At 30.5% G+C, this 72,089-nt stretch overlaps 5 protein-coding genes across 9 annotated transcripts in view; all 5 read left to right on the top strand.

Annotated features, from left to right (window-relative positions):
• Positions 1 to 919, top strand: part of LOC130936852 (mitochondrial metalloendopeptidase OMA1-like) — a 3,004-nt gene extending 2,085 nt beyond the window's left edge. The window contains exon 4 of the mRNA XM_057867014.1: positions 333 to 919. Within this exon, the coding sequence (XP_057722997.1) occupies positions 333 to 585 (253 nt within the window). The 3' untranslated portion in view covers positions 586 to 919. The remainder of the gene's footprint in view (positions 1 to 332) is intronic.
• Positions 920 to 23,156: 22,237 nt separating this feature from the next.
• On the top strand, positions 23,157 to 32,472 carry LOC130934803 (mitochondrial metalloendopeptidase OMA1-like). Its single transcript, XM_057864337.1, has 6 exons — positions 23,157 to 23,715; positions 23,946 to 23,967; positions 28,105 to 28,142; positions 30,780 to 31,387; positions 31,481 to 31,629; positions 32,175 to 32,472. Exons 1-6 carry the CDS (start codon positions 23,157 to 23,159, stop codon positions 32,470 to 32,472), a joined length of 1,674 nt encoding a protein of 557 aa, XP_057720320.1.
• A 1,694-nt stretch (positions 32,473 to 34,166) lies between these two features.
• LOC130935295 (uncharacterized) lies at positions 34,167 to 43,637 on the top strand. 4 transcript variants are annotated; one of them, XR_009067849.1, is made up of 9 exons: positions 34,167 to 34,527; positions 36,992 to 37,503; positions 37,946 to 38,031; positions 40,257 to 40,335; positions 40,425 to 40,484; positions 40,579 to 40,700; positions 40,801 to 40,872; positions 43,135 to 43,301; positions 43,438 to 43,637. XR_009067849.1 is itself a non-coding variant. In XM_057864986.1 (8 exons), exons 2-8 carry the CDS (start codon positions 37,066 to 37,068, stop codon positions 43,235 to 43,237), a joined length of 960 nt encoding a protein of 319 aa, XP_057720969.1. In that variant the 5' UTR covers positions 34,167 to 34,527; positions 36,992 to 37,065; the 3' UTR covers positions 43,238 to 43,637. The 4 variants fall into 4 exon arrangements, 1 of the variants encoding a protein (XP_057720969.1); XR_009067848.1 differs by having other exon boundaries at positions 43,135 to 43,319; XR_009067850.1 differs by lacking the exon at positions 43,438 to 43,637 and having other exon boundaries at positions 40,579 to 40,714; positions 43,135 to 43,235.
• Positions 43,638 to 50,954: 7,317 nt separating this feature from the next.
• LOC130936710 (uncharacterized) lies at positions 50,955 to 55,729 on the top strand. 2 transcript variants are annotated; one of them, XM_057866842.1, is made up of 6 exons: positions 50,955 to 50,976; positions 51,595 to 52,068; positions 52,965 to 53,247; positions 53,357 to 53,455; positions 54,974 to 55,097; positions 55,203 to 55,729. In XM_057866842.1, the coding sequence occupies exons 2-6, from the start codon at positions 51,629 to 51,631 to the stop codon at positions 55,379 to 55,381; spliced, it is 1,125 nt and encodes a 374-aa protein (XP_057722825.1). In that variant the 5' UTR covers positions 50,955 to 50,976; positions 51,595 to 51,628; the 3' UTR covers positions 55,382 to 55,729. The 2 variants fall into 2 exon arrangements, with proteins under 2 accessions (XP_057722825.1, XP_057722826.1); XM_057866843.1 differs by having other exon boundaries at positions 50,955 to 51,128.
• Positions 55,730 to 61,828: 6,099 nt separating this feature from the next.
• On the top strand, positions 61,829 to 64,341 carry LOC130935879 (polynucleotide 3'-phosphatase ZDP-like). Its single transcript, XM_057865789.1, has 7 exons — positions 61,829 to 62,121; positions 62,285 to 62,355; positions 62,448 to 62,504; positions 62,666 to 62,742; positions 62,946 to 63,027; positions 63,602 to 63,718; positions 64,116 to 64,341. The coding sequence occupies exons 2-7, from the start codon at positions 62,308 to 62,310 to the stop codon at positions 64,296 to 64,298; spliced, it is 564 nt and encodes a 187-aa protein (XP_057721772.1). The 5' UTR covers positions 61,829 to 62,121; positions 62,285 to 62,307; the 3' UTR covers positions 64,299 to 64,341.
• Positions 64,342 to 72,089: the final 7,748 nt, after the last annotated feature.

Here is a 72,089-nt window from a genome sequence, read left to right as displayed (position 1 = left end):
CCATAATTTCAATTAAGTGAATGATAGTTGATATCTTTTCTGAATAAAATTTCTTAGTGAGATGGGATTTAATAATTCATTTGAAACTGTGGTGTTGTGATACAGTTTAACAGTTATCAAATTTTGACATGTCTTTTCTCATTCATCCTCAATTGTATTTCCCTTGAGACATTATTGTGTGCCATCTATCAACATGTCAATGTTTTAAATTTCGTATTATACTTAAATATAATCATGTACATCCTGCTTGTACTTGTTCCGCGTGGTAGATATTTTGTTCAAGTGGAAACTTTTTCTTCCTTCAATTTTTTATAACTAAATCCTGTTTTCAGGATGGAAATGGAAGCCGATTACATTGGCTTGCTCTTAATTGCTTCCGCCGGATATGATCCACGGGTAGCACCCACAGTGTATGAGAAGCTGGGAAAAGTCACCGGTGGTGACTCGGCACTCAGGGACTATCTCTCTACTCATCCATCTGGAAGAAAGAGAGCAGAGTTGCTCTCCCAGGCCAAAATAATGGAAGAAGCATTCACCATATACAAGAATGCTAGGTCTGGAAGAAGTATTGAAGGATTTCTTTAGACTAGCGTCACTTATATTTGCACACCAGAATCAACAAAGAACGTGTAGATGAAACTTGAAGGAATTCTGTTTTAGCCAAAAGAAAAGCTAGGCAATTTTCTGTATGCTGAATTTTTTCAACAATTTAGTTTCACAGATAGATGTTTGTTATGTGAAGTGTTAATTGTACAGTGTTTCAAAGAAAATTATTGATTAGATCATCTGTTGTAACATCTCAAAAGTATTTCTAAGGTAAAAGTGACTATTTTTTCATGTGTTCAGTACATGTTATTGCAACAACCAAATCAAGTGTATGATGCTCATATAAAAGGTTAAAAAAGTATTGTTGAATGTATTTTTTAGGAGTTTGCTCGTGATGGATTAGGTTGGAAGGCTTTTGATTGCGTTACACTATTGAGAGATGGAGAAAAGGTAGTGCTGCTTTGATATAGTGAAAAGCTGTTTAGTCAATTGAACCTCAAGCTTATGACTATGCATGCAAGGTTGATATTATCATGCTTACAAAGGATTATATGAAACTGGGGGAAGGATAAAGGATTAGGAGAAAAGACTTTCACAACCGGTTAAAAAAAGAGGAAGGATGCTGATGGGTTCAGCCTCAATAGGTGGAGATGATGGTATTGATGTTGACAAAGGAGGTGGATGAGGAGCAGAAAAGGGTTAAATGCCATATGTTTTGTTGAGATAGTAAGCACATTTCTTTGAATGATATATCATTATTCTTTATTTTATGATGAAAAATATAATAAATCATGAAGCTAAACCACCTTTCTAAGTATTCTTTTTATATAATTTTTCAATAAGAAAAAATGGTTGATTTCCATATAATTTCTTTGTTTTCAAAATAATTTTTTTCAATATTTTCTTATTTTAAAAATTAACAGATTATTATATATACAATTAGAATCTCTTACATATTCTTGAGAATTTATCATTGGCTAATACATTGTTACATATAAAAAGGAAAATTTAAACTCTCTATACTTAAGGAACTAAGAAGTCTAATAAGATAACCACTCAATCACACTAAATTAATTTTATTATCTATCTTATTTATAGGTAAAAAAACCATATTAAGCCAAATGAGTGGAAAAATAACGTAAATACGCCAAAGCAAAAATCGTTTCAGCAATAAGCCAGACCGCATTTTTATATAATTCGAACCAGCTTGGTTCGAACTCAAAATGGTAGTAAATCGAACCAGGGTGGTTCGAATTAGAGGTTGATATTTCAACGTAATTCGAACCAAAGTGGTTCGAACTCCAATCCCACGTAATTCGAACTAGGCTAGTTCGAACTACGGCCAAGTTTGCAAAGCATATAATTCGAACCAAGCTGGTTCGAATTACCCTTGGAGAGATCCTTCATAAATCGAACCAAGGTGGTTCGAATTACCCTTGATTCGGCTATATAAGGAGTTCGAATCACCCTCATTCGAACTCTTATTCCTCCCCCTACCCCACAAAATCTCAGAGAAAACGACCGAGATTCTCTCCGAATAATAGCTGAACGGAATACTCTGCTCATGGGGGACGATCCGGCACGGTTATATCGCTTGGACGGAGTCGCTCATATAGCCGGGGTCATCGACGAGGAGGTTAGTACGGAAATATTTTTTATTCTAGCGGTATTTGTGCCTTAGTGGTTTTGCATGTGGGTTAGATGGTGGTTTATGTTAGTGGTTTATGTTAGTGGTTTATGTAGGTGGTTTATGTTAGTGGTTTTTGTTAGTGGTTTAAGTTAGTGGTTTATGCTAGTGGTTTAAGTTAGTGGTTTCTGTTGGTGGTTTATGTTAGTGGTTTATGTTAGTGGTTTATGTTAGTGGTTTCTGTTGGTGGTTTATGTTGGTGGTTTGTGTTAGCGGTTTTTGCGAGTGGTTTATGCAAACGGTTTATGTTAGTGGTTTAGGGTAGGTGATTTTCGTTAGTGGTTTTATGTTGGTGATTTGTTTGACTTTTTTTATGCTACTTGTTTTACCGTAGCTCTTTTACGTAAACCGGTTTAGTTAAGCTCTTTCTCGTTAGGCTGGTTTATTTATGCGGTTTAGTTGTGCGGTCTATGGATTTATTTTCTAGTTGGTTATCTTTCATGTAATGTTATGCGGTCTTATTTAGCAGAATGGTATGTTGATGATTTATCGTGCTGCTTATGGTTGTGGTTGCATTTCAAGCCGGTTCTAACTGAGCGTTTCATTTTGTGAGCAGCCCCAGCGATGCATTAGGAGCATGCGGCGGCAGCAGGGCATGCGACTTGATGACAGATACGTTCCGTACTTGCAGATGGCAGGTCTATACCATCTTGCAAGGCTGAACGACCGATGGTTCCGGCTAGACGAGGCCCTTGTCAGTGCTTTCGTAGAGCGATGGCGTCCAGAGACGCACACGTTCCATATGCCGTTCGGAGAGTGCACCATCACACTCCAGGACGTGGCATACCAGCTGGGTTTGCCAGTGGACGGCCGTTACGTGAGCGGGTGCTTGTCCGAGTTCCATATATACATGGAGGGTGGCCGTCCAGCCTGGGTCTGGTTCCAGGAGTTGCTCGGAGTTATACCTCCTCCCAGCCAGGTTCAGAAGTACGCAGTGAACTGCAGCTGGTTTCAGGAGACCTTCGGGGAGTTCCCTGAGGATGCTGATGATGAGACTGTGCGCCGTTATGCCCGTGCGTACATCATGATGTTGTTGGGCACGCAGCTGTTTGCGGACAAGTCCGGGAACCAGATTCACATCAGATGGCTCCCGTACGTAGCTAGGCTGGAGGAGATGGGTACCTACAGCTGGGGTTCTGCCGCACTGGCTTGGTTGTACCGGTGCATGTGCCGAGTGGCGAACAGACATGTTGTCAAGTTAGCGGGCCCGCTTCAGCTGCTCCAGTCTTGGATCTTTTGGCGCTTTCCTCGATTTAGGCCTGCAGGATATGAGGAGTCGAGCTGGCCATTGGCATCCAGGTACTATACTATGCCTTCTCTATTTCAATTTGACATACATAACTGCGTAGTCATTAATATTTCTGTTCATGTAACAAATGTGTATGGTGCAGATGGTCAGGTTACAACCCTTCCGGGAGCGAGAAGGGTCCTAGAGTGCAGATGTGGAGGCTCAGGATAGACCGGTTACAGGATGGGGAGGTGAGTATGCTACTTAACAAGTCTCCTTTTAGAATCTAGCATTTCTAGTTGTGTGATAAAGTTGCCCTGACAAGGGTGAGTACCTTTTGCAGTTTCTATGGATGCCGTATACTACTCCGGACGTACTTCAGGTTGTGCATCCAGAGGTTTTGGAGCCTCGGCATACGGCGTTGTGGCGCTCTGTGACGGCGCTGATCTACTTTGCTGTGATAGAGTGGCATCAGATAGATCGTGTTCTTCCGCAGTTTGGTGGGGTTCAGCCCATTCCGCATCCCGCACTGAACATTGACTTTTTGATGTCCAAGGACGGTAGAGGCGGCGATCGATGGTTCCCGTCTACTTTGCAGAGGTGGCATCTCCTTTGGGACTCTCGTCAGGACTGTGTGCTGAGGTTCGACGTTGTAGGCGACCCCGGTCCTTCGCATGCGTTCCTTGACTGGTGGCGTCAGTATGGGAAGAGGTTCTTGTCTCCGGAGTCGCAGTTGGGGGATCCTAGAGCAGTTCCTATTCCATTACAGGCCTCACAGCGGGGTCCGGGGCGAGTTCCTGACATGGATCGTCCTGAGGACGTGCCGGACAGGCGTAGGGTTGAGAGGAGGATGGGTGTGGGGACACGGAGGAGCCAGCGTGAGTGGAGGTGGCCTGACCTTGGTGTGCACGATGATTACGACGCCGGTCCCGCTAGAGGCGGAGGACGAGGCCGGCGAGGTAGGGCGAGGGGTCGTCCTGACCATGGGGACGACACCGACGATCAGCATCGGCCCGTTGGTGGGGGTGGTTCAGGGGCTGCTACATCTGCTGGTACTACCACACACGATCATGGTCATGCAGGTGAGTGGTGTGGTACAGGGATGGGTGCCGGGGCTGACACAGGTGATGCTGTACTTGGATCAGGCCCTCTTGGAGATTACTTCGTTGGTGTGCCAGCCGATGACCAGCCTGAGCAGGGGGGACACCTTGGCGCATCTCCGGATCACAGTGGTCAGACTTCATTGGGTCAGACACGCTTGTTGGGGACTTTGGGAGTCCACGCTTCCTTGAGGAGATCACCGCCATCATGCAGGGGGACGCGACTCCGCGCAGTGGTGGTCAGACCTCAGGCACACAGGCCCCGTTAGATGTTGATCTGAATGAGCCTCCATCCTCATCCGCTGGTCACCAGTTCTGTCTCGGAGGTACTCCTCCATCCGCCTTCACCGCTGCATCAGAGTCTGTCGCAGGGATTTCGGCGACACCCCTGCATGTTGCGCCACCATCACAGCCTGCCCCACCGGATGACGAGGATGACATCGAGGATGAGGAGCCGTTGATCCGCCGAGGTCAGAGGGTACGGGTACCCCGTCGCTGTGGCACTGGGTCGCATCTGTTTAGATGATACCTCTTTCATGTATTTTTTTCTTTAAAGTTCAATCATGTATGATAGTGGTTTGTACTTTTTTTTCCATAGTTTGGACAGTTTCCAATATTTAATTTTTATTACTGAATAATATTTTATTTTAATTATGGTCTTTAAATAATACTTCTCCGCTAAGTTAACCCCAAAGAAGAGTATTTCAAACAAAGACGCATGTTAGAGTCTTTTCCGTCATCATATTTGAAACTCGGTGACAGTGTTATGTCTTGTCACCCATTTTTTCACTCCACCAATTTTGTTCATTTACTTTATTATGTTGTAGTCTGTTCACCTATGTTTTTTTTTTTATTTCTCTTGTGGGACATTCACTTCGTAGGATCAACGAATCTTGAAACAGTTTAGTGATTATTTTTTTCTTATTAAATTGTGCATCCACGGAAAGTGTTGCATTATTCATAAACAATCAAACCGGTCTGGTTCGAACTATGATTGGTGACATAGGCCGGGTTGGCGACATAGGCCGCACCTCTTTGGCCGATTCGGATCTGCCTCGTCCATAGATAAACAGCTCAGTCAGTCTCACACTAATTCAAACCGGTCTGGTTCGACCTATGATTGGTGTAATTCGAACCAGCCCGGTTCGATTTACACGGAAACCCTTTCTCTCTATAATTCGAACCACCTTGGTTCGAATTACATTCATTCATAATTCGAACCAGGTTGGTTCGATTTATTAACAAATAAAATAACCTAATTCGAACTAGGCAGGTTCGAATTACTACCATTTTGAGTTCGAACCAAGCTGGTTCGAATTATATAAAAATGCGGTCTGGCTTATTGCTGAAACGATTTTTGCTTTGGCGTATTTACGTTATTTTTTCACTCATTTGGCTTAATATGGTTTTTTACCCTGATTTATATCCAAAATATAAAATATTCTTCACTCTTTTTAAGAATCTTTGAAAATAGTATATTGTAAGTCAATATCCTTATCTTTTAAGACCTTGTATCAATTTAATTATTATGTTATTCTCTATTAAAAAAATTTTGCTTATCAAATTCGGTATGATCAAAATCTCAATTTGATCTGTATTAAATATCTGTATTTTTTATGATTGGATCTAATATCTATATTTTTTATGCTTGAATCTGATCCGCATATTTACCGGATATCGAATGTATCTGTAAAATAAAAAATATATTAAAAGAATTTATTTCTATATAAAAAAAGTAAGTAAAATTCTTTTTCACGCTAATAAACCTCATTTTTTATTCTTTTAAACATATTTATTTCTAAAATATTATTAAACCAATTTTTTTAAATAATAAAAAATAAAATAATATAACATATATGAATAATAATTATTAATAAAACATAAAACATAAAAATATATATATATATATATATATATATATATATATATATATATATAATATATTATTTAGTGCGGATATACGAAACAGATCTGCGAATATAGATCAGATATACATGATTTGATCTGGTTAGATTGTGGATTCAATCAAATCATGTTGTAGATTGGATTATATCCGTAAATTGCAAATCGAATGCAAATAAATACTATAGATTTGTGGATATGATCCAATCTATTAACATCTTACACCACATTTCTTTAATTGCCTTTCAAATGAGGGTTGTTGCTTTGTTTCACTCAGAAACAGCACCTTACGGGAATGAAAAATCCGTATCCCTTTGATGTTGTGAACGCTCCAAACCCGACAGTTCTCCGTGAGCATCTTCATGATTGTTGGGCTGCCCATTTCGGGATGGCACCCTGCTCCCCTTCAGCAAGATTTGTGTCTGAATTGCTCATGCTATCCACTTCCAAGTCATCTTCCTTTTGTTCTGAACTTCTTTTACCGCCGATTCCAACAAATAGTCTCTCTCTTGCTTCCTCGTTTCTTGCTAGATGTTTTAGTTTTATCCTTTTTCTGCTTCCTCCTTTCATATTATTGCTACCGCCTATTGCGAGTTCAACATTTGAGACAATTTGCATTCCTCCATGGTCTTCTTTCACTGCTGGAATTGGTTCGGGTAAGACATAATTAGCGTACTGTTGTGGGCTATGCATATTGGTGGGAGATAGGATGTGTTGTGGGTTGTGTGAGGGGTCTGATTCTGTATTTTGGTTTAAGTTTTGATGTTGTTTAGTATATTGAAATGTGTGGTAGTCAAGAGTCAAGACGAGGTTCAATATGGACAATGGTTAATTGGTTTTGGTGGTTTAGTGGGACTTTATTTTTCTCATTAACTGCAAGGTTTGAAAAACCTTTTAGGAGGTTTACAGATGTTGTTTTCATAGAGGGCTTGTGCTGATTCACGTTTGGTATTCTTTTGGTTTTAGTTTTCTTTTTGGTCTTTAAGTCTCCATCCTATTTAAGTAGCTCTCAACTCTGAGCTCCAAGCCTCCTTTACAAACTGTTGAAAGAGTCAAGGGGATCCCTTTTCTATCTTTATGGCGTCAGATTTGCGTTCAAAAAAGAACTGAAACACATTGTCACCATGAGCTTTGACTCGAAAGCTATCGGGATGGTTCCAGATTGCACTAAGTGCTGCCTCCATTATGCCCCCACTAAAGCCTCTATCCGCCATGACTCTTCCTATTAAACTTCTTGAGTAATTTTCAATTCCTTCACGTACATCTTGCTCTTCCATGTATACTATCTCCTCTTCTCCTAACAAATATGAATTTTGTGTTTGCCTTGCTTCCTCTGCTGCCATTTATTGGTTAAATAAGATGTCTTTTTGTGATGAAGAACAAAGTGAAACTCTACAGCAATTTTCTTATTGTGATGCAGATTAATGGAATCCTCAATTATAGAGAAAACAAATAGGATCTCTCCCGCAATCCTCAGCAGAATTATGCCTCACTAATAAACCAATGTGGCATAAAAATGAATGTGTGTTCACAAATTAGGATTCTCCAAAGAATAGTCCTAGCAGAGCAGTGAGCACAACTAGCCCTAGCAAAGCACAAGTAATATATTAGCAGACAATTTTTTAGATATTTTTTTTGTGACTAAAATTTTTTAGATATAATAAAATACAACTAATTTATATTTAAAGTGTAATTATTATACTGCATCTAAGAGAGAACAATGAAATTGTATTTTAAATTTAATTATTTTATTTAAATTATGATTAAGGATTTAAATTAAGAGAAACTCTTCGGATCAGCAGATTTTGTGATTTTTAACTATTAATGATATTTTTAATGGTGTGAGATTGTATCTAATAGTGTAGAATCATTCAATTTCCTTTCAATAGTTAAGTGCTAGTAAGAATTTAACAAAAATGCTGCTCTTAACACTCCTCATTAAATTAAGTGTAAAAAATATAAAATAAAAATATTTAATTTAAATCATAATTTTTACTATAATTACATATTTAACTTAATTCTGAATAACTTTTAAATTAAAGAATTAATATATTTTATTTTCTTATAATTTAATATAAAAAAATAAAAAATAAAAGAACATTGATTTGATTGCTATATCAAAATAAAACTATTTAAAAAGTTTATACAATTTTTTTAAATAAAAATTTATATCAAATTAAAACCATTTATAAAAGAGGTTATTGTGCTACTATTATAATTTTTTTATATTTTACTACTCTATTTTTATTATTAAATTTGTATTTAATATTATGTGTGGTATAAAATCTCAATTTTAATTCTATTTTTTTAAATGTAATTTTGCTTTTATATAGCTTGCTATGTTTTTTTGATAGTACAATAAGTCAATAAGTTCTAGACCTCATAAAGATGGAGAGAGTTTTAGTAGGAGTAGCAAAATAAAAATAAACAATAAAACATACATGACACATATTTTATATTTATTTTCTATTTTTATCTACTATATCATACACAATAAAATACCAAACACTAATTATATAATATTTTTTTTGATATTGCCATTAAAATTATTTTAAATTAGAATTTTTTTTATTAAAAAATATTTATTATTATCATTATTTAAATATCTATTTTTTGTATAAAAAAATTATATTTTTTGAGTTATTTATCCATATAGATAATCCCTTGTGCATACACCACTACTGTGTGCCATAGTTTATACAAGACAATATTTTTTCATAAACTGCTATAGGTTTTTAGTCAACAAAATATTTTTAGACATCCTATAGCAGTTTCTACACAGCACAAAATTCTACGTAAATCGCATAGCGAATTAATTTCAATTGAAAATCACTACATCTTGGAATAGTTTCTATAAATATAGAAAAGTTATAATTTCATCTAGTATATTAAAAATTTGTAATCTGTTATAAAATAAATAAGGAAGAGGAAATATAAAATAAAAAATATAATTAGATAAATCTAATAATAATATCCACTACGATTTTAATATAATAAGAATGATTAATGTATTACTAATATTATATGCTGTAGTATATGAAAGAAAAGTAAAAAGAAGAACTTTATATATTGCACATAGAGAAAGAGGAAATATTTTGTATTTTATTGTTGCTGTGTCTCATATCTGAGGCTATGAAGCCTTATTTATACTTGTACAAGATTATTTTTTTCAACCTTTATTAAAAGCCAGTCTTCGTAGGAATCTTAAGTTTTTTCCTTAAAAACTTCAGCCGCCCATATTAATGGTCATCCACATTATATACTTATCTTAACACTCTCCCTTGGATGACCATTTAGGATTATTGCCTCATTAAAACCTTACTAAAGGAAAATCCAGTGGAAAAAAACCTTAATGAAGAAAAAAGAGTACAATATTCTTTATGATAGGGACTAACTCATTAAAAACCTTGTCAAGAAAAATCCAATGGGAAAAAAAAACCTGACCAAGGAAAAAAGAGTACAGTCTCCCCCTCTTGTCAACATCATTTAATGTCTCGAAATCGGCGCATCCCAATCTCATATACCAATCTTTCAAAGGAGGATTTTGGGAGTGACTTTGTGAATAAATTTGTCAAATTGTCACTTGAACGGATCTGTTGGACATCAATTGTCCCTTGATTTTGAAGATCATGATTGAAGAAGAATTTGGGAGAAATATGCTTTGTTCTATCACCTTTGATGTATTCGCCTTTAAGTTGAGCAATGCATGCTGTATTATCTTCAAACAGGACAGTTGGAGCTATCTTATGATCAATCAGTCCACATGATGACAGAATATATTGGATCAAACTCCTAAGCTAAAAACACTCGCGACTTGCTTCATGTATTGCTAATATTTCAGCATCATTAGAGGAGGTTGCTGCTATCGTTGTTTCATGGACTTCCATGATATAGCTGTACCTCCATATGTGAACAGATATCCTGTTTGAGATCTCCCTTTGTGTGGATCAGATAAGTATCCAGCATCTGCATAGCCAACTAGTTGTGACTTGGATCCATAGGGATAGAACAATTCCATATCAATCGTTCCATAAAAATATCGAAAGATTTGTTTGATTCCACTCCAATGTCTTCTGGTTGGAGAGGAACTATATATTGCTAGTAAATTCACACCAAATGATATATCAGGTCGTGTATTATTAGCAAGATACATTAGCGCTCCAATGGCACTAAGATATGGTACTTCAGGACCAAGGATATCGTCATTTTCTTCTTTAGAATGGAATTGATCATTTTCCACATCCAAAGATCTTACAATCATTGGTGTACTCAAGGGATGTGATTTATCCATAATAAATCTTTTCAAGATCTTCTCTGTGTATGTTGTTTGATGAATAAAGATCCCATTTTTTTATGTTCGATCTGCAGGCCGAGACAAAATTTAGTTCTTCTAAGATCTTTCATCTCAAACTCTTCTTTTAGAGATTTTATAATTGTTGGAATCTCTTCAGGAGTTCCAATGATATTTAAATCATCAACGTACATAGCAATTATAATGAATCCAGATACAGATTTCTTTATGAAAACACACGAGCAGATATCATCATTCTTGAATCCATTTTTGCCCAGATACTCAGTAAGACGATTATACCACATTCGTCCAGATTACTTTAGACCATATAAAGATCTTTGCAATTTGACTGAGTATAACCCTTGCGAATATTTATTGAATGGTTTAGATATCTTTAGTCTTTTAGGGACTTTCATATAGATATCCCGATCTAATGAGCCGTATAAATAGGCTGTTACCACATCCATTAAATGCATGTGCAGTTTATGATATGCAGATAAACTGACCAAATAATGCAATGTTATCACATCCACTACAGGGGAATACGTTTCTTCATAATTTATACCAGACTTTATGAAAAACCTTGTGTCACAAGTCGGACTTTGTAGTGCACAACTTCATTTTTCTCATTTCGTTTTCTCACAAATACCCATCGGTATCCAACAGATTTTACAGCTTCTGGTGTATGGACTACAGGTCCAAAGACTTCACATTTTACAAATGAGTCTAATTCATCCTTCATGGCTTCTTTCCATTTTGGCCAATCATTCTTTTGTCAACATTCTTTGATTGATCTTGGCTCAAGATCCTTACTTTCATGCATGATTTTTAATGTCACATTATATTCAAATATTTCATTGACAATTGTCTTATTTCGGTCCCATTTCTCTCCTGTAAAGATATAATTTATCGAGATCTCGTCATTTTCACAATTTTCAGGTACGTGAACATCTTCTGATGTTAAAATTATATTAGAATTTTGGACAACTGCAGGTGTCTTTATTATATCTTTTTCAATAGGAATAATATTTACCTCTTTTCTTTTTTGAAAATTTTTGTCTTTGGAACCGACAGGCCTGCCACGCTTCTGGCGTGAATTTGCTTCAGTGGCTATTTGTCCAATTGGGACATCAATTCGAATTGGGACATTTTTCGCTGGTATATAAGGTTTGGTTATCCTCTTTGTATCAAAAAATGCATCAGGTAATTCATTTGCTATTTTTTGCAAATGCATAATTTTTTGAACTTCTAGTTCTCATTGCCCTGATCGAGTATCTAAATGCATCAAGGATGATGCATTCCAATTAAGTTCCTTTTCAGAAAGCTTATTCTCTCCCCCTAATGTTAAAAATTTTGATTCATCAAAATGACAATCTGTAAACCGAGCTTTAAATACATCTCCAGTTTGTATCTCAAGATACTTCACTATAGAGGGAGAATTATATCCAACATATATCCCCAATTTTCTTTGGGGTCCCATTTTGGTGCGATTAGGTGGTGCAATGGGAACATATATCACACACCTAAATATTTTTAAATGAAAAATATTTGACTGTTGGCCAAAAGCTAATTGCATAGGAGAGAACTGATGGTAACTAGTTGGCCTTAATCGAATAAGTGTTGCGGCATGTAAAATAGCATGCTCCTAAACTGAGGTTGGGAGATTTATTCTCATAAGTAAGGGTCTAGCAATTAATTGGAGGTCTTTAATAAGTGATTCTGCTAACTCATTTTGTGTGTGAACATGAGCTACTGGATGTTCAACATTTATTCCATTAGCCATACAATAAGCATCAAAAGCTTGGGAAGTAAATTTACCAGCATTATCAAGACGAATTACTTTGATTGGATTTTATGGAAATTTTGCTTTTGATCGAATAATTTGAGCCAGTAATCTCGCAAACGCCAGGTTGCGAGAAGACAATAAGCACACATGTGACCATATCGAATAAGCGTCTATTAGGACCATAAAATATTTAAAAGATCCACATGGTGGATGAATAGGTTCGCATATATCACCTTGAATCCTTTCTAGGAATTCAGGGGACTAAAATACAATCTTTACTGGTGATGGTCTTAAAATTAACTTCCCTTGAAAACATGCAGAACAACAAAATTCACTATATTTAAGAATTTTCTAGTTCTTTAGTGAATGTCCATGGGAGTTTTCAATAATTCTCCGCATCATGGTTGTTCTTGGATGACCCAATCGGTCGTGCCAAGTTATGAATTTATTTTGGCTAGTAAACATCTGGTTTATAATAGCATGTGACTCAATTGCACTAATATTGGTATAATATAACCCAGATGAAAGTGAGGGCAACTTTTCTAATATAACTTTTTTATTTGAATCATGAGTTGTGATACATTAGTACTCATGACTTTCCTCATTCATAGTCTCAATATGATATCCATTTCGGCGAATATCTTTAAAGCTCAACAAGTTTCTTAGAGACTTGGTAGACAATAGTACATTATTTATTATGAATTTTGTTCTTCCAGAAAATAAAATTATAGCTCTTCCGGAGCCTTCAATCACATTGTCTGAGCCAATAATAGTATTAACATATTTTTCTATTGGCACAAGATGGGTAAAATATATATCACTTTTGAGAATGGTGTGCGAACTTACACTATACGCAAGGCATACATCAGTATATATCCTTACCATTTTCTTCAAAGATAAATAATAATAAAATGAGCAGTAATACATGTACAGTCAAATTGAATTCTTAATTGGAATTATTTTTCTAAGAAACACTGCACGTATAATGTCATATACTAAAATTTTATTTTAAAACTTGACACATTTAATGATTTCAAAACTCATAAACATTAATATTTCATTATTTATATACATCATATTTGAAACTTAAATACATAAAAAATAAAACTTAACAATAAGTTCTTTACATTATTTATTTACATGGATACTTAACAATCCCACATATTAAACTATTCCATCATTGATCAAATGACCAATATTTCCTTCAGGATCCTCAAAGAAATCAGATACATCATAATGAGTGGTGAAATTTTCAACATCATTTGAAACAAAATTCGTTTTCTTTCCTTTGTCATCTTTTTTCAAAGATGCCTTGATAAATATCGACTAGGTGCCTTGGTGTACAACAGGTACGCAACCAATGGCCCTTTCCACCATAACGGAAACACTTATCCTCTGTTGATTTATTTTGTCCAATATTTCTTTCTTTATCCCACTTCTGGTGAGATCCTTTCTTTTGAACATAATTCTTTTTCCTTCCATAATTTTTCTTGTTGCCAAAACCTTTCCATTTACCTCTTCTAAAGTAATGATTTGCCGCATTTACTTCAGGAAATGGGGCGGCGCCAGTTGGGCACACTTCGTGATTTTTTAAAAGCAACTCATTGTTGCGTTCAGCAACAAGAAGGTAAGAAATTAACTCAAAATATTTTTTAAATCTTTTTTCTTGATACTGCTGCTACAGGACATTCGAGGCATGGAAGGTCGAGAAAGTTTTCTCTAACATATCATTATCAGATATCTTTTTCCCACATAATTTCATTCGTGAGGTGATTTGAAATATTGCCGAATTATATTCATTTATGGATTTAAAATCCTGTAGACGCAAGTGCGTCCATTCATATCGGGCTTGAGAAAGTATCACCGTCTTTTGATAATTATATCTTTCTTCAAGGTCTTTCTAAAGATCTGCAGAATCTTTTAATGTGAGATATTCATTTTTCAATCCTTCGTCAAGATGATGACGAAAAAAAATCATGGCTTTGGTTTATCCTTTTGGGATGCATTATTTTCAGCCTTAATGGTATCTCCAAGATCCATTAAATCAAGATGGATTTCAGTATCTAATATCCATGATAAATAATTGTTTTTAGATATATCAAGAGCATTGAATTCAAGATGAGAGAGTTTCGACATAATGAAAATTTGTTACGTGAGTCTTCCTAAAAATTTGATTAGAGTCTCGTGCTAATAACGTGTTGTAAAATAAATATAAAATAAATAAAAAAGAGATAATATAAAATAAAAAATATAATTAAATAAATCTAGTAATAATATTCACTACGATTTCAATATAATAAGAATGATTAAGTGAAAGAAAAACTTTATATATTGCACGTAGAGAGAGAAAATATTTTGTGTGTCTCTCATATCTCAGGCTATAAAGCCTTATTTATACTTGTACAAAATTATCTTTTTAAACCTTTATTAAAAACATATATTACACGTACAGAGAAAGAAAATATTTTGTATATCTCTCATATCTCAGGCTATAAAGCTTTATTTATATTTGTATAAGATTATCTTTTTTAACTTTTATTAAAAATTAGTCTTTGTAGAAATCTTAAATTTTTTCCTTAAAAACTTCAGCTGTCCATATTAATAATCATATGCATCATATACTTAACATAATCTAGTAAATTTAATTTTTAAATAATTTATATACGTAACTTGTCCTAAAATTAAGAATAATAATAAGAAAAAATATAAAATTAAAAGACAATTACTTTTTCTAATAATAATAATAATAATTTATAAAAATTATTTTTCATATCTATTCTATTATATAAAAATCGGATGTCTGCATTTAATGATGAAGCTGACGTGGCATGCTTCGGAGAGTGTTACCCGATTTAATTGTTTTAACTCATTCAATACAATTTATTGCACTGAATTAATTATATCAACTAATTGATTTGATTAGATATTTAAATATTTTTTTCTAAATATAATTTGTTATAATTTATATTACTTAATTAATTATACTACATTAATTATAATTCGTTATATTAGTGAATTAGTCTTTTCATTTATAAAGTCTAAAATAAAATAAATAAATTGTTATTTATTCTAATTAAATTTATTTATATACTATATATGAATTAACGTCTATTCTATTCTATTATATAAAAATCGGATTTCTACACTTAATGATAGAGTTGACATGGCATGCTTATGAGAGTGTTTTTCGATTTATTTCTTTTAACTCATTAAATACAATTTATTATGAGATTAATTATATCAACTAATTGATTTGATTAGATATTTAAATATTACATAATAATTATAATTTATATCAATTTGTTTTAATAGTATTTCCTAATTTATTTCTTTTAATATTCTGGTAGTATTTTTTAATTTATTAAATCAAATTATGTATAAATTATGTATATTAATTAATTAATTTGATTAAATTATTAATAATTAAAATAATAAATCTATAAATATAATAAGTAATTGAGATATTTTTAACTAATAATTAAATCAAATTAAATTATATGTATTAAGACAAATTCAAATCATGTGAATTAAATACTGAACTAAAATATGATAATTTCTTGCTTATTCAAATTAAATGCAATAAATACAAATTAATTTTGTTTGATAATGATGATTTTCTGGTCTTCTATATATAGACGGTCAAACAAAATGATAAGAATCATCATTTGTATCGCTCTTGCTATTTTAACTCTTCTTTTTTTCTTTATATAAAATTTCTTTTATGAATAAATGAAAATGTATGGATGAATAGTATTTCATTGATTGTTTGTTTATAACTTAAAAATGTCTCAATTTAGGCATTACCGTTGCTGATGGAATTGGACGGCAATGTGCTTGGCATACTTGCAGCTTAAGAAATCAGATCATGTGTTCGAGGTGCACCGATGCAAACTTTTGGAGCTGCCGACTGCCGCTGAATTCATCGTATAGCTGGAGCAAATTATGATATAATGAAAAAACGTTTATGCATGCATGCTATTCTTCTTTATATATGTATCCCTCTATTTTTACAATTCACATCTTTATATATTAGATTCTTTTTGACATTATTTAAATTTGATATTTTTTTTCTATTTTTATGCTTCTAATCATTTTTTGTCTTAATATTTTGTTCTCATCAATTTCTATATTTTATTTTAGGTTAACTCTGTGGTTCAAATATAATCATTTATGTTATTATTGAATGTTATGAAATTGACCTGATATTAATAATAAATAATTCGAAAAAGAAGTTTTTTGGAACAATTCACCTAAATATAAATTGTCACGTTAAACAGATGATGATAAATATTTTTGTATTAAATCGCTTATAAAAGAAACTTATAGAAATGTTATGTTATATGATATAATTTTATTATATATTTTTTTATCTTCAATCTAAATTATTTGAATTGGCATACTATTTATTTTTAAATTTAATTAAATATCTAAATATCTTGCAATTTAATATAATTTAATTTATATAAATACATGATTTTTAATATTTATGTAATAAATTTTAGAGATATTTTTACAAGTTATAATTTTTTATCTGTATATTTAACTTTTAATAATATTTTTTATTTATTAATATATTATTTCTATTATTTGAGTATCAATAATGCGTTAGGAATTTTTCATCGTATAAGTTACTTCGAGAAAAAAATGATAAAATTTGATTTATAAAAATTTAAACTTGAGTGTTTACTATGATTAAGCTCAAATTTTAATTTATTTTTTATATTATATAAATATTAAATTCTTTGATTAAATACTTATTTGTTTATGATAGGATATTATATATATTTTTATATTGGCAATTAAATTTCAATTGTTACACAAAAATAATATATTTTAGGTAATTATACATTTTTTGTTATTTTATAAATTATTATATATTTTTAAAATTATTTGTTATTTTTTAGTTATTTTTTCTTTTAGTTTTAAATATTATTTACTAATATAATAAAAAATTAAAAATAACAATAATTACTCACATAATTAAAATAGATATGCTAATATATACATGATCATATGTATACCAAGAATTATTATATATAATAAATAATTATTTATTTTTTATAATTACTATTTATAAAATTTAGTACATAATTTTCTCATCTTAATATCAATATTTAATGAATATAAGATAGAAAATATTATTTATATTATTTAACATACAAAATAAATATCTTAAATCATCATGTAGAACAAGAAGTATAATAGTGCAAATACTTACTTACTTATTTTTTCTATTTATTTATTCTATTATATAAAAATTGAGTTTATGCACTTAATGATGGAGCTAACGTAGCATGCTCCAAAGAGTGTTTTTCGATTTAGTTATTTTAACTCATTAAATACAATTTATTACAATGACTTAATTATATTAACTAATTGATTTGATTGAATATTTAAATATTAATATAATTTATTAAAATTTATATTACTTAATTAATTAGACTACATTAATTATAATTCATTATATCAGTGAATTGGTTTTTTTATTTATGAAATCTAAAATAAAATAAATAATTTATTGTTTATTTTAATTAAATTCATTAAATTGGATGACGCATAGCAACGCACACGGTGACAGAACAGACACGACAACAGTAGTAACTGGGCAGGTGGAATAACGGCGACGAGATGGAAGTTGCATGTATTGCATTCGAAAGCAAGTCAAGCAATATTCTACTCTCCTGGGTTTTTGGGAGTGAGGTCATAGAATTGAGGGCAAGAAAAGTTAGGTGGCTATTTGGTATTTCAAGGTTTTTTTTTTTTCAGATTTCTAAATACCTAAAAGAGTACCGTGTTAAAGATTATATATCCTTTATTTTTTTCTTTTTTTTAAAATGTAGATGAATATAAAATATATTAGGAAATGTGTACGAGAAAATTAAATTAAGTTAGACAAGTATATTATTATTATTATTATTATTATTATTATTATTATTATTATTATTATTATTATTATTATTATTATTATAATTGAATAAATCAAAAAAGTTAATTAAAAAATATCGTTATCCTTGAATTTAACTCTATCTATTATGCAAAATCTCTATTTATATGATTTATTTCTCATTATATCTAGATTATATCTCATTAATAATTATAGATAAAAAAAATTTATTAATTGCATTTTAAGTTTTCAATTATATGTCAGAACTAATTTTTTTATCTAAAGTTAATGTAAAAAAAAATCACATCAAGTTATCTGGACTCTAGAGTCATTAATAAATTTTTTGACCAATAAGATGTCATTAATAATCTTCTCTAAAAGTTTAAATTGCATAAATATAATTAGATAATTTTAATAAGAATAATATTACGTATTTAAATTTATCTATTCTATTATATAAAAACCGAATTTTTGTACTTAATGATCGATGAACCTGACGTAGCATGCTTCTGAGAATATTTTTCGATTTATTTCTTTTAACTCATTAACTATAAGTTATTACGATAAATTAACTATATCAACTAATTAATTTGATTAAATATTTAAATATTATATAATTTATTGTAATTTATATCAATTTGATTTAGTAGTATTTTTTAATTTATTTATTTTAATATTCTGTTAGTATTTTTGATTTTTTTTAATTTATTAACCCAAATTTATTGTGTGTACTAAGTAATTAATTTGATTAATTTATTAGTCATTAAAATAATAAATCTATGAATAAAATAGGCAACTGAGATACTTTCAACTAATAATTAAATCAAATCAAATTAAATCATATATATTGAGCTAAATTCAAATCATGTGAATTATGGACCAAATTAAAATAAAATAATTTCTTACTTATTCAATACACTTTTTGTATTTATAAATAAATTATTGTCTATTTCAATATATGAAATTTTTATTAATTTTTATTGCGCAATTCACTTTAACACAAATAAATTAATTTATAAAAATTTAAATTTGAACGCTTGCTATGATTAAACTCAAACTTTAATTTATTTTGTCATATTATTATATAAATACCAAATTCTTTGATTAAACACTTATTTAATTATGAAATGATATTATATATTTCTTTATATTGACAATTAAATTTCAGTTACTACACAAATATTATATTTTAGGTAATTGTATATTTTTTTTGTTATGTTGAAAATTATTATATAATTTTAAGATAATTTAGTTATGTTTATTTTTTTAAAAGTATTGTCATTATTGGAGAGTAACTAATGTTTGTGATAGTATAAAAGTAAAAAATAAAAATACAAAATATTAATATACTGTATTTTTGAAGTATAAATCTTGAAGTAAATATATGTAATTATAATTAATGATCATAATTAAAAGTCTTTATTTTATTTCAATTTGTTCAGGACATGTTATCTTAAATTTTATTCCTTTATTACTTAGTATTTTTTTGCACATTTAATTATCATTAATTTATATAAATCAATATATATAACTTAAAAAGATAGATACGTGTCTAAAAAATGAAAAAAATATTTTTTTTTGTTAGTAAAAAATTTATGACGCTTTAGTTTTTTTTTTTTGGTATCATATCTTACATTTTTACCATAAGTTAGATGTAAATTATTAAATATAAATTAGATTTATTACTTATTACCCTACTTCGAATTCATTAAATTCGATTTAAATGGAGACAACTAGGTAACGGTATTGAGTTTAGGGGATTCAGGTAATTTTAGGGCGACTTTGGTTTATCAACGTAAATTAACCTAATATGTGATATTAGTTTTTGTTATATATATAAAAAAAATGTGACATATTTATGCATTGTTTAGATTAGAAGAATTTGTAGAGAAATAACATGCTGGAAAAGAAAATGGATGGAAAAATCAATTTTTCATTATTTGGTTCAACAAAGAAATTAAATAAAAAACATAAAAGTGTATATGAAGCTCACGTAAATTTTTTCTCTTCAAAGTTGCGAAGAAAACTGATTCAAAAGTGCAAACATGGATAAAAATACAGAGTTACCATTTGAAATATAATTTATATATAATATATAAAACCATTAATATAATTTTTTCTCTTCTTACTTTTCCTTCCATTCAAGCAAAAGAAATTTTTTTCTCTATTTTCTTTTCATTTATTTTTTTAATCTAAACAGCACACACAAAAAATATACTTTTTTTTCTATTTTCTTTCCTCTGATTTTTTATCTTATATCCAAACAATAGTTTAGTATTTATCTATTTATCTTTTATTAATATTGTTATAACAAGGATACATGTAACTTTATAAAAATGATATAACCTAAACTTTGATTATCTAAGAATTTATTGAGTGGCTAGAATAACTCTACGTCACGAATCAATGGATGCTAGCAATAAGGATGATCACAAAAACAGTCAAAACGGGTATTTGCAGGGATTACTTGCATTTTGGAGCTAGATGGGGACTCCTGAAATCCTCACGACCTGCCATGCGAAAATGGATGGGGACTAGGGGTGGCAAACGGGTCGAAACCTATTGAGCTGGTCGCATAACCCGCCAAAAAATGCGGGTTGGGCTGGAAATTTATGGCCACCAAACTTAAAAATGCCGCCTACCCTGCACCGCCTAATCCATGGGATTTGGCGGGCTTCAGCGGGGTAGGGCAGACTTTTCCACTGGGCCAAACTTTTATTTTGCTAGAGCTATTTTTTTACAAATTTCTATGATGTTATTGATCTACAAAATGATGAAGATGATAATTGAAGAAGTTTTAAGTTATATTTTGGATAATATTTGTTTTGCTTTGGACAATGCTGATTTTATTATTTTGTTTTAAAAAAATTGATTTATAATTATATTTATTACATATTTATAATTATAAAGACGTTAATGTGCGTGAATTTAAAAATTATAATTTTTTATATTTTTAGAAATTATAAATTTATTGAAATTGTTGTGAAATTATATATATTGTTTAATATTTAATGGCTTATAAAAAAAGGAGATCCCGCCATCCTACCATTAGGCGGGCGGGGGGAAAATTCAGGACCGTCTTAATAGGCGGGGCGGGTTTTTGGCGAGACAAGGCGGACTTTCCCGTTTGCCACTCCTAATAGGGGAACGGACATAAGTACCCACCCCATGAAACTTATTAAATATACGTGAATATAAAATTATTAATTTATCCTAATTTATATATACGTAAATCCATTTCTTGAATTTAGTAATCCTAATTTCTACCTCCAATTCGATTTTTTTCTTTTTCTTCCAGACTCATCCCCTCTCTCTCTAACTCACTTTCTCTACCTCTCATCAAGTCCGTCACTATGTCGCTCAGTATCGTCCTAAAAAATTATATTATGTTATTATGTTGGATTATTTTTTTATGTTTTCTCCTTTTGAAATGTTATTTTTCATAACGAATATGTTATAAATTGTGTTGAATTATATTGAATTGATTATTTTATGATTTATTATATTATATCTTTTTGTGTTAATTTTTTAAAAGTTTTCAAAGAATATTCGTAGATACCCGAAGAGATCTACGTTCTCTAAGGGGTAATTAAATAGGAACTTGCAATGACGGAGAAAGAACGGGGACATTTTTTTTAAATAGGAATGAGGGATGGAAAGTGGGTTTCTCACGCTCTCTTGAGTCCTCATTACCATATTAATTTATTTTTAAATAGAATAAATTATATATTGAATAACAAAAGTTGTTATCAGTTTCTTTTCACACTAACTAATACTCAACGATGGTGTTTCGATACACCATATTACCAAAAAATATTAATCGATCTAATAACTTTTGTAATGACATAAGTTTATGAATTTGAACATTTAAAAATTAGTGTGAAGTTTTAACAAGTAATAATGTTGATCATATTGTTTTGATTTCAAGAATGAATACGATAGCAATAAATAAAATTGTCCCAAGTAAATTTCAACAAAGACAAAAATTCATAAGTATTTCTATTAATGAAAAATTAATCTATTTTAAAGACAAATACAATTTTTTTTCTATGGATTTCCTAACTTGGTAAGTCGAGAATTAATCCACCACATATTGATGCTCTATTTATTAAGGATCTGTTGCTAACTAATGGATTGTGATACACACAAGGCGAGATTCAAACTTCAAATACTTACTTAGGTGGACAAATGAGATGACCATTCAATAAATTTAAATTGACTAAAATAAATATTAATTATTTTTAATATTTTTAAGTTGTAAAATATTTATAATAATAATTATGTATATTTTTTATTTAAATTTTAATAAAAATTTTATATAATTTTATGTATTATCTCGTGTAGGACACGGGAACATACACTAGTTATTTATAAAAATAATGTCTATCTCACAAAACCATAATAATAACCATCTTTTAAAAAGTTAATTCTAGCAACTTAATGGCCAATACAACCTGACATAAGACACCGTCAAAGTTAAAAGAATGTGGTCCGTGTAAAACACAAGTGGCCACTTATTACTGCTCAAGTTTCAGAATAAAACGGAAAATCATTCGTAGTTTTTCGGGAATGTCTCCTTATTAGTAGTAGTAATCCATAGTGTTATGATATAGTGGTATCTCTTCAATTTTTTTTTTTTATAAATAGGTTCATATTGATACATCATCAAACTAAAATAATCAAACAGTTTGTATTACTATTATTATCCTCTGTAATTTTTTCCTTTTTCAACATGGCCAGGGATATCAAACCTTCGCTACTCTCTTCTCTAGTGGTGCTGCTCTTCCTTTTATTTGCTCAATCCTCAAATGCAACCAACAAAATTGTTGAAGTGAACAAAATTTGCAACGCAACCCTAAACCCTTCATTTTGTTCAAAAATTCTAAACTCAAAACCCGGTGGTACAAACCGTGCAGATCTAATTACCCTTGCAAAATACACAATTGGTGTTGTTCGTTTCAACGTTACAAACACAATTAGGCTCATTAAGTCTCTGATAAAAAATTCAACTAATTCAGATGCGAAGGATCATTACCAATTGTGTTTGACACATTTCGATTACGAGGAAGGCGCATTAGGCGAAGTGGTATACGCTGAGAAAATGCTGAAGGCGAAGGATTACCAAGGTGTTAATGTTGCTGCTTCTGGTGTTATGGCGACGGTTGAAGGTTGTGTTTCTGGTGATTCACCAAGTGATCCTGTTTTTCCTGATCATTCTTCGCTACCCAAATATGCTGAATATGTGGAGCAAGTTGCTGATATTATTTGTGTCATTTGTAACTATTTGACGGGTATTTATAAGTAATTGTAGGTTAGTTAATTGGGTTTTTACTTCTTAGCGACGGATATATTATGTAAAGAGGAGTGTTAGGAACAATAAAATTTGTGATTTATAGTTATTTATTAGTTATTATTAATATTTTTAATGATATAAAATTTATAACGTGTGATTATTCATTTTTTTTGTGGTTAAGTATCGGTCTCTAAACTTTTTCTTAAGTAAAAGTTACTTTGTTAATAGGGCGAAAGCTAGTGCACTCAAGGTAAAGTAGGGAATGCAACACTCTTTAAAAGTTAATTTATTATCAAAAGTTATAAGGTAAATTAAATTTATTTATTTATTATTATTATTTTTGTCATGGGCTGAACAAACAAACTGGCACTAACAAAAATACTAATTCCCTCGTTTAACACACGGACGACTTTTACACCACAAAAATATTCAGGAAAATTTGATTGAATTCTTCCATTACTCTGTTATTGTCGATGTGATGTCTTCAAGCATTTTCACTGTTTTATTTGTTGGTAGGTCCATTATCGTTCTGACTAGTCACAGATTTTAACGCTCTTGAACCCACCACATTCCACCTTTATCATAAATGACCTTCAAAGTCCGAAAAATTGCTGCCATAGGAAAGGAAGACGCTGTCTGTCGCTGCTGCTGGTTGGCTAACTCCAAACCCAAAATCGATTCTGTAAAAGAACCCCGGTCTCCATGAAGGTGATTCTCAGATGACAACATAGTCAAAGCACATAATAGATGGCAGTTACAACAAATTCATTATCTTTTATTTCAAATTATCCTCAAATTGTACGTAATAAAATGAAAAATTAAAATACAATTATATTTAAACAATTATTTGTATTATTTTTTTATTAATTTATTCAAAAAATAATTAAATTTTAAAATTAATTGGTATAAAATATTACAGATATAAAATTAAGAAAATCTTTTATTTGTATAAGAATGAGCCTAATAAATAATTATTCTATTTAATATATAATTAAGAATATTTTTTTCTTTATCAACGAGTTATAGTTCAAATGACATAGTTTTCATCTAAGAGTTGGTAAAAAAAAAAGAATACTTCTTTCTTTTATTAACTTTTTTTAAACATTAATTATTTATTTTACATGCAATATAGAAATAAATGAATATAATATTTATTGAGTAGACGTAATTACGTAAACTTTTTTTATTGTCATAGTGTTTGAACCAAATAAAAGAAAATATTATTTTAAAAAAAACTAATAATATATTTTTAATAATATTCTTAATACAAAATAATAAATTTTAAATATTTTTTTAAATAATATATATTAACTAAAATAATATAATTATCCAAAATAATATATTATAAATATAATAAAATAACATATTTCAATAAAAAATTGTTAATAAAAAATTATATAAATATTTTTTATATAAATTTTTGTTTCGCACAAAATAAAATTATTATATGTTTGCTTTTTATGTTGTATATATGTTCTTTTTAATTAAATTTATATAATACAAATTTTTTTATCATTTTATTCATATTTAATGTTTTAATTTTGTTTCACACAAAATAAAATTATATATATATATATATATATATAACACAAAATTTTTTATCATTGTCTTTATATTTAATATTATAATTTTATTTCACATAAAATAAAATTTATTTAAATTTTAATATTATATATATATAACACAAAATTTTTTATCATTGTGTTTATATTTGATATTATATTTCACACAAAACAAAATTTATTTAAATTTTAATATTATATACATAATATATATTTAATATTATTTTTTTTAAGATTCTAATATATCTTTTTTTTCTGGATTTAGTACATGAATTTTTAACTTATTTTTTATGTATTATTTATTTTAATTCTAAAGTTCAAAAAGTTTTTTTTTTTGTACAGACATATTGTTTTTAATATTTATATACTATTTTTTTTATGTTGAACTTCAGTTCAATATCTGAGATTTACAAAAAAAATCTAAAACTTGTAAAAAAATGATTAACCTGATTAACATGTTACTTTTTTAAATCTAGACCATTCAAATAAAATATAATAAATAAATAGTTCAAATTTAATAAATTCACAAGATGTGCTGCACTCCATACTTAGCAATGAGCGTTTAAGGATGAGCCTGTTAATAGTAATGAAATAAAATTATGATTTTTTTTTACTTACATGTGGTTATGTGAAATACATCTCATTGATAGAATGCGTAAAATGTGTCAAGAAAGAACATAATGTTAAAATTTTTTACTAACATAAAATATATTGAAGAGGAAAAAAACAAAAGTTCACATCTAAAATGCTAAATCGCAAGTTGTTGTGCATTTTCATCATTTTTTTTCTTATTTTAAAAGTACTTAGTCAAAATAGTCTTTGTAATCTTTTAATAAATTTAATTTTGACGAAATGTTATACTTACATCAAATTAATATAGTCATTCAAAAGTACATTAAAATTATTTTTTTTAAATATATATTTTATTTAATTTTTATTTTTTTATTTGTTAGATTCAATATTTATTAATTTAAAATGATCAAATATTTTAATATATGATGTGAGTTTTTTTTATTAAATAAAACTAAAGCAGATTGTTTCTATTTTTATATTGCATTTTGCTACTCGTTGCTTGGATGAATAATTATAGAGAAAGTATAGGGAGCCAATGGCCTAAGCTTACAATGTGTACAATGGAGGTTTAAGAAGTATTAGAGATATTATAATTAGTGTTACATTGTCCTGTCAGGTTACGTGTTTTGGATGAGTGGGTTCATGACATGGTATTAGAGTTCTAGATCCAAAAGGTCAAGGTTTGATCTTTGGTGAACTCCAAAATTAACTTAAGTTTTTGGGATGAGTGATTTTATGACATGATATGTTTATTATTCCTGGTATCCGATGGTTATTTTGGATAGTATGGGTGATTTTCATTTTATTCATGGACCAAAGATTTAACCTATTGTACACATTGTACGCTTAGACCATTGGCTCCCTAGCACCACCCATAATTATAATATATTTGTAGTTAATATATAATAATATAATATCGTTTTAGGATTGATTAAGTTCCTTTTTTTTCGGTCGAATTTTCTTTCTCCAACTTTTTTTTTTCTTTGGCAATTTTTTCTTTCTTCTTTTTTCCCTTGCTTCTTTATGTTTATATATATACTTATTACATTGTCACAGTACAAGAATTGCGCTCGAATTTAGCTACAAATGTTACCAACGGGTTTAGTAGTAAATTATCATCAATTTAAAATTTTGTAACTTAATCCAACAGTAAATAGAGGCGCGAAAATAAATTTTGTTAGCGTTAAATTTAGTATAAAAAAAATTTAATGGTAACATACACAAATTAGTGAAACGTAGTATTTAGACAATAACAAATGTTTTACTTTTAAATTTTTTTGTTAATAAATCTAATAGTAAATTTGAGATAAAATTTAAATGCAAAACCCTTTTTCCTTTACTTCTACAAATTTTCTTTCTCTCCCCCCTTTCTTCTCTCCTCTATCTCGTCTCTCTTCTTCTCTTCCATTGAAAAAGGTTGTTGCACCATCACCTCCATTACCGCTGATAGTGTCTCAGGTTGTCTCTGCATTGCCGTCATCACCGCTGAAGTCCACCATACTAAAAGTAAAGTTGTTGTCTGTTCTTTTTCTTTTAGTTGTTTGTTATATTATACCTAAAATTTACTAATTAAACCCTAATCCTACCACTTAGATTTTACTTGCTTTCTATTACCACCTCGCTTTTATCATTTTGCAGTCATTATCATAGGTAATTTTGTATAGTTTTTTTAATTTTTATTTATTTAGAATTTTATTAATGAAGTGTGTGGTTAGAATTTGTTACATTAATTTAGTATAATTAAAAATTAATTAAATAATATTAAGTTAGGTTAGATGTAATTTAAATTTTATTATGAATTAATGGTATTTTGGTTGATTACTAATTTTTTGAGTTAATTGTTATCTAAGTTAAATTTGTGTTGATTATGTTTAATTCTTTTGAGTTTGTTAATAATTTATTAATCACCTTATTTTTTCATGGTTGCAAATTGTTAACCTTTAGTTGCTATTGCTTTGGGGAATGAAAGATTTGGAAATTGGAATAGGGGTTACTGGATATAGAAGTGTGTGTTAAATGCCATATATTTTGTTGAGTTTGATTGTAGTTAGATTAATTATGTAATCTGTAATGTTTTAATTTTGACTTTTTATTTTTTATTTTATTTTATTTTTTTGCTTATACTAGGTACTAGGAATAATCATATCCCCTGCAAAGGAGCTATCAAATCAAATATATCATGTTACACAACTTTTCATTTCAACTTTACGAATAATGTTGATAAGTCCATGATGTTGTTGGTGAAGTTGAAGTGAAATCAGACATGAAGAAGATAGAGGAAGAGGGCGCTAACATACTAATTGACATACCTGGGCGGTTCTATCACATAATGAATCGGATGGATTTCCTGGATTCCAAAAACTTTGAGGTACATATATTTTTCGGTTTCACAGTTAGTTTTCAAAGGATGATTATTGCTTGCATGCATGTTGATTCACAATTTTAGCAACAAACTCTTTTGTTTATATTTATAAATGAGAAGTGTTGGGACAGCAATTTTTGTGTTTTGTAACTATCAACTCGTCATCAATAATATTTTTAATGGTGTGAGATTATATCAAATGATAGGAGATTACTCACTTTTCTTTTGAATTTTGATGGTTAAGTACTGGCTACAAAACACAAAAGTTAATGGCTCTAGACTTTTCTTTTATAAAATTATCAAACATCTCTTACAACGAGCCCCTTAAAATTTACACTCTTTTATTTTCTAATGTATCATATAATATAATCTCTTAAGTTATATTTTGCATATTAATATTTAGGTTAGAGTGATATCACGTGAGTTTAGGACAAATATTTATTTGTAAACTGTAAATTCTAAAAAATCAAGCAGTTTATGTACATCAAGGAGTTTATGTAGTGTAAAAAATAACCATTTTTTATGAAATGTCTGTTATAAGTTTGCGAAAAAGATAGTAGCTAATTTTTTTGCAACAAATTTCGTAGACAATTAATCTATAATAAAAATCGTAAGTAATTGATGCAGCCAACTGAACAAAAAATAAAATCTGCAACAATAATTCGCAAGTAATATTTTTCTCTTTTTGGTGCAAAAAATAGCTACGATATTTGCTATAAATCTTACAATTTGCAACAAAAATTTTACATATTTTTTATGAGTGATAAATTCGCAATAAAATTTATGAACTTTTTGAAAAAAAATTTCAAGTAAATTCACAATTATTTTATTATTTTTTAGTAGTCGAAAAATTAAAAAATAAATATTTTTTTAAAACTAATCCAATCTTACCATGACAATAAAACCTTTATCAAATTTGAAGAACCAAACTATTTAAAACACTTTTTTTAACTATGATAGCTGGTCTAATGTCATACTAAGTGACGGTTAATGTTTCATTTCCGTTGAAGTCATTGACCGGTCAACTAGATTAATTAAATCTGAAGGATTAATTGATCAATTTAAAAACTGAAAAATAGCAAATTCAGAGACTAATTTACTTAGGTCCGATATACTTAACAGTTAACACTAAAAAGTCAAAATGTCAACCTTTTGCATTGACCCCGGTGTTTTGCATGTCAACATATTACATACATTCCAATTTCCAAGTTCAATTCCATTGATTCTAGTGCTCATCGTGAGATACCAATCAAATTGTTCTTTGGTTTTTGCGCTATAATCAAATTTGTAATAAAATTAGTTTTTCAATTTTTAAATCTGGGTATCAACTTAGTCCTTCAGTTTTAACCAGACAATGGACGAGTTTTCTTTTTCCCCATAAATTGACTAATTTCTTATGAAAAATGTTATCTACCATATGATATAATATTAAATCTTACACGACGACAAATTAACAGGTCAATATATATTTTATTAAACATAAATATTTGACTTAATAATTGATTTTTAATATATATTTATTATAATCATTTTAAGAATTTTTGTATTAAACTATTGATTATAATAAAAGAGAAAAGATCAAATTTATTATTTTCTCAAAAAAAATAATATATTTTTAATAATATTTATTTACAATGTAAATTCAGTTATTATTTTAATAATTATGTTCATGTAAATTTATTAATTAAAAATTATTAAATAATTTAATATATATTTATATAATAAATTTTAAATATTAATTTCACATAAAAATAAATTAAATAAATTTTTACTTCATATTTATCTCATGGGATATAAGACCACTAGTCAAGACTTTTACTCCTAATATGTCATTGTGACTTTTCAATTTCCATGTAGACTCCGTTACATATTTACATTGCAATTACGCCGTCAAGGTCAAAAGAATGTTGTCCGCATAAAGCATAAGTCATTTATTACTCCTAGAGTTTCAAAATAAAACGAAAAATCATTGGTACATAAATACATAAATCTTTGACTAAAATGATTTCATTCCAAAATTCTAATTAATATTTCAGCAATCATTCTCCTTATTAGTAGTAATCCAGAATGTTGTCTCTTCAAACTTTTTTGTTTATAAATAATAGCCTCACATTGATACATCATCAAACTAAAATAATCAAATAGATTGTATTACTATTATTATCCTATGTAATTTTTTCTTTTTCAAAATGGCTATGGATATCAAACCTGCGTTACTCTATTCTCTAGTGTCGCTTACACTTCCATTTATTTGTTCAATCCTCAAATGCAACCAACAAAATTGTGGAAGTGAACAAAATGTGCAACACAACCCTAAACCCTATAAACCCTTCATTTTCTTCAAAAATTCTAAACTCAAAACCCGGTGCTGCATTACACAATCCGTGTTGTTTCGTTCCAATATTACCAACACCATTAGTCTTCAACTGATTCAGATGCCAAAGATCATTACTTGACGCATTTCGGTTACGACAATGGCGCATTATGCTGCTTCTGGTGTTATGTCATGGTTAACGGTCGTCGTGTATCTAGTGATTCGCCAACTGATCATTGTTCGCTACCGAAATATGCGGAATCCTAGACTTGTATTCTTTGTTCTGTTGGTTTTGTCAGGGATATTGATTACTATGCATTTTCGGGATTTAGAAACGGTTCCATATACCAAGAGAACCCGCTGCATTTTGTTATCTAATGACATGGAGAGGCAACTTGGTGAGGCTGAATTCGAGAACAAGAAGGCGAGTTTCAAGGGAAAGATCTTGCCTCCCATACACCCTCAGAGTGTGAGGATAAGGATGATATCAATGGAAATCATTGATACCTTGCAGAGAGGGTTGAGCAAGGAACAAGTTTGGAGTGATGTTGGTTATGTCACAGGGTTTGAAGGGGATACTGAGGAGACTTTGAAATCGTTGACTAATGCTAGTGCTTATTGTAAGGCAGAGAGTGGTTGGCACAAGGAAGATGAAATCCTTGATGACAGTTGGGTTCAGCAAATTAGAAAGAAAGGGCCAGCTGCCTCCCATCTGGATGGATTGAATTGGGAGGTGCTTGTTGTCAATGATTCGGAAGTCAATGCCTTTTGGCTACCTGGTGGTAAGATTGTTGTATACACCGGATTGTTAGAGCATTTTAAGAGTGATGCTGAGATTGCCACTATAATTGGACATGAGGTATAATTGTGCCATGTTTAACTAATGTTCTTGGTTTATTAATTCATCTGAAAGATATCTATGCTTATTTGCTTGTTTTTTCTTCTTAATTAGGTTGGTCATGCTTTGGCCCGACACACCGCTGAATATGTGACGAAGAAACTGTGGTTTGCTATCCTGCAGTTTATTCTTTATCGATTTGTCACCCCCGAAATCGTCACCATAGTGTCTTTTCTTCTCTTGAAGCTACCACTCTATCGACTGTATAACTTCGTTCATGTCTTTCTAATAAGTCAATTTCCTCTGTGGTTCTTTGATTATACTTGTTGCATTTTACTTAACATCATGTTTGTCATGGCTCTCAAAATAGTGTAGAATGCTGTTGTGGATTGCTTTAGTGCTTTATTCCACATAACATATTAGTTCATAGAAGATTTTGATAGTTCCATGCAAATAAGAACTCCATTTCATTTACCATATGCTTTACCATAATTTCAATTGAGTGAATGATAGTTGATATCTTTGCTGAATAAAATTTTTGAGTAAGATGGGATTTAATAATTCATTTGAAACTGTGGTGTTGTGATACAGTAGTCAAATTTTGACATGTCTTTCCTCATTCATCCTCAATTGTAGTTCTCTTGGGACATTATTGTGTGCCATGTATCAACATGTCAATGTTGTTTTAAATTTCAGATTATACTTAAATAATCATGCATGTTCCTTGTACTTGTTCTTCTTGGTAGATATTTTGTTGAAATGGAAACTTTTCCTTTTTAAAATTTTTATAACTAAATCCTGTTTTCAGGATGGAAATGGAAGCGGATTACATTGGCATGCTCTTAATTGCTTCCACCGGATATGATCCACGGGTGGCACCCACAGTGTATGAGAAGCTGGGAAAAGTTAAGGGTGAGTGGGCACTTTGGGACTATCTCTTCACTCATCCATCTGGAAGAAAGAGAGCAGAGTTGCTCTCCCAGGCCAAAATAATGGAAGAAGCATTCACTATATACAAGAATGCTAGGTCTGGAAGATGTATTGAAGGATTTGTTTGGACCAACAAAACTTATATTGCCACACCAGAATCAACAAAGAACCTGTAGATGAAACTTCAAAGAATTCTGTTTTAGCCAAAAGAAAAGCTAGACAATTTTCTGTATGATGAATTTTGTCAACAATTTAGTTTCATAGATAGATGTTTGTTATGTAAAGTGTTAATTGCACAGCGCTTCAACGAAAATTATTGATTAGATCATCTGTTCTAACATCTCAAAGGTGTTTCTAAGGTAGAAGGGACTATTTTTTCATGTGTTCAATACATATTATTGCAACAACCAAATCAAGTGTATACATGCTACTATGCTCATATAAAAGGTTAAAAAAGTATTGTCTGAGGTGAAATCAAACATGAAGAAGATAGAGGAACTAATTGGCACACCTGGGCGGTTGTATGACAAAATGAATCGGATGGATTTCTTGGATTTCAAAAACTTTGAGGTAAATGTATTTTTCGGTTTCACAGTTAGTTTTCAAGGATGATTATTGCATGTTAATTCACAATTTTAGAACGATATAAATAACTACCGATAAAATAAAAATACACTACATTTTAATTTAATACTACTAATTAAATTTATTTTTTTAACTTTATTAATTTACATTATTCACATATTATTCAAAAATATTGTTAATTGTCTATGCTTTTCTTTATAAAATTATCAACACCTCTTACAAGGAGCCCCTTCAAATTTACCCTCTTTTATTTTCTAATGCATCTTATAATATAATCTCTTAATTTATATTTTGCATATTAAATTATTAATATTTCCGTTTTTACCATATATATAATCAAATTCCTAATAAAATTAGTTTATCAATTTTTTAATTTATCAAGTTAGTCCTTCAGTTTTAATCAGTCATTGGAGGAATTTTTTTTCTTTCGTAAATTGACTTAGTTTCTTACGAAAAATGTTGTTATCTACGATATGATATAATATTAGACGACAAACTAACAGGTCAATATATATTCTTCAATTTATCTCATGAGATATAAGACCACTAATCAAAACTTTGACTCCTAATATGTCATTATGACTTTTCAATTTCCATGGAGACTCATTACATATTTACATTGCATTTACACCGTCAAGGTCAAAAGAATGTTGTCCGCATAAAGCATAAGTGGCTACTTATTACCCCTGAAGTTTCAAAATAAATCGTAAATACATAAATCTTTGATGAGAGTAATTTCATTCCAAAATTCTAATTAATTTTTCGGGAATCATTCTCCTTATTAGTAGTAATCTATAGTGTTATCTCTTCAAAATTAGATTTATAATCTTATTAAATTTATAATTAAATTTTTATATTTTTTTAAAAAAATATTTTGTTAATTTTAATATTTTGACATAAAAAAATTTAATTATAAAATAAAAAATAATTTAAAATTTTAATTAATAATTTAATAAAATTATAAAGACTAATAAAATAATTAAATATTTATATTTATATTATAATATTTAAATATAATCTAAAAAATAAACAAAAATAATTACTTAAAAAATAAAAAATAATAATATAAAATCAAATAAATAAATTTAAATTGAATATTTTTATAATTTTATTTAAAATTTAATTTTTTGGTGACTTTAAAAATTTAATTTATGTATATATTTTTTTAATTTTAAAATAATTTATATATTTTATAAAATATATATTTTAAATTAATCTCTTAAGTCTAGTTTTACATAAAATTACATGTCACGGGTCAGTATCACATTATCACCGAATCCTTTGCCTAAAGAGTTGTCTAAACAGAGATTTTTCCTTCATCTCCTCCTCTGTGGCACTGTTGAGTGTTGAGGTCTAACGTCCTCCTCTTTCACTCTACCCTTTCTTTGATGCTGAGGCCACCTTCTTCTTCCATTCTACCTTCTCTTCGACGCCGATACCACTCTTCCTCTTCTCTGCGCTGACGTCCGACTGCGGATTCCATCGTCTTGTCTCCTAAACGCCGACTGATACCACTCTTCTCTGCGACGGCGGCGCCAGTCTCTTCTCGTCGATCTCGCTGCCTCTCCTCCATTTCGCCGCTGCTCCTCCAGTTCGCTGTTTCCCAGCGAGCTTTGCCGCCTTCTGTTAGTCGGTCTCTCTTCCTGGTACTGATTTCTGCTTCTGTTTCTTGTTTATTACATTGTTTTTCCTTGCCGCCTTGTTGCTGCTGCTGGTGCAGTGCTGCTAGTGGTGCAGCTTCTGTTTTGAAACTTTCCTTGTTGTTGTTGATGCTGCCGAAATCCTTGTCGCTGATGATGTTTTATTTTCTTAATGAAAATTTTATTTGAATTTATTTCGGTAGAAGCAAAAGCATAAATTTTGGTTCCATTTTCAAAATTCAACTCCAATGTCATCACCACAAATTTTGTCTCAGAACTTGCTACAGTTTCATCTTGTGTGTATACTTCTTAATTTTTTCATAATGCTTTGTAACTTTAAATTGAGTTATTTCTTCTATTAATGGCATCAAATCTTGGTACACAAACAACAGAAAAGAATTCGGTCTAAACCATAAAAGAATGAGATAGTAGCTTTCATGATTGAAGATGTAATTGAGAATAATAAGTTTAAACTTGAAATGCCTGTGTATATATGAAGAGTAAAGTTAATGCTCCGTTGACGCTATGATTATCTATGATCCACATATATTATAAGGATAATATTTGCAATTCGATAAATGCAAGGCAAAGAATTGTCAAAACTAGCACATTGGATAGAATTTTTATAACTTGATCAGAATAGTTTGGAATTAGACTGGATACGATGTTAGAAAATTATTGAAACTGCCATTGGAACTTCCCGAAGAATCTAGTTTCTCAGAATTCCTATTTCATACGCTAATAATTTGTTAAGGTTTTACATGTTGGGCCCCTACCTCTTGCATACAAGACTAAGACTTGGTTTGGTAAAGCTTTTCGAAGAGGAACTTCTCATTTTGCGTTTGGTAAATAAAAAAGATCACGTGCTTGTGCTTGCAGGTTTTAAAAGATAGAGGTGCTTTTGAAAGCACCTAAGGTGGAGTTTTTCAAAGATGACTTATCCTTATCAAAATCAAAGAGTTTAATATAATCATATCCATTAATTAATATCCAAATTTAATTTTCCTATTAATGTCTATTATAGTATTTTTAAATTTTAAAAATGATTTTACCAAACACTCTTGTTGACCCAAAGTTTATTTGGTAAGGATAATATGCAATATGTTGATGCTATGGATATGTATGCTCCAGCTATCCTAGGTTTCCTGAGCTAATTTTCAGACTACTTTAGAAACCAGCCTGATTTTTCTTATTAGCATAGTATATATTAAATAATAAGCAAAGGATTGAGCAACAGATTGAGATAGGTAGAAAAAGAATGATTCAAATCACTTGTTTAATGACATATTGAACCTTATCTATTGAGCAAAAACTTTCTTTTTGTTTTGTGTTGCAGAATCATACTTGATTATTGAACTTTTACTTTGTCCATGCTTGAGGGAAATGACATTTGTATTTGGATAAAGTACTATTTTAGTCCTCAATGTTTGGGCTAAATCTTAATTTGGTCTCTAACGTTTCAAACGTACTATTTTTGTCCCAAAAAGTTTCAAAAGGACTCAATGTTGTCCCAAATTAGGATTTAAGCCAAACACTGACATTTTGACTATATTATTATACATTCTGAAGCAAAAATGCTCCAATCATCCTGAAAACATCCCACACCAACTTTGGGGCCTGCTCCCATAGTTGCTCTAATATATAAAGTAATTCAACAGATTTTTACTATAATTTGGTGGAATCCGGTTTAGGCCCCGTTCAATTGGTTGGATCTCTGAACTTTTGACCTGGTTGCTTGAGTGGTTTGATGTCCAATCTGGATTTTAGAACCTTATATGTCCAATCTGAGGGTCATTGTTGGTTTTATATGTAATAATTGGAGAACATCTTCAAACGAAAAATTTAACATATCGTGAAGCTTTAGATTATTTTACAAAGAAAGAAACCTCAAGTAGATCCAATTGACCCCTTGTGTCATTTAATTGCGCTTCAAATTTCTAATCGGGAACTTGTGTTGTTTATTTACTTGTTGAACTTGTGGAATTGTGCAAAATATGTTTGTTATCAGCTTATAAGTTTTATGAATTTTGGGGTGCTGATAGCTTTAACTGTATGTGGTTGAACTAGTGACTAAGTGCTGATTTCAATAACTGCTTATTTGCTGAAGGAGGCAAGCGGTGCATTTGTTGTTCAAATACTTCGTTCATTTTCTTCTTTCCTCATGAAACCTTTTTACATGCTATGACCATTTGCCACCTTTTTTTCACTTCATTCTTATTTCATATGATGGACATTAATTTTGGGCTTGTATTCTGCATGATGAACATGTGTTTAGGTTAACATGTTTTCTTCTACAACTTACAAGTTGCAAATTTGTTGGCTTTGGTTGACTTATTTCAAATTAGCTCAGCGTTAACTTTATTTTTGCATTTTATTTAATTTCTTATTTTGAGCTATCCTATCCACATTGATAATACTTGCTGGTTTCATGTGATATACTTTACTCGTTCTTGCTAATATCCTGCTGCAGGTTGATAGAGGCCGAAAGCTAAAATTTTATTCTTCAGCCAACAGAAAACAATTCACAAGCTTCTCACACAACACATGAATATCTTACATCCTTTTGCATGCCTTCCTCTATGTAATGCCATTGCAAGCACCAATCTTTTTCCCCATAACAATCAAATCATGAAATTTTCATTGGTTTCCCTACAAAGCTCTAGCTATGCAAGAACTTGGACTCCCTTATGCTGTTCTAGAGGTGGGTTTACAAACTTGAATGGTGAGGACTTCAATATAGATCTCATTAAGGAAGATCTTGCTGATGATGATGGTAGTAGTGAGACTTTGGCTCAAGAAATATATGGAAGAAGGAAAACAAAAGACATTGATCTAGAGGGGTTAAAAGAAGATAATGATGTTGGTGGGTATTATGGCCAAGGACCATTTACAGGTAGGCCAGAGAAAGATCATGAGAGAGATCCAGAAGTTGCTGATATTCTTGGGAGTTTACTAGATGATCCCCAAAAGGCTCAATCCAAAGTAAGTAACTCATGTATTAGATGGTGCCATAATTTCTAGCATTGAGTAGTAAGATGTTATCTTGGTAGTAGTAGGCGTTATTTAGATCCCAGTGTTTTAAAGATGGCCTTCTTACATTTAATATTGAGGGGAAAAATGGATCATCCTAGTAAAAGGAGCAAAAAGAAAAATATGGAGTAGTAGCTTCAAGTTTCTTTGAATTTTGTTGCTGTTGATAGAGAGAAAACAAAAAAAAGAGAACGGTTTATAAAATTCGTGTCTCACCACTACATGATGGAACCAGGCCTATAAAATATACATTGAATTGTAAATATAGATATATTTGCAAATATACAAACATCTACATTTATCCTAAATACATGAGTTGGGGTTCTAATTATTGTACCTACAGAGCTGGGGACATTGTTTGTGTTTATGTCACATGAACTATTTCGATTTGCAGATGGAAGACAGAATTAGGAAAAAAAGGAACAAAATACTGCACACAAAGACGGGATCAGGAGTACCAATGAAAGTGTCCGTTAACAAGTATGTTTAAACATTCAAATGTGTGTTATGTGTTTTTACTGGGCAACATGCAGTTTCCTGTTTCTTGTCAAGTTTTCAGTTTTCTGTAAGAGAGTTACTAGTGTGTTTACTTTATTGATGTTTTATTTCATTTATTAAATTATAAATTGTCATTATATTCGCAGTAATCATCTTATAATAAGGTGCTTTCATTAGAGGGATTGGGAGCTTGCATAATTTGTTGCATTGAGAAGTTTTTGCGAAGTTGTGAGGATTTATCATTATGAAGTTCTAAAGATGTATAGTCGAGACATTGAAATTATTGGTGTTAGTAATTGGTATAGTGATTGGATTGGTCAACATATTTATACTACTCTGTCATTTTCTCTTTCCTACTATCGTGTATGACACTAGAGCAGTATTTCCGTTGGTCAAAAGTATATGATATGATTATACTTAATAGTGGTATAATTTTTCTTATCACAGGTAGGATAGAAGGAATTTGACAATAAAGACCATTGAAAAGTTTAAATTGTTTCGTGTAAAACCATTCATGTGCATTTAAAGCCATTGACTGCTCTAGAACTCTAGTTCCACGATTTCTATTCTGGTCATTTGTAGTTCTTTTATTGTTTCCCTCAATTAATTTCTTCGGTCTTTGGATTCTTTATTTATTGACACTATTCGTGCCTCTGTTAATAAAGCCCTTTTATCTAGTTTCTCCACTCAGGTTGTTTGCCAGTTGCCACCTTAGCTAATGGTTATAAAAGGCAATCTCAAAGGGGTTGGCACTGCTCATTCCTTATCATTTCTGGTTTTTCATGTAATCTCCTTTCTTTTAGCTCCTCTACTCATTCTCATAATTGCTTAATCTCTTTTACTAAATACCATCTTTCTATAAAATGAGAATTCATTCTGTCCTTTACTTTTCTGGGTCTCCATGTAATTTCCTTTTTCTTAGCCGTTTAACTCATTCTCATAATTCTTAGATCTCCTTTACCAAAGATTCTATCTTCCTACAAAACCATAATTCATCATAACTGATTGGCGATGGATGTGAGTCCTGCTGCTATTGGCTCTAGCAGGACTTGGTGTATGTACTCTCACCTTAAACCCTTGTATAGCCATGCCCAATTTGTCATCTTATCCTTGCCAAACTCCAAAGAATGGTACCTAGCCTATCCTATCTGTCTAGCTTGCTTGGTAAATCATATCAACTAGGGGTACACACTTTTGGTCCTCCTAATGGAGTAATAGTAATGTCATGTCTCCCATTGTTTTAGTTGATTTGATGATTTAAGTACCAAGTTGAACTGTGTCTTCTTTTGGGTCATGATACTTTGTCACTTTTTATAGTTTTATTTATGATCAATCACACTGAACTTGACTATTTTTAATGTCGAGTAGATTTACGTTACTTTTCTAATTTTTCAAAAATATTTATCAACAAATCAAAACTCAATTTGGAGTTCCTTTTGTGTAGTTCTCATTGCATGGGTGAATTAGTGCTACACTGCCGTACCATGCTCTCCTCTTCTTGTTCCCAGTTTCTTCTTTTTTTTGGGCCGGGGTGGGACAGAGGTGCTGTTCTTGCTTCCTGTTACTCATTTAATCGCATGCTGTCTTCTGTTTTCAGTAACCAAATCTTGTATTCCCTGTCTGTAACTGTATTTGGGTCCACTTGTTTTGTTCTCAACCATATCCTTCATCTCGACAATATTTCCACCTGATCCTCTTGTATTTGCTTTGTGTTGGTATCAGTTAGGGATTTCGGTATTATCGGGTGCCTATAGTCCCTCATAGGGTAGTATGGGATAAGAAGAGTGGTTTCCTCCCTTAATAGCTAGCTTTTGAGGTGGGGTTCCCTACTTTTCTTAAGTACTTAATAATGGTATTAGAGCCTAGTTGTCAGCGCCATGGAAAGGGCTACTCTAGGCTGGATTAAGGTGAATATAGAACACTGATAACTGATAGCCAAGTGGCTACCATTGGTCAATGTCGATAGAGTGAAGCTGCTTTGGACGTCAACTCTCCATGGGCGGTGTATTGTTAGGGACTTGAGTATTATGAGATGCCCAACGTTGCACATCGGGTAATATGTGATGCTTGATATTGTATTTAAGGAGTGGTTCTTCCTCCTTAATAGCTAGAATGTGTGGTTCTCTACTTTCCATAATTAACAGTATCTGTGATATAATAATTAAATGTTCATTTTTCTTATTGGCTTTTGACACTGGTATTTTCAGATTTGATTTTTCAAACTCATATATATGGCTTGAATTTTACAATACACCACTGGAAAAAGACATCTCCTTAATATGTGATGTAAGGAACTTTGTCTATGTTGTTTTTGCATATTCATCATGATGCATATGCTTCTGGCTGGATGTTTTGTTGAATGTGGGTCATTGCAGACTATTCGATCGTGGCATATTGTTGGACGTCTTGGTGGATGCAATTCGATGAACATGCAAGTAAGTTTTTCTCTTCTTCCAAGGATGCAATACTCTCTTTTAATGGAATTTAGGCTTGAAGTTGTTGCTTATAGAATTATCATTATTCCTGCAGCTATCACAATCTCCGATCACGAAACGGCCAAGTTATGATTTTATTCAAGGAGCTAATGTGACACCAACTACATTTTACAACATTGGGGATCTTGAGGTTCAAGACAACTTGGCTCGAATATGGTGCAGAACTAGTTGTATAGTCTTTCCTTGTTAATTACTGTTTGTAGATTAGCGGGATTTAAAGTGCAAATACTAATAATTTTTCGTTGTGAAATGACAGGGTAGATATTGGAACCAGTGAACCGCTGCTTTTGGATGTCTTGATAAATGCATTAACACAGATAAGTTCTGAGTATGATTTCTACTTTCTCTCTATTCCATTGATACATTAGTTTAGTCGTTTACAGTGAAAAGAAAAACTACAATTCTGCAACACCCCAACTAAAATCATCTGGAAACAAACAGTGTTTTATAATTTGCATGAGCAATAACAGTAGTAAATAGAGCTTATTCATTAGGTCAATGCTTGGTTGATATCTAGAAACTATAAAGCAAAAAATATGAAATGCCAACAATATCTGACTTGGTTAGTAATCCCTGGAGATTATCAAGTTACCAGAAAATTTTCATTTCTTCTACAGCTGCATGTACTTGAGTTAACAGACATTAAAATGTCATGGTCTACTGGCTTATAAGAGGCTAACTTCAAATCTATATCATATTTGCACTGAATATTATTAGTGAATAGATGGAGCCATATTCTAGAGTTTGGGATTTGGGCCATATTCTAAAGTTTGGTATTTGGGTCCTGTAAAGAGAGGAAGTTTTTAAAGTTAGAAAGCGAGAGCTGAATCACCATTGGGTTTGTAACTTCTGCTGTGCATTGGTCCCCCTAAATAGAAGTTACAAATCCAATAGTGATTAACTCCTCACCTTTTCATTTACAGACTTTTTTGTTTAGAGGATCCTTCTCCCAAAAGTTAAACATGTTTTAAAGGTTCTGATAACTGAATGCCGACTCCACTTATTGCTAAACAAGTCAAAATCGACAATCAAACTTTTTGTTGCTCCTCAAACTTGAACTTTATTTAAGATGATGATTTTGTCTGACCTAGGAACAAAAGCTTAATCCAAGCTAACAAATTCTTGTAGTTCAACTTTTAGGGTGACTTATGGAGTATTAGACAAGATACCTGTCATAGGATCATTACTATGTATGCCTATTTTGAATAAGAGAAACAAGGTGATGTCTTGAGTTTCAGAAGTAGTGGAAGATATTTTCTTGTGAACATACCATGATAGTAAACTTTGTACCAAAGACGAAAAACTAAGCACCTAAAAGGGACCAGAATACACTAACAAATAAAACGGCACTAGCGACATGTGAAACAGTAGTGTGGAGGCTGGCTTGTGGATCTCTTATCCCAGTGAAATGCGTTGATTGAAGATTTCAGATAATGCATGACTGATACTCTAGTGGTGGGCTTGGTTGCTCAAATGGTGGCACTTGGAGGACTAGCTAATTCCGATTGCTATCTGGTTTTGCACTTACCTTGACAATTGAGGGAGTTGGGATCACAGATCAAGGTTGTCAAGGGTGTATTTTCCTCCCGAGACCAAACTTAGCTCGAGCATTGATGCCAACTTGAGGATACATGAGGATCATCACGCTCATTCAATCTTGACTCTCTAGTTATCTCTGTACTACTTATCATTGTTCCATATTTCAGTAGGAGTGGCAAACACCAATTGAAAAGATTATGAAGTTTTCCTTTGGTGTGGCACTTTGGATACTCGGAGTGATCCCTCTGTCCTTTTACTGCATAATACAAGCAAATGCTGGGGAATTGGGTGATATCTCACTGATATTTGCATCTCCCTTGCCCTTCTATTACTGTTTCATTCTTCCACTTTCTCTAGATGCCAGGTCCTTACAGTCTCCTTGATGGCTTTTCTTTGTCTTCTAATCCTACAAAAGAATATGGTCTCTTGACTCTTTTGGTAGTTTTAGTTATAAATTCTTCCAACTTTCCACTCATTCCTCCAATACAAGCTATTTCCATCTAGTCATAAATGGTCTCTTGACTCTTTTGGTAGTTTTAGTTATAAATTCTTCCAACTTTTCACTCATTCCTCCAATACAAGCTATTTCCATCTAGTCAAAATTAATATGAATACATGTTCCAGTTCGAAGGTCTAATAAGACTATCTCCCCTTAATTGTGTTATGTGGAAGGCAAATTCAGTGTCAAATTCTCATTTTCTATTGACTAGGTTTGTTAGAAGAAAAAGAGCCAAAATGTTTGCAGCATTGTGCATTTTTCGCTACTATTTGGACTATTTGATTGGAGCGTAATACATGTACTTCCATGACAGATTTTCTTACAAGAACATTTTATGGGATAAGATTAGATGCCTAACATCTATTAGGTCTAAAACTCTTGATCTTTATAATGGATATTTCTTCTAAGAAATGTTGAGAGATTGAAAAGTTATGCTTTATAAATAAATCTTATGTTGTTTTGCTTTTACTTTATAAAACAAAAACATGTTTGAGTTGTTTGCTCTAATCTTATTCTTTTCGATACTTATTTTATTTATATATTTTACGATAGTTTTGTTGGAATCAAGCAAGTGGTCTTTGGTGGGGAAGAATATGAGAATTGGAACGAGAATATGACATCAGAGGATTCAGGTTTTAGTGTTCACAAGATCTAAACCCAATTTGCTGTCATATTATTTGATAGAGGCAAGTGAAGAGGAAGTCAGGAAATATTGCATCGTATGTATTTGACAAGCAGTAAGCAAACAACTAAATAAATAAAACCTTTTAGCATCTCTGGTGGCTGGCTATATGTATTAGTTTTTTATTTTATTTTATTATTGTTATTTTTTTTATGGCCGCCATTACTTCCCAGGAACTCAACCATTCATGAATATCAAATTATCAATGTCAAAGACGTGTGATGGCGGCTCTGGGATTTTGATGGCTCTGGAAATTCAACCATTAATGAATATCGAAGTCAAGAGATGACAGTCGAGATAACAGTTCTGTAACTTAATTATGGGATTTGTTGTTACTAAGGTTAATTAATCAAAATGAACTTGATTTTGATTTGATGTAGTAGCTCTTAATGAAATATTGGAAAAGTTTGACAGCGTTAAAGGTTCCGTGGAGCAGATAATGACTAGAGAGTAAAGACCCTTTCGGTAAGATTTCTGGGAATGTTACTACCAGCAATCCAGAATCCTCCTTTTTTTTTTCTTTGAAAATTTATCCCTTTGTTTGGTTGATACATGATTATTGGAACAATTAATCCTGGAATATTTTATTAATTTTCTGAGAAAATGTTAATAATCTATTCTATCTATTTTATTATATAAAAATCAAATTTCTACACTTAATGATAGAGCTAACGTAGTATGTTTATGAGAGTTTATTTATTTATCTATTTTAATTCACTAAATACAAGTTATTACGATAAACTAATTATATTCATTAATTGATTTAATTTGATTAAAAATTTAAATATCATATAATTTATTATAATTTATATCAATTTGATTTGGTAATATTTTTTAATTTATTTTTTTTAATATTCTATTAGTATTTTTTAATTTTTTTTAATTTATTAATTTGATTAATTTATTAGTCAGTAAAATAATAAATTTATGGTCAAATGAGTTATAGTTTAAATGACATAATTATTTTATAATTTTGTACTTATTCAAATTGATATTTATAGTCTTTTGGTCTAATATATATAGATGGCTATACCAAATTCTAAAAATCATTATTTTTATCCTCTTCTATTTCAATTTTTTTTTCTTTATATATAATTTTTTTATGTATAAATGTACTCAAAATCAGAGGAGACATATAAGTATTTCATTGATTGTTTGTTTGATGGATACTATAGCTTAAAATATCTCAATTTAGGCATTCTACCTTTATCGATAGAAGTTGAACATGTAGTAGTGCTGAAAAAGGCGGGTCGGACTAGAGCCCGCCAAAATAAAAAAATCCGTCAAATCCTCACCGCCAAATTGGTGAGTTTTGGTGGGGCGGGACAGGCCGGTCTGCTGGACTAAAGATTTTTATTTTTCTTTTTTTTATTAAATAAAAGAGTGATTACTATTATAAAATTAATAATTATATAATTTTCAAACACTTTTTTTGTTTTTGCTTTTATTCTTCTTTTAGTTATTAATTTTATTTATTTTATTTTATAATTTCGTATATTTGTTCAAATTATGTGACTTATTTTTTAAAATAAAGATGGTTCTATTGAAAAATATTATTTTGAATAATTTTATTGAAGTTAAAAATAAAAAAAAGATAGTAAAAAAATTATATTATAATTTGACTATTTTTTATTTGTATTTAATTTTTTAATTATTATTTTTTAGTTAATTTTAATGAATTTATTTTTTTTAAAAAGAGTCAAGCGGACTAGCCCGCCGACCCGCCAATCCGCCATAAAGTGAAACGGGCTAGTACTTTAAACCCATCTTAGTTGGCGGACGGGTTGGGGCGGGTCGGCCCACTTTGCCATCCCTAGTAATGTTGGATAGAAGAATATTTGTTAAAATGAATATACCCATTGTAATGAATTTTCTTTCTCAATTGTTAGATTTTTATATCAGTCTTGTAAATTCTTTGAAGGCATAAGACAATAAAATAGGTTGACTTTAACATCATTAGAAGCTAAATTTAATTGTTTAAGTAAGCACTACTAATTATGTTAATAAGGTAATTATGTAATAATAATATGATTTACATTTTAATTTTCTCGAGTAAACTCATTTCAAAATGTAGGAATCAGACTCAATTATGCTAAAATTTTAAAAGTAATATAGGATTTCACAATAAAATTAACATTTATTAAGGAAATAAATTTATTTATGACTCTTTTCTAATTATAAATAATAACTAGATTTAGAAAAAATATTAATGTCATCATTTTTATTAACTGAATCATATTATTAGATAGTTAATAGTTTTATAAGTAAAAATTATTAAATAATAACCTAAAAATTAACAACAAACAAGTAATAAGGATTCATAATAAATTTATTATATATTATCAGTTTTATAATTAAAATCTATCTCATATCATATTCTCATCTGTTTTATTTATTATCTATTCTATTATATAAAAATCAGGTTTCTGCATTTAAATGATGGAGTTAACGTGGTATGTTTCTCAGAGTGTTTAGATTTATTTCTTTTAATTCATTAAATACAATTCATTACGATGAATTAACTAATAACAAAGATCCAATCTGAGCCGATTCGAGGGGGACACGTGGACTTTTGCATTGGGCCTTTAAGGTAATGAATTTAAGTTAGATTTGGAATCCTAACAATAAGTCTGGTTGATCTTTCTTTTATTGAGTTCTTAGTAGTCTAAATATATCTTGAATTAATATTTTGAATTATTTTTATAACAAATAATATACTAATTAATATTATAACACTTAATATATATAAAAATTAGATATATTTATAAGAACTTTTTTAATTCAAATTAAAAAATATATTTTTTTAGTTTTAAATATTATTTACTAATGTAATAAAAAAGTGAAAATAACAATAATCACTCACATAATTAAAATAGATAATCTTAATATATACTATTGATATTGTTATATTTTTTTATATAACTATCATATTAAAAATAAAATTGTGAAAAAAAATTTATAATTATATATATATTGATAAATCTTTTGAAAAACTAACTCTAATAACTATATGTTAATTATTTTTTTATTTATATGGAATGAAAAAAGAATTATCTAAAATTTGGTCCCTCCATATTAAAATTTCTAAATCCGTCCCTGACTACATATATAAAAAATTATTATATATGATAAATAATTTTTTTCTTTTTTGTAATGACTATTTATATAATTTATTGCACAATTTTTTTTATCTTAATATTTAATGAATTTAAGATACAAGATATTATTTAACCTACAAAATAAATAACTTAAGTTATCATCTCTAATAATAAATATAATAGTATAAATACCTACTTACTTATTAGTAGTGAAAAATAAGTAAATAGTATAAATTATTATTCTTTTTTATTATAAAAGCAATAATAAAAATTATTAATTAAGTTAATTACATAATTAAAAAATTATTCAAATAATAATAAAAAATGATATCACTATTTTTACGTATTACAAAATTTATAAAAAAAATTTGGGACAATAAATCAATCTTCAATAGATTATACGTTAGTCCTATTAAAAAAATAAATAAATAATACATTAGATATTATTATTATATACTAATATAATATATATTATTGATTATTAAGTTTATAATTAATTTTAACCTAATTTTTGGTAACTAAAATTTAAATGATTAAAATTATTAAATGCTAAATATTTTCTACCTAGCCAATTTTATTTTTGTTATTGAAATTAAAAAAAAAGATGAGTTGTTAATCAATTCTAAATTTAAATTTAAATTTGAGTAAAAAAATAAAAAATATTTTGAATTTTATCTCGCTAATCAGAATTAATTTTAAGATAAGAAATTACTTTGTACATTATATTGTAGGATAATGTGGTCATTTGTTATATTTTAATGGCAAATATTATCCAATAAAATGGTGTAAGAAATTAAAAAAAATGTATTTATAAGTTCAGAAAATACTAATTTATTCTTCAATAGAATAAATTATATATTGAATAACAAAAATTATTATTGGTTTCTCTTCACACTAACTAATACTCAACAATAATATTTTGGTACACTATGTTACCAATAAATATTAATCAATCTAATAATTTTTGTAATGACATAAGTCTATAAGTTTAAAAATTTAAAAATCATGTCAAAAAATGTGAAATTTTAACAAATAGCAATATTGATCATATTGTTTTTTACTTCAAGAATGAATACGATACAAACAAATAAAATTATCTTAGATAAATTTCAACAAAGACAAAATTCCATAAGTATATTGCTATTAATGAGAAATTAGTTTATTTTAAAGGCAAATATTTTTTCTAAGAATTTTCTAACTCGACAGGACGATGACTAATCTACCACATATTGATGCTCTATTTATTAAGGGTCTGTAATTAACTAAGAGCATCTCTAAAGGAGTATTCTTAGAGTATCACTTTTGGTACTTTTAAGAAGAGAATTGATTTAAAATTGAAATTTATATTGGAGTTGATTTATGAAATAAAACTAGTATCATTTTAGAGATACGGTATCATCTTAATAGAGAATTAATAAAATTTTATCACTTGTATAAATATATTGATAAAATAATTAAAAATAATATAAAATTCTAAATGAACTAAAATTAAACATTAGAAGAATAAATTTTATTTTTAATTTTAAATTACTATTTATGACATATGATCCTACAAATATTCTTGTAAAACCTAAAATAATAAAATTAAAATTAGAACTAACATTAAAGATGTTCTTATACACGTAAAACAAAATTTAAACTCTAAATACTTATTTAAATAAACAAATAGGATGACTATTCAACTAATCCAAATTAGTTAAGATAAATACTAATTATTTTTAATATTTTTAAATTAATAAAATATTTATAATAATTATTATATATATTTTTTGTTTAATTGTCTGATAAAATTTTTTATATAATTTTATATCTTATTTCGTGTAACACACAAAAATATACACTAATTCAATATAAAATATCACTTCTAATTCTTTCACATATGCACTTGACACAACAAGAGAATAGCTCATTCTTACATATGTAAAAAAACAGTAACATCTAAGGTTAAGTACTTTTTTCGTCCCAAAGGTTTGAGGTAAAAATCAAAATCGTTTCTGACTTTTTTTCTTATTAAAATCATTCTCAACATTACAAAACGTTATAAAATCGTTTCTTTCTATATCAATTTTATTTTGTTGACTAAATTTTCCTTAACAAATAATAAAAATAATATTAAAAAATAATAACAAAAAACAAAAACAAACCCCCACCTCCACCCCTACCCTCGATATCTCTTCCCTGTTCCCTCCCCCATCCCTTCCTCTTACTCCTCTTTGAACTCCCCTTTTCCCAAAAACAAAAACAAAAACAAACCCCCCACCCCCATCCCCGAAATCTACTCTTCCCTGCTTTCTCCCCATTCCGTTCCTCCTACTCTCTTTGAACTCCTCTTCTTCCAAATTCCAATTCTTCTTCTCAACTTAAACAAAAAATCTTTTCCTTTTAGCCAATTCACCAACAACAACAACCACAAAATAAATTTCGATTTCAGATTTAACAACAATTCAATAATCATCTTTTTTTCAGTTTAAACGAAAAATCCTCTCCCTTCAGCCAATTCGACAACAATAACAACCACAAAACAAATTTTAATTTTAAATTTAACAATATTTCAACAATTATCAACCGTAACTTTAGATCAACATCAACAACAACAGAAATTTAAAAAAAAATAAAAAGAACGAAATGATTTTTATGTTCTTCAAAAAAATAAAAAAACAAAAAAAGGAGGAAGGAAGTCCGGTGTTTCGTCTCGGATTGGACTTGGTGGGAGAGATTTCTTTATATGTGGTGATAGTGAGTGATGGAAAGATTGAGTTGTATCAGACGAGAAGTGGCAATTGTGTTCAGGTTTTGCCGTTTGGCGGGGAAGGAATCGGGCCTTGTATTTGTTAGAATATAATTAGGATCAATTAGAATTATTTAATATATTTGAATATTTATTATAGAATATTATGTCTTTATTATTACGATTTTCTTAACTCCTATAAATACCCTTCTATATTGTATCATTCTTAGATAACTTGAATAGACAACTTGAATACACATAAACAATTTTTCTATTACTCTCTCTTATCCTTTCTAACAGTATTGTTGCAAGTGAGGAAGACAAGGGTGAAAAGCTTGTTGTGCGTCACAAAATTTTCACTTCTGCGAGGATCTCACCTAGTAATACCAAATGTGCGAGCACTCAGTGGCGGAAATGTGGGAGCATATGGCCTTCAGAAGATGGAGGGCCCCGGTGGCGACGACATATGCGGTGTAGTCAGAAATCTCGTAGAAGACGACGACGTGGGACTGGACGGCGAGGTTGTATACCTCGTCGGAAAGAATAGTGTTGAGCCATTGACAGAAGAAGAAGGCGTCGCATAAAAAGGATTCTAAAAAAGTAAAAAAAAAAAGAAATGGGGAGAAAATTCAAAAAGAGATATCGAGTGATAGTGGGGATGGAGTGTTTTTGTTTTAATTATTAAAAATAATTTGATAAAAAAAATAAAACTAAAATAAAAAAGACAATTTTATAATATTTTATAATAATAAGAATAATTTTAATAATAAAAAAATAAAAAATAATTTTAATTTTCACCTCAAACTTTAAAAACAAACAAAAATTACTTAATGCTAACTTTGACAAGTAGCATCCGCCATTTAATGTCCGATAATTAATGCGTTGGTTGCATCGGTAAGTTAGAGGGTCTTCTATTTGGTGCATGTGAATCATGAATCACTTTAGAAACATATGAATTTCAAGAATAATTTCAACGACCGACAAGTGGTCGAACTTGGAAGTTTATTGTCCACAACTAGGAGAAATCTTTAGCACTATTTATTTATTTATTTATGAGTTTAATTAAATTAATATATATTCTTAAAATTATTATTAATAAAAAAAATTTAAAATCTTTTTAACAAATATAGAATAAATATATTAAAATTTTAAATTAGTATATTTTTAATAACTTTTTTAATAATTTTATTTTAATTTATAATTTTGTCTTGTACTTAAGACGAATTAACTAAATTCGTTAATTTATTTACGTGGACAGGATTATTACAACGAAAAATTTTGATAGAAACGTGGAGAGAGAATAAATTTCTAAACAAGGCATCATAATGTATACGTTTGAATAATGTAATATATCAAAAAATGATACCACTTAAAACTTAAAAGTACTGAAACTTAGTAATATATTGAAAAAAATTAAAAAGAAATATAGCAAACTTATGATAGTAAATAAATTCTTTATTACTTTGGATTTAATTATTGGTATATATTTTAATATTATATATATATTCTCTTTTCAAAATTTTTTACGGGAATTATTATAGTTTTTTCTAAATTAAGAAATAAAAAAAAAGCTATCGTTAAGAGTTTGCCAAACATTCTGATGAAACTTTAAAATTTAAATGATATTGTAAAAGCCACATTGTAATTTGTGGCCTTGAAAATTCTAAAATATACGTGGTTGCAAAATATGGAAAATTTATTAGGAGTTATAAAATTGTTTTATTATTATATTTTAGTCAAAGATAAAATTAAACATGCCGATTCGGATCGCTGTCCTTCTGATATTACCAATTAATGTAGTATCGTGAAAGAACTTTTCTATAAATAGAGAACAATATGTATTTCAAATGACTTGCCATTCTACGGAGCAAGTATTTTCTTAAAAAGTAAAATACAAGTCCTTTTTAGATTTTCTTTTCTCATATATATTTTGGTTCCAATCTTTTGTCATAAAGAGAAAATTTTGTGCTCTATTATAGAAAAATTAATAGCGTGTTATAAATAATTACTTGTTAATTAATTCTATCTTCATAAAGAGGTATTGTAACGAAGGCATCTTTTCTTTCATATGATTTTTTCTAAATATATCTGTTAGTTCATTTCTTTTATTTTCTTAATTCTCAAGTATGTAGTAGTGTTAGTAGTATTGATATTATAATAACTACTACTAAATATGTATGACAAAAGAGTCATATTAAAAAAATATAAGAATAAACAGTTTTTTTATCAATATTAACTAATTAATATTTTAGGCTAATTTTTATTTTAAAAATTAAAATTAATCAAGTATTAACTAAAAATATTAAATTTTGTTAGTCATCTTGCTAGAAAAAAAAAAAAATAGCCACAAAATTCTTTTCAATTCTTGCGTATGTACAGAATATGTAATATTTTTTTAAAAAAAAAAAAAGTACAAGTAGACAATGAAAATATTAAACAATATAAAAAATACGATATTATTGTTACTGAAATTGTGTTTCTTATATGTTACATGCATGCATCAGGTTTCAGGTTTTGAAGGCATCGCAGTTGTTGAACATGGGAACGAAGAAGAAGAGAAATAATAATGTTGTAGCTGGCATGGATCAAGATGAACTAATAATGGATCCAAAGCTCTTAGCTGATGACGATAGTTGTTTTTGTCATTTCAATGGAGTTGAAATTCACCACAAGATACAACATCCTTCTGCTGATGAATATGAATTATCTCATCCTACTATGATTCTGTTGCATGGTTTTGGAGCCTCAGTATTCTCATGGGAACAAGTGATGAAACCTTTGGCTGAGGTTAGCGGTTCAAAAGTTATTGCTTTTGATAGGCCAGCCTTTGGCTTAACATCAAGACCAATTTCTACTTCTTCTTCTTCTTCAGTAAAAGCTCTAAATAATTATAATCCATACTCAATGGCATTCTCAGTTCTTGCAACCTTGTCCTTCCTTGATTTAGTAAACACTGCTGGCAACGCTATTTTAGTAGGGTATGTTATGTCAATATTAAGTATTTTCATTTTAATTATTATTTTTATGTATAGACATTTTTATATGAATAGCATAATTTTATATATTGTTATTTTAATTAATACAGAAACGTGTTTTAGTGAAATGTAAATAAAATTGAGTAAAGAATAAAAATTTGACTAATTTTTTTAGTTATAAAAATTCAGAATGTGTTATGTTTAATTATGAAAAAATAGTGTATTTTTTATGGATATGGAGATAATTTTTTTTAATTAGAATTTTTAAATTGGAGGCTTAGTTTTGTTTTACAAACAAAATTTAGGGTCCAATTTGAGGTAATAGAGAAATTTCAGTCTTAAATTTGTGTGGGATAAAATTTTTTTTAAAGAATAAGCAAATTGGTGCGTCAGTTCTATAAAAAAAAATTATAAATCACAAATTTGATCTTTAAATTTGTATTTTTTTAAAAAAAATTTAAACCACAAATTTAATTTTCAGATTTATAGTATCCACACTAAAAAAAATATATCAAGTATTTACATTATTGAAAAATACCACTTAAATCACAATGTTAAAAATAAAAAGCCTAAAAATTCACATGATTTATTTTTTGTTTTATGACTTTTTCTTTTATAAAAAAAAATTCACTTTTCATTAACAATCACCTCCTTATTGTAACATTATCCTCATTATTATAGTTATGAGTCATTGGCAATAATGGGTCACATACAGTTAGGATGACAATGTTTTTGTAAAATTTTTCTTAAAAAAATATTTTCTATAAATACTGAAAAATAAAGAATATTATTAATGGAATATAAAACAACAATATTAGATTATTATTACGATGGAACATTATTATTCATAATTAATAATGAATAAGAAAATGACATCACTACAACTGATGTTGTTGCAGGCATTCAGCGGGTGCAGCAGTAGCAGTGAATGCATATTTTGAGGCTCCTGAACGTGTTGCTGCTCTCATCCTTGTTGCCCCAGCAATACTTGCTCCTCTTAAACAAAATCTACCAATTCAACATAACAGTATAAGCAAATTTCCAAATTCTGTGCTTTATGAGATGTCCTCCAAGATTGTCGAGTTCATGGCACATGCACTAACACCAATCATGAAGGAAATCATACGTTCGTCTAGGAAATTCTTTTATGCCATCCTGCGTTCATCCCTTGCTATAATGCTGGTAATCAAATGATTAATTAATTATTAATTGTTTAATTGAGATACTATATTACTATATATATAACTAAGCTAGTTAATTAATTTTTCATGATGATATATAATGTCATCAGGTGAGAGTGCTTGTTGATAAGTTTGGTACTGCTGTAGTTCGAAATTCATGGTATGACCCAAACCAGGTGACGGAGCATGTCCTTAGTGCTTACAAAAAGGTATAATCGCTCGCTCTCATTGTCATTCATTTCTTTCATTTTTATATCTACGCATAAGTTTAGTATTATGTTAATTTTAGGCACATTAATAAGTGCTAGAATCTGTATATAATAATTAGAAGGTGATAAGTACAAGAGTTTAACACTGATGAACATGATTAGTTTTTGGTTTTGTTTGGTTAGCCCGATTTCAATTTTTTTCTTTTTGAATTTTTGGAAGGCAATTCCTCGGAAATTTTTATTTTAATTTTTTTAGAAAAGTAATTGTTGGGGACAAATGTATTTTTTAAAAATTAATTTGCAGGTGAATAGTATTTATTTTTAAAAAAAAATTAGAATAAGGTGATGATAATTAAATTCTGGAAAAGATTGACCTTGAACTATAGTTTTTGAAAAAAAAAATACTAATTAAGTCCTCTAAGATAATAAACGCTGGACATATATGTCTTTCTCTCAATGAATAGTGCAAAATAAAATTGAATTGTCCATATATTTTATTATTTACAGTTGTGCATGTCTCGTACTCTCGTTTTTGTCATATGAGCAGGAAAACGATATAATTTTTGACAATGAAACATTTCTTATTTTTTGAGTATTTATCATAAATTTTATTAAAGCAAATAAAGTTTCGTACCAAAAATTGTTATTTACGTGACTATTTTTTATAGATAGACACGTCAGAGTAACTAACAGTATAAATAAGCATTACCGTTAAGTTTTAGTTGATGAATTGATAAAAGGACATTATGTTGTTTGCTATCCTGAAAAACCAAATTGGTAATTTTTTTTTAGGGATTAATTAGTCTGAAGTCAAAAATTTTAAAGATCTAATTATCATTTTACTAAAACAATTAAAATATTATAATATTATTTTAATTTCTAAAATTTAGTTTAATTCGTAATTTCGTCTCGAATTTTCAAAACATCTTACTTTTATTTCAAATATCGTATTTTATTCTATTTTAATCTTAAGGTCAAAATTAATTCTTTAAAAAAAATACTATTTCTTCTATTATAATTTTCATCTAAGATAATGGTAAAAATCGTAATTATAATGGTCATACTCATGATTACGGTAATTTGAGAGTGAAAATAGAAAAAAAATAAGAGAATAAAAATAAAAAATATTTTTGAAAAAAAAAATTTTAGTTTTGACTAAAGAACAAAAATAAAATAAAATATTTAAAACAAAAATAAAATATTTTAAATGTTTTAGACAAAATTAAAACTTAAATAAAATATTAAAAATTAAAATAATACTTTATTCTTTAAAGAGTTAAAAAGAAATTTATTGGAACGATTGTATTATTAATTTTTTAAGAATTTTTGAAAAAAGAATTTGTGGAGCGAGTTGTGTGAAAAACAAATTCATCCTGGTGCTGGTGCACCATAGTAAATCACCAAATTGCATGATTCTTTCGCAGTTCACCTCCTGCACCACTATCACGTGCAAATTAATTTGCACACATTATAAATTAAACTTATATTTATTCAACAACTTTTGGTCATTTAATGCAGCCATTGATGACTAAGGATTGGGATAGGGCACTGTTAGAATACGTTGCAGCATTGCTTCTGACCGAGGAGGAACCTAAAATAAAGCCTTCACTTAGGCAGAGGCTTAATCAAATATCATGCCCTGGTAATAAGATTTATCTCATTCATGTCACTAATAATAACCACTAATCTTATATCGATATATATATATATATCACTGATTATAATTGATAAATGTTTGAATGAACAGTGCTGATTGTGACTGGTGACAGCGATCCATTAGTTCCATCTTGGAATGCAAAGAGACTTTCACGCATCATAGCAGGATCATCGCTTCAAGTAATTAAGCAATGCGGTCATTTGCCGCATGAAGAAAAGCCTCACGAGTTTATTTCAGTTGTTGAAAACTTCCTAAACACAAGATTATAATTAGTGGTTGATTCAAATGAGCAGCATGAAATATAGCTAGATTCAGATGGAGGAGTAGTGATTTCATGCTCTTATTGTGAAATTCTTAATTGGAAGCTAGTGAAGCTCTGGATGTGAAAGTCACATAAACTAGAGAAAGAGAGAATGTGGTCGAAAGAACTAACAATTCTAGTTTTCACTCTTTCCATTAAGAGAAAGTCTAGGCCAGCAATTATATGACATTGGATGAAAAATGGGTTATATACTCGGAACTTATAACTATCTATATTGTACTAATATGTGCTTATTGCTTCTGCACTCACTTCTTGTATGTGTATTAGCTATATTACCTATGTGACATTTTCCTAAACGGTCAAATCTAAAAATATTTGGCAACTTACAGCGAGAATTGTATAAGAATGCTCTTAGTAATTACATAAAATGTCTTAGTTACTTATACATTGACTACAAATGAAAGAACAAAAAAAAAATATAAGCATACAGAGACTCATACAAGGAAGAAATTATATGCATACAAAAACTCATAGATTTTTTTTAGGTTGGGATCGAAAATTTTGAGCATTCCCAACTTAGTATAGCCTGATTTGAAAGGCCCTGGAGCAAGTACCTTTGTGAGTATGTCTCTACATTTCGGTCTTTGTTGATGATAGGCAAAAGTTTGATGAGCTCATAAATTATTTTCTCTCTTGTCACATGACAATCTACTTAAATATGTTGGTACGCTCGTAAAAGATTGGATTGGCGGCTATATATCTTGCAGATTGACTATCACAATAGATTGGGATGGATTTGGTGACTAGAACATGTAGGTCATCAAGAGTGAATGAGATCCATCGAGCTTCACACGTCCCAAGTGCCAATGCCCTATACTCCACTTCAGATGATGATCTAGCTACAGTTGTTTGCTTTTTGCTCTTCCATGAGATGAGATGAGTGAAGTGCCTATATAGAAACAGTAGCCAGAGACTGATCTTCTACTATCTAAACATGCTGTCCAATTAGCATCTGAGTAGCCAGAAGAGAGCAGGTTTAAGGAGACAAAGAAGAAGAGACTTGCTGCTGGGGCATTCTTCAGATATTTGAGAATTCGGAGAGCTGTATTGTAGTGAACAGTGGTAGGACAGTCCAGAAAATGGCTTAATTTTCCAACTGCGAATGAAATGTTTGGCCATGTTGTTGTGAGATAGATGAGTCTATGAATGAGATGTCTATAAGTTGACACGTCTGGGAATGTTGGAGATGAATCCTTGGCCAGTTTGATTGCATAATCTATTGGAGTTATAACAAGCTTGCGTTCGATCATTCATTGAGAAGGTCTAAGACATATTTTCTTTGGTGAACTGCAATACCAGTGCTTGACCTAGCTATCTCAAGGCCCAAGAAGTACTTTAAATTGAATACTGCATGTAGCTGTTGTTTGGTGATGTTGATCTCTAATTGGTTATTGCCTGTGAGGATTAGGTCATCTATATAATCAAAAACAATATTAAAGCACTATTATTTGATTTAGTGGATAAGGAATAATCATGTTTGGATTGTGAGTAGCCTAAACTCAAGATTAAAGAAGTTAGCCTGACATTCCATTGTAAATTGGCCTATTTAAGGCCATAAAGTGACTTGGTTAATTTGCAAATCATGCCAGGTTTCTCCACGTTGAAGCACAAAGGTAAACTCATGTAAACTTCCTCATCTAGATCGCCATGGAGGAAAGTTGTATTGACGTCGAGTTGAAGTAGCCAACCCTTTGTTGCTGTTAAGGCTAAGAGAATTCTAAGTGTAGTTATTTTTGCAGTTGGACTGTAAGTATCAAAGAAGTCAAATTCTTGTGTTTGATTGTACCCTTTTGCTATGAGCCTCGCTTTATGCCTCTCAACGTTGCCATTGGGTTTCGATTTCAACTTAAAGACCCATTTACAACCTATTAGTTTCTTACCTGGAGGTAAAAGAATGATCACCCAAGTGTTATTTGTATTCAAGGCTTCCATCTCAACTAAAATGTCATCTTTCCAACAAGATTCGGTCACATCTTCTTCACAATGTTTCGGCTCAATGGACGATTCAATGTTCACAGACAAAGTTCTATGTGTAATTGAAAGATTGTGATATGATAAATGATTAGAAATTGAATACCTACAATTAGTTGTGGTTGCTGTCTCTTTAGAAGTTTGCATGTAATAAAAATTCTCTAGATGAACTGGTTTTTTTTATTCTTTCGAATCTCCTAAGGTGTTGTTATGTGATTTGTTGTGAGTGATCATGATGAGATAATGTTATGCTATTGTTATTATGTGATGATGCTGCATGTGATTGAATTTGAGGGCTGAAAGAAATTGTGGCATGTGATTGTATTTTTGTGAGTCAAGTCTAATGATGTCAAATGAGATGCTGCAACTTTACTTTCTTTAAAAGGAAAGATGTTCTCATAAAAAATAATGTGTTACATACCCTGAAAAAAATGTTGAGTCAGCAGTAAAGGGGAAGATAATAATCCCTTTACCTTATCATTATTCTAGACGAAATAATAAAGAAAATGGAGGAATAACTGATTTAAATAACTGATTTATTTTAGAAAGCAATAACTGATTGAATCAGTTAGAGGAGAATCAGGGACTACATGATTTTAGAAGGCAATAACTGATTGAATCAATCAGAGGAGAATCAGGGAACTGCATGATTGTGAAGATTTCGATTAGAGAGAGGGTGAGGCAATAAAAGAAAGAACCGAATAGGTATTGAGGCAGGAAAAGACTTGGAAAGGCCTAGGCTAGGAGAGAAGAGGACTCTCGAAATTCCTCTGCTATCATTTTTCTATTCTATTGTAATTTCTGCATTTTCATTCAATAAATTTCAGCTGAGAGTATTTTGCCTAAAGGGTAACCTGTTCAGTTTGTTTTTGTTTTATCGAGTGCTGTGGGAGCATTCTGTTGGTACCAGTTTTAACAACTGGTATCAGAGCCGTTCTGGATGTTCCACGCGAACTGCCATGGAGTCAAAGTTGGATGCGGTAGAGAAACAGATTGAGGAGTTACAAGAAGCTCAACAACAATCCTTGGAGGCATTCTCAGCAAATATGTTGAGACAAATATGTTGGAAGCATTCTCAACAAATAATGTCTCTAGATACTATCCATTTATTATTGGTGATGTCAAGCAATAAGAAATTTTTTGTACCTTCTTTGAAATAAAAAAATACACACTTTTTTACTCTAGGATCTAATTTAGTCCAATGTGCTGACAGTGTAAAAATATATGCAAGACACCCAAACACTTCAAATTTTTCAAAATTTGTAGTTTTGTGATAAAGGATCTTAGAGGGTTTTTTGTTGTCTGGTAAATTGTTGGAAATTTGGTTGACAATTTGAGTGTCATATTTTGCTGCCAAATCCTAATAGCAATGTGGAACACAAGACTCACACAAGATTGCTCTGGTGACTTAAAGCGAATGCTAACGCTTTCTTTCGACAATCTCGTTCTGTTAAGAAATTTCAAAACATGAGAATTAATATATAATTTCTTTTGATTTGTAAAATTCATGCATTTGAAATTCTTTGTTATTGTTAAATCTGATGCATTTAACTTTCTTTTCAAATTGAGTATGAACAAAAATTACAAATTGTTGAATTAAAACTACTGCATCAAATTTCAAATTCATTGAAAAAATCTATGTATATTTATTATGATCATCTACTATTGTTAAAAAACATTTGTTTTCTTTTGTGGAAGTAACATTGATGGGAATCAAATGTCTACATGAATGAGTTTAAAGTAAGATTGAATTTTAGAAAAAACTGTAAGGAAAAAGTTTCTTTTATGCTTAGACAAATGACATGAATTACAAGAAAGAGTAGCAGCATCTTTATTAAATTTGAACTTTAAAGCTGTTGGATACAATTGTTGCATGGAATGTAATTTATTAAATGAAATATGACCTAGTTTAATATACCAAAGTTTTTTGTTAGTGTGGTGTGTGACTGGTGAAGCTGCTGTTGTGAGTTGCATAGCTGTGTGATCAGTCAATTTCTTAATATTTGTTTTTATTGCATCTAAATCCTTAGTAAGTTCAGCTGCTTTAATTATCTTCATTGTATGGTAGTCTTATATCTCACAAGTCACAACCAAATTTGTTAAAAGTAAATTGGCAATCAATTGATTCTGTTAATTTTGAGACTGAAATCAGATTTAATGTAAAAGGTGGAATGTAAAAAATATGAGATACAATGTGTTAGAAATTGACTATGCCAGAAATTAAAATTGTGACAATGCTTTTGTTTGGGAGCCCAATTCTAACAAGATTGATTGTTTGGTGTGAATAAAATACTAATAAAATTGATTGTTTGGTGTGAATAAAATACAGTAAAAGTATGTATAATACAGACAGTAGCTTCTGTATCAATAATTCAAGAGTCACTATTCTGTGATAAAACGATGGACATGATCGCAGAATTACTTTCATTGGATGATTTAGGGTCTGTGACAGTAGAAATGTTGTTCACATTGTGAGAAGTGGTGGCTCCATGATTTTATAGCAATGTCAGAGCTTGCTTTTGTTCTTGTGTAAATGAGGTTTGGGAGACACTATTTTTTTTTTTGTAGATATCAATAGTGTCATGGCCTTTCTCATCAATTATCTCAACAGTGATGTTGTTAATGTTATGGGTTGTCTTGGCTTTGAGTTGTGGAGAGAGGCTATTCTTTTTGTAGCAATTGTCCACCAAATAGCTCTTTACGCCACAAAATGAGCATTGCCTAGGAGTGTTTCTTTCTCTATGACTTTTGTCTCTACTATCTCTACCATCTCTTCCACAACTTTTGTCTCTAAAAGAGGTGTGACTATTTTCTAACTCATCAGGTCAAGAACTAATACATCACATATTAGTACTTTATTTATTAAGGATCTAAAAGCATTTTCAATAAAATATTGTTAGAGTATCAACTATTTTCAAACAGAATTAATAATTAATATTTAATAATCTGCAAATAGTTGTATGGTGTTACAATTACAACCTTTGCATTTATATTGGAACTCTGTCTAATAAAAAGAAAAAGGACAATGTCACTAGTTTTAACAACAAAATATATCTATATAGAACCTGTATAAAGTGAATCTTTATACTAGTGTGTTCCTATACTAAACTATACAAATAAAAGATTCTCTATCCAATCTCTCTTTATGTTTATCCCTTTTTTTAAACAGAGAATATTTTTATTTATTCTACGATGCACAGACACTGATACAGATATGAAACAAGACACGATATAGAATATGATATAATACGAGATATGTTGACACACAAATTTTAAAATTTTATAAGATACAAGAATACATATATATATAAAATATAAAATATTTTTTAAATATATCGTAATGATATTTTGATATTTCATTGATATTAAAATATCAATTAATTTTTTAATTATTTTTAATATCTTATTTTAATTGAGTGAATTGTTAAATTAGTTCTGAAAAGATTATTCATTCTCGAAATTTGTCTTTGAAAAAATTTTTTTAATCAAATTCGTCTTTCAAAGATTTTAAGTTAGTCATTTTAGTCCTTTCGTTGCTAGTCAATTAAGATTCATGTGTGTGTTATAGCATCACTTAATGTGCAATATTAACAAATTTTTATACCATCAATAAAAAATTATAAAAAGACTAATGCAATTAATTTAAAATATTTGAGAGATGAATTTAATTAAAAAAAATTTGGGAACTAATTTAAAGAATAAGTAATTTTTTAGAGACGAATTTGACTTTTTATCCTATTTTAATTATATAAAATATTTAAAATATTTTTTATTTTAATAAATAATATTTACTATTTTTAAATTTATTTTAAAAATATAAATTAAAAATAAGATTGGACATACTAATACGTAATAGTATTTAGATGTGTGTAAATATGGCTAAAATTTTTTTATTTTTTATTAAGACATTATTAAAAATAGACAAATATTAATGAACATCATGTTCAAAATATATCCAGCATATAAATACGACCATTCAAACAAGGTGAATTATATGGTACAGATGTAAATTTACAGATATTTCTTTTAGGTGAAAACTTAGGTACAGTCAATTTCACATGAAGTTGATACCTGAAAGCTGTTAGATGATTTGACTAATTTGACTAAATTTTCATCTAAGGGCTCTCAAATATGAACTTCACGTGAAGTCGACTTCACCTGACTTTTCACCATTCTTTTAATAGGATGAAAGAGAGATTGATAAAAATAGAACTCACATTTTGAATAATAATAAAATAATAAAAATTAACTATAAAAGAAATTATATTCTCTCTCTACCACTTCAATCTGTATAGTAGAGTGCCCCTTCAAACAAATATGATATCCGTACTTTACATTTATCATTTTATCTCATGGGATATAAGACCATTAGTCAAAGGTCTAACTCCTAATTTGTCATTATTTTTGTTTGATTACCAAGAGGGCCTAAAAACAAAACACTTCACACTAAAGCATTTACTCTTCTCTTATAATCTCCAATTGCCGAGGAAAAGGGGAGGAGTCTGGAAGCACTGTAATCCCACAGGAATAAGATGAGCTTGCTTTGCGAAGGAGTCTGCACAGAAATCTGCCTCTCGGAAAACGTGTTTGAAGGAAATAGATAGCTCCTTGATTGCATAGAAACTCATTACATATTTTACATTGCATTTGTCTATATTCCATCGTTTTCTAACACTCTCTTTGTGCTTATAACAGGAAAAAACAAGAATTGGTGAGGTTAGATTTTGATTTAGAATTATGTGTAGCAGACTATTTTCTTCATAATTTATGAAATTGTCGTGTAGTTGAACCAGTAAACATTAGAATGTTGCTTTTAGCTTATTTACTCCTTCACATTTTTGAATTCTGATGATTAATCTCTGCATATGTACTCTTACAGTTTTGTATTCTAACTTTGAGGACATGGATGACTTCAACTATTCACTTTCTGAAGTGAAAAGCAAGTACAGAGTATGTTTAAAATGTAGTGGTCCTCATATGCACATAAGATGTTTGATAATACGAAGACAATCTTAAACTTTAAACTTTGTTGCTTGCTCCAGGATGCTACCCTTTTACCGAAGTGGAAAGCATTTCAGACAGTCATATTTAATGAACTGGTGAAGAAGTTAATAAAGTCGCTTTCTTATTTCTGATTATAGTTTGGTTGGATTTTAAAATCGGGGTATACTTTGTATAAATTCTGCAGTTAAAATTACGTTCATGTAAATTTTAATTACCTTTTCCTCTTTGTTCTGTTCTGTGCTTCAATAATTTCCAGGATGATGGTTTGCACGACTCAAGTAAGATTGCTGCCTTTGATTTTGATGGAACTCTCGCAAAAACTGCTGTGAATATGTAAATCTTCTTCCGAATTATGAAGTAAATTGATGGCAATATTGGTTTGAACGGGAAATGCTATTGCAAAATGTTAGTGCTTCTGGTTATATATTGCTGGCATAGCTATGTTAGTGCTTCTAGTTATTATTATTTATTGTCATTTTCATGTGCATGAGCTTCATTTTTTTTTATTGATTTTTGTGCCTATTTTTTACTTCCAGAGTGGGTCCAAATGCTTGGTCACTCATGTATTCTTCAATTCCTGATAAACTACAGAGCTTATATCATGATGGCTACAAGCTGGTGTGTCCTTCTAACCTATAAAAGCTAGCTGAGATCTATTTTGGAAATTTGCCTCTAATTTTTTACCTGTTATTCTGTATTTTGTTCATTCAAATCTTTATTTAGTCCCAAGACCAAGCTGGTCAAGTAATGGACAGGTTTGTCGAATAAACTACCAAAATGATACTGGAAAGATTCTGGCCCCAATACAAGGGACCCTGAAAAAACCGAAACGAAAACCTCCCATCAAAGATAGTAAATGTTTACTATTTTTGGGGAGCTTTTCAATCATGTCATTTTTCCTAGATCTTTTTGTTTGTGTTAAACTCTTTCGGGTAGTTTACTCCAAGTTCGAGTCTTGGGGACAAAAAAAATTCGCGCTATGAAGCCAACATTTCTCAAGTTACATTAGTCGAATTCATAGTTTATCAAGCTAAATTAGTTTCATTCCTAGTAATAGGGTCTGGGAATTAGTGGCTAAGAGCCAAAAGAAACCTTTGCTGTATAGAATTGATACTAGTAGGAATCTTATATGGTAGTTTATGCAGATGCAATCAATTCATTGGTTAATGTTTCTGTCTTCTACTACATATAGGTAATTTTTACCAATGAATGCAATATTGAGCGCTGGAAGAACAAGAGACAGGTAGCTGTGGACTCAAAAATTGGACGGCTGAATAGTTTTATTGAGTTGGTGAAGGTCCCTATTCAGGTGAGGCTAAGAGATGTAGAAAGTTTATGTTCTCTTCTTGCTAACCATTCAGTTAATTTCGTCATTTGAAAATTGTTGTATTGTTTCTTTTTTCATTCTTTCAGTGATCTCTTCGTAATTTTGAACAGTTATCACTTATCAGATCTAGTATTCTTATCTATTAATGACATGTTGGGAACCAACCTGCACAATGGTTTTCTCCAGCTATGGAAATTTAGGGCAATGGACAATGATGAATGATCCTTGGAGAGTTGCTATTGGTATTCGTTATGCAACAAAATTTTAAAAGAGGAAAAATGAAAATAACCTTGGTTGCCTATTTGTTTTGAAATTATTAAGGAAAAAAAAAATACAAAGATCAAGAAGGATAATTAATATAGTATTATATATATTGCAGGTTTTCATAGCTTGTGGTTTACCTAGTAAAGCTAATATAACGGATGCTGATACTTTTCGCAAGCCTAACCCAGGGATGTGGCGACTTATGGAGAAGCACTTCAACTCTGGCATTGCCATTGACGTGGATGAGTTACTTTTCATACCATTCAGTTCTTCAATCCATGCTTATTTTTTCCACTAGTTTATAATAGCTGTGTTTACTTGCTCTTGGCACTTATCTATGAAGGAATGCAAAATTTAAACATAATCATTTCTGTGTTGTAGATCTTTTTATGTTGGTGATGCAGCTGGGAGAGAATCAGATCACAGTGATGCTGATATTAAATTTGCAGAGGTAGTTAAAACAACTTCGCCAGTGTTTTGTATGCATATTAAAATAAAGCACTGCGTGATTGGATCATGTGATGTATTATTGCATGATAGGCCTAGTTATGCATATATTCAACACGTAAAATATTTTTTTTATGTATTTTATTTGAATATATAGTATTATGTCTGAGTTAAACTCCAAATAGTTAACTTATTGTATCATTTCTATTATTATAGCAATATGAATCTTAAAAAACATTTGCATAATCTAAAAGTGTATTTAATGGACTAAATCCCCATTTTGGTCTTTGAGATTCACATGATCATCCATTTTGGTTCTCTAAATTTAAAATTATCTATACTGGTCTTCCAAGATTTAAGTCCGCGCACCAATGTGGTCCCTTAACTCTTTCCGGCGATGACTAGACAAACGGAATGCTGAGATGACACCCTCCTTGCCACGCTGGATGATTATAAACGACGTCGTTTACCCTTGGTATCCAAACAAGTCAGAAATATCGTCGCTTTTTATATGAAGGGAGAAGCAACGATAGAGACCCAAAATAAAATATTTTTCTTCTTTTCTACTTCCGCTATTTTTCATTTCTGACTTATTTGGACGCCAAGGATAAACGACGTCGTTTACTCATTATTAAGCGTGGCAGAGAGGGTGTCATCTCAGCATTCTGTTTGCCTAGTCATCGTTGGAACGAGTGACCATATTGGTACCCGGACTTGAATATAGAGGACTAATATAGATAATTTTAAATTTTGGGGACCAAATTGAATAATTGCGTGAATTTCGATGATCAAAATGGATATTTAGTCGTATTTAATGCGCATTCTAAAAAACTTGTTTTTGTACACATTTTAACTATAGGTTGTAGTGGATAAAAATGTCCTTATTTCATATATTAAAAATATTAGAATAAATTTATCATACCATAATACATAATAAGAGATCATTTACATTATGTTGTGTAATATATTTCTGATTATTCTGTTTTAATGGATGATGCAGGCGAATGGTGTAATTAAGATTATATATTAAATAGTATTTTATCTTATTAATTAGGTACTTCTTAGGTACTCTTGAGGTACTCTGGTGTACATAGATGGTTAGATAGAGTGTATCTATTAGGGTTAGGATGTCTAATATCCTTGTATATATATGGATAATAGTAATGAAAAATATAAGAAAGCTTTTCACTCCTCAGCTGCCTATTTCTCTCTTTTCAGAGCCTCCCTCTCATATGGTGCTTGCTCCACTATTTCACCATTCAACTCTGCAGGTTTGAACAGAGTTTTGTCATGGTGCGGTGAGCGTGGAGCCTGCAACAAAGTGTGAATCTTTCACCACATATGAGAACTTGTAGTGAGAGTAGCTCATAAAAGTGGATCTGTCCGATTTATTCATCAATGGCAACGAATGAGGCAGAGGTGATGAATCCAGATACGCAAAGTTTCACTGCAGCAGATTTTCAGAACTTTGCAAAGATGATGGCTCAGTTTCAAGCTTTCCAAGCCACTTCTAGATCTAACACCAACCTTCTTCAAGATCCTTCAAGTTGTTACTACCTTCACCCAAGTGAGACACCTGGAATCGCTCTCACAACCACTCCACTTACCACATTGAATTACCACACTTGGTCCAGATCTGTGTGGATCTGTTTAAAATCGAAGAATAAAATTAGATTCATTGATGGCACGTTACTCAAACCAGCTCCAACGGATGATTCGTATGATGCTTGGGACCGTTGCAACACGTTTGTGCTATCGTGGCTACATGGATCATTGAGTCCAGAAATTTTGCAGAGTGTATTGTGGTGTGACAATGCACACGAACTGTGGAAGGACCTCAAACATCGATTTTATGAAGGTGATCTATTTCGGATTGCTGAGCTTAAGGAAGATCTGTTCAGCACAAAGCAAGGTGAGTTATCCATCACCTCTTACTATACAAAACTGAAAGGGATCTGGGAGGAAATAGACGAATTCAGACCCATACCAACTTGTGCTTGCTTGAGTAATTGTAGTTGTGGGTTAGACATAATGAGGCAATATAGGTTGCAGTCTTATATGATTCGTTTTCTTAGAGGTTTAAATGACCAATATGCAAGTGTGCGCTCCCATATTATGTTGCTTAAGCCCCTTCCAGATGTGAATACTGTTTTTTCTCTACTTCTTCAACAAGAGAGACAAATGATGCATCTCATTGAACCAGATTCTAGAATGTTAGTGAATGCTGTTCACACTAAATCTATAGGTGAAAGAGAGTCATACCAGATTAACCAAGGCAGTATCAAATTTGTTAATACTGGAGGTGAAAAAGGCCAATTTGGGGCCAATAATGTCAGAGGAAGAGGAAGAGGAAGAGGGCGTGGTAAAGGTGGCAAAGGTACTACTAGAGGAGCTTTCAAACTTTGCTCTTATTGTGGAAAACAAGGTCACTTGGTGGATACATGTTACCAGAAGCATGGCTTTCCACCACATCTGCAACCAAATCACTCTAATGGAGTACCTCTTTCAGCTAATTCAGTGAACTCAGTGGTAGTTGCGAGTAATGCAGAATGCAACCCCACAGTTTTCCAAAATGAAGGCAAGATCAGTTTGGATGGGATATTCTCGGATAGACAGAAAGAAGCACTTATTGCACTATTCCAGCAACATAAAGAACCTCTTCATGATGAAAATTTGGCAACCATTCATGCTCCTTCAGCCGGTATATTTCATCTCATTTCTCTTTCTAGTTTTGAATTGAATTCTCAAGATTGGATTTTAGATACGGGAGCAACTGCTCACATTTGTTTTAGTCTTAAACATTTTCATTCTATTAAACATATTAATCCAGTTAAAATTATCATGCCAAATGGTTCACAAACTGTTCCACCTATTTCAAAAGTTACTAATGCCTTATCTTGTTGTTTTATGTTCAATGCTCATAATTGTGAGATTCAGGAGCGGCCTACCTTGAGGATGATTGGAATTGCTGATCAAAAGCGAGGGCTGTATACAATGAATACTCAAGCAAAGATGGCTGTTAACTTTAGCAAATTAGAAGAAAAGATTTTGAATATTATGACAGAAGAACAGGACACTTCACACACTTCACAGAGTGTTCTTTGGCATTATAGGTTAGGCCATATTTCTTTTGGTAGATTACAACAGTTACGAAAAATGCATCCATTCATCTCATGTTCAAACAATGATGTACCATGTGATCCATGTCATTTTGCAAAACAAAAGAGATTACCTTTTTCGAATAGTTTGAGTAAATCTGAATTTCCTTTTGATTTGATTCATGCTGATATTTGGGGGCCTATTGCCACACCATCTACTTCTGGCCATAGATATTTTTTAACCATTGTTGAGGATAGGAGTAGGTTTACTTGGATTTTCTTTATGAAAAATAAATCTGAAACTCGCTCTCTTTTAGAGAATTTTGTTGAAATGATTTATACACAAAAGGGAATCATGGTAAAAGCCATTAGAACTGATAATGGCCAGGAATTTTTGATGACTTCTTTCTATCAAAAGAAAGGAATTTTACATCAAAGAAGTTGTGTGGAAACACCACAACAAAATGGAATTGTTGAAAGAAAGCATCAAGATATTCTAAATGTAGCTAGGGCTCTCATATTTGCTTCTAATCTTCCAAATTGTTTTTGGCATTATGCAGTGGCTCATGCTATTTACATAATTAATAGAGTACCCCAAGTTACATTTAAACATAGCCCATATCAGATTCTTAATGGCAACATTCCAGAATTAACATCTCTAAAGGTTTTTGGTTGTTTAGCCTTTGCTTCTACTTTATATGCTCATCGAAAGAAATTGGATCATAGAGCACGAAAGTGTGTCTTTCTTGGATATAAATCAGGGACAAAAGGCTATATTTTACTTGATATTAAAACCAAAGAAGTTGTTATTTCTCGAAATGTTATTTTCTATGAATCCTATTTTCCTTTCAAAGAGATTTTGTCTTCAAATGATCAATCTTTAGGCATTAAAAATTCGTACTCTCAAAATATGTACTCTCAAAATTCTAATGCTTCTCATCTTGAAATGAATTTTCATTCAGATCCTTTTTGCAGTAGTGAAACATCAAATAAATTGCTTAATTTGGACACTCTTTCTAATTTCAAAAATAATTCACTGACAAGATCAAGAGACTTGCATTCTAATGAAGAAATTCTCGTTTCTGAACCTCATGCACCTGCATCTAATCCTCATGCATCATCCTCTCCTAATACTCACTCATTGGAACTTGCATCTCATGATTTTTCTTCTGGTCAACCTTCCATTTTTGAAGCAAATAATTTGAATCCTGTTGTATCATTAACTAATCCAAACAGCACATCTGATGCTAATGAACTTAGAAGATCATGCAGGCAAAGAAAACAGCCATCCTATTTGAAAGAGTATCATTGTATGCAGGTCAATGCTACGGCTCAGCAATGTCCAACTTCCTTTGAAGTGAAGTATCCAATCTCTGACTATGTATCTTACAACACATTGTCAATAAGGCATAAAGCTTTTTCAGCAGCTATATCCTCCACCACAGAACCAAGAAGTTATGAAGAGGCCATCCTCTATGATTGCTGGCGTAAGGCAATAAGTGCTGAATTGAATGCTCTTGAGGAGAATAAAACGTGGAAACTAACTTCTCTTCCTTCTGGAAAGAAGGCAATCAGTTGCAAATGGATTTTCAAGATCAAGTTCAAACCCAGTGGTGAGGTAGAACGCTACAAGGCAAGGCTCGTTGCAAGAGGCTTCACTCAAACGGCAGGTTTTGACTACTTTGATACCTTTAGTCCAGTCATCAAACTCACTACTTTAAGACTGCTTTTGGCTGTTGCTGCTACTAAAGGATGGTATGTCCACCAGTTGGACGTCAATTCTGCTTTTCTCCATGGAGATTTACCAGAAGAGGTGTATATGAAACCTCCATTAGGATTGGCAGTGCCAGCTGGTTCAGTTTGTAAGTTGGAAAAATCGTTATATGGCTTGAAACAGGCTAGTAGACAGTGGCATCAGAAGTTATGTTGTGTTCTCGTTGAAGATGGATATACTCAATCAAAATCAGACAGTTGTTTGTTCACTAAATTATCTGATTCAGGCTTCACATGTATCCTTGTTTATGTGGACGACCTAGTTTTAGCAGGAGATGATTGGAGAGAAATTGCAAGGATTAAACAGCTCTTGGATAACAAATTTAAAATTAAGGATCTTGGCGAATTAAAATTTTTTCTTGGTTTGGAAATTGCCAGAAGTCAGCAAGGCATTGCCATGTATCAACGCAAATATACACTTGACTTGCTTGATGAGTTTGGGTTGACGAATGCAAAACCAGCCTCCACGCCAATAGATTATACAACTCATCTATCTAAATCTTCAGGAACTCCTCTTGATGATGTTGCACCTTATAGACGGCTAATTGGACGTTTAATTTACCTCACCAATACACGGCCGGATATATGCTTTGCAGTTGGTAAGCTCAGTCAGTTTTTAGATTGTGCCACAACAAAACATTTTCAAGCCGCTCTGCATGTACTTCGATATCTTAAAGGTGCTCCGGCCAAGGGAGTGTTATTTTCCACCTCCAACAATCTCACACTCACTGCCTTCTCTGACTCAGATTGGGGAGCTTGTCCAGACACCAGACTTTCAGTATCTGGATTTTGTTTCTTTCTTGGAAAGTCATTGATTTCTTGGCGAAGTAAGAAGCAACACACTGTATCTCGCTCCTCGGCTGAAGCTGAATATAGAGCCATGGCTCTTGCCACTTGCGAGGGAGTGTGGCTCTCTTACTTGTTGAAAGACTTTAGAATACCTCTCTCTCGTCCTATTGTTATGTACTGTGACAATCAATCTGCTCTCCATATCGCTGCTAATCCAGTCTTTCACGAAAGAACTAAGCATATAGAGATTGATTGTCATACTATTCGTGATAGAGTTCAGGAAGGACTGATTAAGCTTCTTCCAGTTTCTTCAACAAACCAAGTTGCTGATATCCTAACCAAGTCACTGTCACCTAAAAGTTTCTTCTCTTGTAATGACAAACTGGGTCTCATCAATTTTCATGTGCCCCAGCTTGAGGGGGGATGTAATTAAGATTATATATTAAATAGTATTTTATCTTATTAATTAGGTACTTCTTAGGTACTCTTGAGGTACTCTGGTGTACATAGATGGTTAGATAGAGTGTATCTATTAGGGTTAGGATGTCTAATATCCTTGTATATATATGGATAATAGTAATGAAAAATATAAGAAAGCTTTTCACTCCTCAGCTGCCTATTTCTCTCTTTTCAGAGCCTCCCTCTCATATGGTGCTTGCTCCACTATTTCACCATTCAACTCTGCAGGTTTGAACAGAGTTTTGTCAAATGGTTTGAAGTTTTATGTCCCTGAAGAGTTCTTTGACACTTAAGGGTCTCATCATTTGAAAGAGTTATTCTTAATAACTTTTGCTTCTAAAGCAAGTTGAAGTAATTTCACTTTGTATGCTATCACTGCATTTTAACTACACGTTTAACGGGATTGCTGAAAAGTTTAAGGTTGTTTTGCAAGAGCAATAGAAAAGATTATGTTTTTCTTGAACAAATTAACCCCAATTTATGGGAAAGATGGAGCAAATAAGATAAAATTATGCACTAATAAATGCAAAATGCTATGTGTGTGGATATTTGTGAATCGTCCCGCGATACATCTAAGACTTTTTAGCAGCTTTAGTTGGTCTAAATTCAACTAAAAATCTAAAACTAGTTTTATTAGTGAGTCTAACTCTCTACTAACATAAACGTTTGTATTTCGCGTTCTTTTATTGCTGTTAGCCTGTTATTGTCTGTATTTTTTTTTTCTTTTCCTTCTCCTCTTTAGTGATTTTCCTGTATATGTATTTCTTTTTTTAGTTTAATTTTTTCATTCTTTTTTTCTTTTTTTTTTTTTGTTAAGAATAAAAAATTAACATCAAAATTTTTTAACTGTCATAATTTTTTTTTTTTAATTTTGATACAAAAATTTTGTAACTATAACACAGGTTCTTGTTTAAGAGGGTGAAAAACGATTATAACAATATGCATGCTAAAAGAGATGAGATAAGTCAAGTTAGTAGGTTAGTAAATACTAAAAAGTAATGCGAAGTGTTATGTAATTTACTTTCTTGCTTATTAATATTCTGATCGCAATGTGGAGGCCAAGCATCGTGGTAGAAGTGAGCTTTGCCCAGTGAAATAGAGGTCGGTCAAACTCAAACTTTTGGCCTACAAAAATTGAATTTAATTTAATTTATCAATTTCAAATTATTATATATATTATATATATATAAAATATAAATTTTTTTGAAATAAATTATAATAATATTTTAATATTTTATTGATATTAAAATATAAATTAATTTTTTAATTAATTAATTTAATTTAATTTATTATTTATATATAATTTAATAAATAAAATCTATTAATTTTTATTCAATTATATATATATATATATTGATCTAGTTAAATTATTAATATTATTTTTAATAATTTTATGACTAACAACAATTTAAATTAAATTATAAATATTTATTTTTCAATATTATAATTATTATCATAGTAATAAATTTTTAAATTTAATAAAAGACTTTATTATATTAATTTTTTAATTAATAATAATAATA

The sequence above is a fragment of the Arachis stenosperma genome, chromosome 6, assembly GCF_014773155.1.
Source record: "Arachis stenosperma cultivar V10309 chromosome 6, arast.V10309.gnm1.PFL2, whole genome shotgun sequence".
NCBI classification, from domain to species: domain Eukaryota; kingdom Viridiplantae; phylum Streptophyta; class Magnoliopsida; order Fabales; family Fabaceae; genus Arachis; species Arachis stenosperma.
Note: the sequence above shows the minus strand (reverse complement) of the source record. Positions and strands in the feature narration are given on the sequence as shown.

What these genes read in the sequence shown, in the direction of transcription:
- LOC130934803 (XM_057864337.1), top strand. Translation starts at nt 23,157, where the DNA reads ATGGCCAGGGATATCAAACCTTCGCTACTCTCTTCTCTAGTGGTGCTG. An exon ending in CATTTGTAACTATTTGACGG is followed by an intron (nt 23,716 to 23,945) that starts GTATTTATAAGT and finishes CTTTGTTAATAG; the next exon opens with GGCGAAAGCTAGTGCACTCA. An exon ending in AGATAGAGGAAGAGGGCGCT is followed by an intron (nt 28,143 to 30,779) that starts AACATACTAATT and finishes TTCGCTACCGAA; the next exon opens with ATATGCGGAATCCTAGACTT.
- LOC130936710 (XM_057866842.1), top strand. Translation starts at nt 51,629, where the DNA reads ATGGGAACGAAGAAGAAGAGAAATAATAATGTTGTAGCTGGCATGGAT. An exon ending in GGCAACGCTATTTTAGTAGG is followed by an intron (nt 52,069 to 52,964) that starts GTATGTTATGTC and finishes ATGTTGTTGCAG; the next exon opens with GCATTCAGCGGGTGCAGCAG. An exon ending in TCCTTAGTGCTTACAAAAAG is followed by an intron (nt 53,456 to 54,973) that starts GTATAATCGCTC and finishes CATTTAATGCAG; the next exon opens with CCATTGATGACTAAGGATTG.
- LOC130935879 (XM_057865789.1), top strand. Translation starts at nt 62,308, where the DNA reads ATGGATGACTTCAACTATTCACTTTCTGAAGTGAAAAGCAAGTACAGA. An exon ending in CAGTCATATTTAATGAACTG is followed by an intron (nt 62,505 to 62,665) that starts GTGAAGAAGTTA and finishes AATAATTTCCAG; the next exon opens with GATGATGGTTTGCACGACTC. An exon ending in ATCATGATGGCTACAAGCTG is followed by an intron (nt 63,028 to 63,601) that starts GTGTGTCCTTCT and finishes TACTACATATAG; the next exon opens with GTAATTTTTACCAATGAATG.
- LOC130935295 (XM_057864986.1), top strand. Translation starts at nt 37,066, where the DNA reads ATGAATATCTTACATCCTTTTGCATGCCTTCCTCTATGTAATGCCATT. An exon ending in CCCAAAAGGCTCAATCCAAA is followed by an intron (nt 37,504 to 37,945) that starts GTAAGTAACTCA and finishes TTCGATTTGCAG; the next exon opens with ATGGAAGACAGAATTAGGAA. An exon ending in ACATCTCCTTAATATGTGAT is followed by an intron (nt 40,336 to 40,424) that starts GTAAGGAACTTT and finishes GGGTCATTGCAG; the next exon opens with ACTATTCGATCGTGGCATAT.